We start from the raw sequence: 72,089 nt of genomic DNA, 5'->3' as shown, positions 1-72,089 counted from the left end.
AGGATGGTGAGGGATAGGACAGTGTATCAGATATTGTGTGCTATGTGAGAGGGTAGAAAACAAGATAGGATGGAAACATTTCTGAGTTAATCCTCCTGGAAATCACCATAGCTCACAACTAAATAATATAGGAATGGAATCGTCAAGAAATGAAGAGACTGGTAAAAGATATAAGCATAACGATCGGTATGGTACTTTTTGACATAACATACCACAATAGTTAATTGTCCTAATGTTTGAAAAATCCACTATTACTATTATTTCTAAAAATTTTTATATTTAAATAGATATGTCAAACCACTTAAAGGTATATCTATATGGTAAAAGGTATCCTATGCAAATAAATTCTCCTGCTGCCCTAACCCTGTTATTCCGGTTTACTTTCTGAAAGAATAACATCGGTATTGTTTTGTTTTTCCTTATGATAAACATTGATTTAATTAGGATACCTTCCTCTGAGACTTTCTTGCTGTTGTACTTAACAGAGGTCTAATATTAGGAAGCTTTTCAGTAATTGCTTGATAATTCTAGAAACCCCGACAAGGCAAAGTCAGATACTTGGCACCAAAAGTCTCTAGAAGGGGTCCTTCTAATGGTTCCACTCTTAAAAAATGGTGCTGGGAAAAGCACTGATGATCTTTTTCTCTCTGGATGTGGACCTGGACTTTGAATTTGGATTTGGGACCGGAATTATCTCATCACCTAAATTTTTGTTTTTTATTTTTTAAAAGTTTGTGTGTGTGTGTGTGTGTGTGTGTGTGTGTGTGTGTGTGTGTATTTGAGAGAGAGAGAGAGAGAGAGAGAGAATGAAAGAGAGTACACATGAATGGTGGGGGCTAGAGGAAGAGAGAGAAGCCTCTCCACAGAGCTGGGACCCTCCAGCCTAGGACCCCAGGATCATGACCTGAGCTGGAGGCAGATGCGTAACTGACTGAGACACGCAGGTATCCCTCTCCCCACCACCCCAACCCATCAAAATACTTTTGATCTTAAGTATTTACCATGGTTTGCTTGTATAGTGCCAAATGTAGCTTAACTCTTTAGGCACACATAGTTGCAGGATGGGTATAACCGTGTTACATTTTTTGTGGTGTTATTTCCCAGCTAGATATAAATAGTAGCAAGTGCAAGTGTTGAATAGTGCCTTATTGCAGAGTGGGCTCTTCCAGGTTCATCACTTTTTAACCAGTCAGAAACCTAGTGGGAAGTTTTGGTCAGTGCCCTCCAGTTAGCTGCTGGCATGCTGGCATGATCTTTTAGTCTGAACTTTGAGCTGACAGAAACTGGCAGTAAAGATTAGATCTGTTTCCTGCTCATAAACACCCTTAGCTCACCTTAGATGGAAGCAGATCAATGGTCAGAAATTGCCCATGTGGCAAGCCTGAGTTGCCAGTAACTGTGTCTGAGTTATGATTCCTGCAGTAAGGAAGCAATTAAGATAGTTTTTGGTCAACTATTACATAAGTATGATTACATTTTCCAATGATTAAATTATTTATCTTGAAATAGTTATCGTGATTAAACACACATACACCCTTGGTAAAAACACTCAACTTTACAAATGTGTGAAATGAAAAGAAAGTCTCACATACATCCTACACTACTACCTTCCAACCCCATCCCTGCTGAAGAAGCAAGCACTGTTAATGGTTTCTGACTCATTTTCACAGAATTTTCCATGTATGTAAAATACATAAGTGACATAGTTGTAAAAATATATGAAATTAATTTTACATAAACAGAAATATATTATACACAATCTATATGTATATATATGTGTATATATAATGTTTATATAAACATATGATGTATATTACAGAGTGCTATTTTTACAACATTTATTTTGGAGACTTTTTTCCATATCACTCTTGGATCTATTTCACTATATTTAACAGTGGTCTAATATGCATTTATTTACTTAATCAGGTTTGTATCAATGGACATCCACATTTTAGCTAATATTTGGCTTTGTTTCTTTGTTTTTTTTTTTTTTTAAAGGTTCTGTTCATTTACTTGACAGAGGAAAACACAGCGAGAAAGGGAACACAAGCAGAGGGAGTGGGAGAGGGAGAAGCAGGCCTCCCACTGAGCAGGGAGCTGGATGCGGGGCTTCATCTCACGACCCTGGAATCATGACCTGAGCTGAGGGCAGATGCCCAATGACTGAGCTGCCCAGGCACCCCTTTGGTTTGGTTTCTTTTTTTTCTTTCTTTTTTTGCGGAGGGGGTTTATTTATTTGACAGAGAGATAGAGATCACAAGTAGACAGAGAGAAGGGGGGGAAGCAGGCTCCCTGCTGAGCAGAGAGCCCAATGTGGGCCTGGGTCCCAGGCCCCTGAGATCATGACCTGAGCTGAAGGCAGAGTCTTAACCCACTGAGCCACCCAGGTGCCCTGGTTTAGCTTCTTTCTTTCTTTCTTTCTTTCTTTCTTTCTTTCTTTCTTTCTTTCTTTCTTTCTTTCTCTCTTTAATTTTTTGGGAAAGATTTTATTTATTTATTTGATAAAGAGAGAGAGAGCACAAGTAGGCAGAGCAGCAGGCTGGGGGTGGGGGGAAGCAGGCTCCTGCTGAGCAGAGAGCCCAGTGTAGGGCTTGATCCCAGGACCCTGAGACCATGACCTGAGCTGAAGGTGGAGGCTTAACCACTGAGCCACCCAGGTGCCCTGTTGGTTTAGTTTCTTGAATGAATACCCTCTACCTCCATTTTTTGTCTACATAAATGTGTCTCTCTGCAGAGTTGTTGAATGAAATGTTTGCCATTAGAACTTTTTTAAAAATATTTTTTTATTTGAGAGAGAGTGAGTGCATGAGCACACAAGTGGGTGGAGGGGCAGAGAGAGAAGCAGACACCTGCGGAGCAGGGAGCCCTATGTGGGGCTTGATCCTGGGACCCTGGAACCCAGGGACCTGAGCTGAAAGCAGATGCTTAACAAACTGAGCCATGCAGGTGCCCCTGCCTTTAGAATTTTGATAGACAGATAATGTAGATATTGCCAAATTACCCTCCGAAGAGACTGCACTATTTTCACTGAAACCAGCAATGGTCATAGTTCCTATTTTTCTATGCTTTGCCAACACTATATCAATATTTCTCATCTTTGCCTATTAAAAAGTAAAAAAAAACTTCATTTCTGTTTCACAGTCCTATCTATATGATCTCTCTTTTTTCTGTCTTGAGTCAGTGTTGCTATTTGCTTGTTTTTCTAGTGGTTTGTTTCACAATTGCATATCAAGGCAATTAAAATGTATTTACATGTGTTGTAAATAAACTCTTCCAGGGTTTTATTCATCTTTTGACTTTGTTAATTAAATTTCTAGCTATGCGGAGACTGGTAATGTTTATGAAAGCAAATCTATTAATTATTTCCTTTATAGGGTTCTGGATTTTATGTCATTTTAGAATGGCCTTGGGATGCCTGGGTGGCCAAGTTGGTTAAACATATGACTCTTGTTTCTAGAAGCTCAGCTCATGATCTCAGGGTCATGAGATCGAGCCCTGTGTTGGGCTCTGCTCTCAGCGCAGAGTCTGGTTGAGATTCTCTCTCTCCCTCTCCCTCTGTTCCTCCCCCTGCTTGTGCTCCTTATCTCTCTAAAATAAATAAATAAAGCTTAAGGGAAAAAAAGGACCTTTCCATTCCACGTTTTTTGTTTGTTTGTTTTCCTAAGTGCCCATTGTTTTCCTAGCTTAGTTCTAGTTTCCTATTTTATTTTGAAATATTTCCTATATTTGAAATGTATTTTTATATAAAGGATCTCAGTTTTCCTCCTAAAATGACTAATTTTCCCAGTATCAGTATTGATGTAACCACCCTTCCCAGCTAATTTGTAAAGCCAGCTCTATCACATACTGAATGATCACATACGTTTGACTCCAGTCTGGGATTTTGTCCTCATGCTGTGTTTGTTCTCTAAGCCCTGTCATGTTTTAAAGTATATGTTTTAGCTACATGAAGGGCTAGCTCTCCATGACCACTCTTTCATGTTTATTATAGCTATCCTAGCATCTTTACACTTCAACACCTTTATTTTCCATTTTCCCCATAGAATTCTTATCAAGTTTCAAAGTATACAATTCATTTGTACTTTTGTTGGTGATCACATTGAATTTATGAATTAATTCAGGGGGATCTCCTGTCTTTGCCATATTGTGTATTTATATATAAGAACAAGATATATTTCTATTTATGTGTTCCTTATTAGCATTTTCAAGTTTTCTTTACCTAGATCTTATTTCAGAATATGTTTGTCTGTTTATTTTTATTATTTTATAGCTGTGATGCTTTTGTGAATGGTAACATTTCTTTTTTTGCATTATATATATGTATTTGTTTAATATAGGAAAGTTATCAAGTTTGGGGAACTAATTTTTTTTTTTAAGTATCCACATTAGTAAGTCTTCTTATGGTTTTTGATAATTTTTCAGGTGATTATTTTGTGTTTTTCAGGTAAACAGAGTTGTCCCAGTGAAGACACACACACATATGTATACATGTAGGTATATATTTATATATGTAAATTATATAAATTATGTATATATGAATATATGTGTAGCTATTCCCTATATATGTATATGGAACTTTTAATTTTGAACAGATAATATACCTATTTGGTTCAAAAAATTGTCAAGTACAGAAGAGACACAAAAGAAAATACTAAAAACCTTCCTCCCATACTTATCTCTGGACCCCAAAGTCCCCTCATGAGTTAACATATGTTACTACTTCTTATTAATCCTTTCAGAATTATTCCACATATATACTGGTGAATACAAAATACCCTTGCTTTCTGCACAAATGGTGGTGTGCTGTACACACTGCTCTACACTTTATTTGGGGGATAGACATGCATGGGTGAGGAAAGAAAGGCTCTAAGCCCAGATGTTTATGATTTCCTTCTTGGTAAAGATCTGTTTTCTTCAGTTCTACCATCTGTCTTGGAGGTCAGACATAAAACCCTGGGAGGTGGGACTGGAAGGCAAACCAGAGAGACGGAGGCCACAGAGCACCTGACTCCATCCTCCTGAACTACCATGGCTGTTGGGCTAAACTGGTCTGCCTATCGCCCTCTTCCCATTAGATTTTTTTCACAGAACCCCTCACTTCCCTGAGGAGCCAAAGCAGTGCTCTGTCAACCATGCCCAGACAAATCTGGATCCAGTTGTGGGCTCAGGCGCATCAGTGTGCCAACCAGCAAAACAAGATGATCAATACTGGAATATGAATGACCGCACCAGAACATTCTGGGAGTGGTTACTAACTTAGTCCCAAGTCTCTGCAGGATGTGACCACAGAGATTCAAAAGAATATCGTACTACCCTAAATCATAAGACCCCTCACCCCGCCATCTTGTAGCATCGTTAGTTTTCTTTTACTTCCCCTCCGACAATATTCTTGGCAACTGTTGGAGGAATAAATTTGGCTTTAATTTTTTTCCATAACAAAAGAGTTTAGTTTTGCTTGGTGTGGAATAGTAGAATATTTCATATATAATGGAGTAACAAAGCTTTAGTTACACCAGATAAATAGTGGAATTGAATCCCATGGGTGCAACATTGTATGATTGAGAATACAGTATCAGAATGAAAGCTTTAGAGGGAGAACATGATGGTGTGATTTTTTTCTGCATTTTCTTTAAATGCATGTCTTTAAAAAAAATCAGCTTTATGGAGATATAATTCATATGCATGTCATCTACAATTTAACATGTACAACCCAATGGTTTTTAGTGTATTTACATAAGTGCAACTATTCACCAAATCAAATTTTAGGACATTTTTATCATCCTCCCAAAAAAGCTTATATACTTTGGCAGTCACTTTCTATCAGCGCCCCTCATTTCCCCTCTTCCCTACTGTGGCCCACTCCTAGACAACCTCTGATTTATCTTTATAACTCTGCCAGTTCTGGACGTTTCATATGCATGGAATCATATAATATATGGCCCTTTAAAAAAAAAGAATTTATTTATTTATTTTGAGAGCCAGAGTGTACACCAGCAGGGAGAAGGGCAGAGGGAGGCGGAGAGAATCTCAAGCAGACTCCGTGCCTAGTGCCCATGGCCATTTGTGACTGGTTTCTTTCGATGGTATAATCTTTTAGAGGTTGAGCCACGTGGTAGCAAATATGAATGCTCCATTCCTTTTTGTTGACAAATATTTCATTGTCTGGATATGAATGTGTCATATTTTGTTTATTCATTTACCAGTTTTTGTACATTTGGGTTGTTTCAACGTTTTGGCTATTATGAAAAATGTTGTGATCAACATTCATGTACAGGTCTCTGTGTGAGCATATGTTTTCAATTTTCTTTAATTTATTATCTAGGACTTGAATCGCTGGGTCATTCTAGGGTCAGTTGAGGAACTGCTGTGCTGTTTTCCAAAGTGAGCATACAATTTTACATTCTCGCCAGCTATGCATGGGGATTCCAATTTCTCTGTAGCCTCATGAAAAGTTTATTGTCTGTCTTTTTTTACCGTAACCATCTTAGTGGTTGTGAAATGGCATCTCATTGTGGTTTTGATTTGCATTTTCCTAGTGATGAATGATTTCGAATGTTCTTAGCCATTTGTATATATTTGGGGGAGAAATGCCTATTAAAATTAACCCCTATTTTTAATTAAAGTATTTGTCTTTTTGTATTATGAATTTGTAACGGTTCTTTATATTTTCTGGATCCCAGACCCTTATCAGATTGATTTATAAATATTTTCCCCTATTCTGTGTTTTCTTTCTTCATGATAGGTGGCAAAACATTTTCAAGTTTGATGAAGTCAGGATTGTCTATTTTGCCTTTTGTCACTTGTACCTTTGATGCTATTTATAGTTTTAGTTCTTACAGTTAAACCATGATCCAGTTTGAGGTAATATTTCTGAATGTGCAGTGGCGTGGTGTGAGGTAGGTATTGAATTTCTTTCTTTTGCATGTGGGTGTCTGTTGTAATTTTAACATAGGTAAATGGTGCTCAGCATGGAAGTGATTGCCTTATTTGGGATCACCAGGGTCTTTAATTCTCTCAATAAAAAGTATAGTCGTAGGATGACATAGGATTGACATTATGATGGGTCAGTAAAAGATCAACAGGGAAAACACTTAGGCTTCATGTGCTATATTTTATATCCTGTGTCGAATTCATTTATTTAAAGAAAAGTTCTGAGGACAGGTTACGGCTTGCTTATTTTGCAAAGTTACAGAAACTCTAATGCTCTAAGGACTTAGAGCACAGCAAGAATAGAAACCTTTTCTTTCTAAGTCACTTCTTTGTTAGGATGCTAGGAAAAACTCATTTGGCTATTCCTGTAGCAAGCCCAGAATTCAGAAAGTTTTAGCTCCTCAGATGGCAAGAAGAAAACTTCACAGCAAGCAAGAATAAAAGTGAAAGTAAGTGTTATTTTGACTGCTTTGGAAAGGTATGTTTATTTAGTAGTTCTTATCTTTGTTTTTCTCCGGGGCTTATGATGCAAGCACTTAAGTTCAAATCAAAGGAATTAAGCCTTTTGCCATGGAGATTTAAAAGGGTCCAACTTTGTGCTCCCAGAAAGGACAATGAATCTTCTTAAAGGAAATGCATGTCTATTATGAGAGTTTTAAAGTTTTTCCCTTTCAGTTAAGAGCAGCATCAGAACTGGGAATTGAAGGTGGCAAATTTTGAAGAAAGGCTAATGATATTTGGATGGTACAAATTTAGCTATTGAAAAATAAAAGCATATTAAATGACGTTTAGTATATGAAAGGTAAAAGTGGCCAGTGCAAATCATCAATGCCCAGGCCATTTAAAATAACTTCTACAGGTAATATTTGGTGGAACAATTCCACATGAATGACTTCATGTTTGAATCTATCAAATTTACCCTCAGAGTCAATAGAATTCATTGAGTGTTATATAAATCAGTCAAGTCCAATCGTCTGTGTGGATTCTGGATGACTGTCTGGGGAACTCAAAGATACTGGACCAACAACAGCAATCCATCATCAATCAGTTCAGCCTTCAGTTGCCTAACATTCGGTCTTGAATAGACATTGTCTCATTGTCTCTGTTATTGACAGCAACTAACCCAGAAAGTTTTAGTCTGGTGCTTCCAACCAGCTTGGGTAAACATATATATCTCTCTCTCACCTGTCCATTATCTATTTTATTTTATTTTGTAGTTAGTCATGAAGTTTCCATCCTGCTGTTATATCCACTATAACTACTGAGAGTGATTTTGCTCTAATTCATTTCCCTCTGGCTGTCGGAGGGGCGGGGTGTGCTGGAGCTGGTGATTATCCTCAAAACACTAGGGGAGGAGATCCAATTACTCCAGTCAGCGTGGACTCGGGCAAGCTGGCACTACTTTCTTGCAGTGGGCGTTATTCTGAGGTAGTAAGCCCTTTCACACGATGTTGACTTGTTCACTCAGGAGAAACAAAATCAGGGAAGTCCAGGAGTGGAATTAAATGTGATGAATCAGCACCACTTATGAGAAGTAGTGAAGCAAAAAACTAAAAAATAATTTAGCAAAATGGCTTTTGAAATGATTAAAATTAATTATAGCCTCTGGCAAAAGTTTTACCCTCAGCCAAGGCGCCTCCCGTCTCCCCTCAGCTTGCCAAGTATTTTAGTCTTGAGCACCCCATCTTGCCCTACCTTCCCTTCCCTAGTAATGCCCATGTCCCCCACCTTAGCTGCCTGATGTTCCTGGAGGCATCCTGGAACCCCCTTCTACTCCAGCACCCCACATTGGTCTCTAACAACCCAAGATTTATTTCAGCATTGCTCTGTGGGCTGACTTATTTTAGAATGCTTGCTTTCCTGTCACTCACACTCTGAATTTTCTGCCATGACCTGAACCCAGGAAAGGCCAATGCGAGCAGAGAAGAGGGGAGGTGGTGCCATGACAAGTCCTTGGAAGAATTACTTTAGGACAGGTAGGTTCTTGTCCTCCGTGAAGCCAACCCCTTTTCACCAATGAGGGCTGAAAAAGGCCAGCTCTACTTAGCGTTAAATAACACACCCTGTTCTAAAAGGCTTCCTAAGAAATTGAGTATAGTCTTTTGAACAAAATGGCTGTGAAACTTTTGCTTTCATACAAATGAGTCTTTATAAAGGACTGTGTTAAGGTTCACATAAGCACAACACCCCTGCAGCTCCTGGCTGAGTGTTCATGTCAAATAATAACTGTGCTATCCCTTATCCCACGTTACTTTCTAATTCCTGGTGACTTCGCAGTAAGAGTTTCCTCTGACAATGTTTGGTAATTATATTAGTGATTAATGTCTCAGAGGATCGGATTTATATTACCATGAGAGGGGTTGACTCAATACCTTTTAAGGGATAGTGGTGTTTTCAGGTGCATGCTGACCAGTGAAACCTAGCAGTCATCCCAGTATAGAATTGGAAAGACGCTGATGAATCTAGGTTCCTTGTTTTCCAAATGAGAAAAATAACCTTCAAGGTTTGACCAAGTAACAGAGTAGAGCAGGCATCAAAACTTAGCCCTTGGGGTGCCTGGGTGGCTCAGTGGGTTAAGCCTCTGTCCTCAGCTCAGGTCATGATCTCAGGATTGAGATCTGATCTCAATCTGATCTCAGAGAGCTGGGATTGAGCCCTGCATCAGGCTCTCTATTTGGCGGGGAGCCTACTTCCCTCTCTCTCTCTGCCTACTTGTGATCTCTGTCTGTCAAATAAATAAATAAAATCTTTAAAAGACAACAACAACAACTTAGCCCTCCTGGCTTGCAGCTCAAATACTGGTAATGGGGGTGCCTGAGTGGCTCAGTGGGTTAAAGCCTCTGCCTTCAGCTAAGGTCATGATCCCAGGGTCCTGGGATTGAGCCCCACATCGGGCTTTCTGCTCAGCAGGGAGCCTGCTTCCTCCTCTCTCTCTGCCTGCCTCTCTGCCTACTGGTGATCTCTGTCGAATAAATAAATAAATAAATAAAATCTTTAAAAAACAAAACAAGACAAAAATAAATACTGGTAATGGAATGGTAGGATTTTGACTCTCCCTGGTTCATCTGTGGACCCCCAGTGATAGCCATGCATCCACATTGTCTTACAGAACCCTGTTTCTCTTCTCTGAGCTGAGGAGAAGATGCATGGGGATTGAGAGGGCTTTAAAAGTTCTGTAATAAATCAGAATTGTGATTCCCCCCAGGAAGATTTGGGGAACCAATAGTAGCCACATAGGAGAACAGGAGTGGTTAGTGCAAAGGAATCTAGAATTTAGAGGATCAAAAAATAAAGTATAGGGAGCTTGGGTGTCTCAGTCAGTTAAGCAGTCTGCCTTCAGCTCAGGTCATGATCTCAGGGTCCTGGAATCAAGCCCTGCATTGGGCTCCCTGCTCGGTGGGGTGTCTGCTTCTCTGTCTCCCTCTGTCCACTCCCCACCCCCCCGCCCCACCCAGCTCATGTTCCCTCTCTGTCGCTCAAATAAATAAATAAAATCTTTAAAAAAATTTTTACTTTTTAAAAGATTTTATATATTTATTTATTTGACAGAAAGAGACATAGTGATAGAGGGAACATAAATAGGAGGAGTGGGAGAGGGAGAAGCAGGCTTCCTGCTGAGCAGGGAGCTTGACATGGGGCTTGATTCCAGGGCCCTGGGATCACGACCTGAGATGAAGTCAGACACCTAATGACTGAGCCACCCAGGCATCCCTTTAAAAATTTAAAAAAAAAAAAATATCGTGTAAGGAAAAACTTGGGACACAATTGATTTCCTGAGTTTTTTGGTAGTTGTTGTTGTTTGTTCTGATTCATGTTAAGGCTAATTCTGGTCTCATCTCTACTATTTTAGTATCTCCCTAAGTAATTAGCCTTCTGTCATAAGGCTGATTCTGATCCCCTCATGAGTCTAATATCTTTCTTAGAAATTTGGGATTACTGTCATTGTGGAAACATTCTCTTAAAAATTAAGTAAGCAAATTTAATGTATTATTAATTTGGGAAAATAGCACTTATTGGTCTCTAATAATTAAAAATATATTTATGTATAATTACATATGTAGTATTTCAATATAGGCTTGTTCAGTTATTGCAGATGAAGCTAAAGTCCCTGGTGACCACATCCATAATCACTTCTCAGAAATGACAACTTACCAGTTTGGTGGGGATTCTTTCATAATTATTTGTATGTATATACATACGTATATGGACATCACTGCAAAACACATGAGTTTACTCTTTTTTTTTTTTTTTAAGATTTACTTATTTATTTGAGAGAGAGAAAGAAGGAGAGGAAGTGAGAGCGCTTGCAGGGTAGGGACAGAGGGAGAGGGGGAGAATCTTAAGCAGATGGGCCATGGAGCTGGGAGCCTGAGGCAGAGCTCAGTCCCACAACCCTTGGATCATGACCTGAGCCAACACCAAGAGTCAGATGCTTAACCAAAGGAGCCATCCAAGCACCCCTGTGCGCTCTTCTTTTAAAATGTAGATTATACATAGTGTACATAATTTTTCGCTATTTGATTTCCCTTTTTCCCCCCCAACCATATGTTTTGGAGATTTCTCTATGTTAGTATATGGTAGATATAACATGGTTTATTTCACTGCTCTTCTATTTATGGATATTTAGGTTATTTCTGACTCTTTTAAAAAAATCGAAGTGTAATTGGCATACGATATCCTAATAGTTTCAGGTGTACCTCATAGTGATTTGGTATTTTTACATAATACGAGATGGTTCCCCATAAGTCTAGTCACCATCTGTTACCATGTAAAGTTTTACAATATTATGGACTATACTATATTCCTTATGCCAGATGTTACATCCCTGTGATTTACTTATTTCATAGCTGGAAGTTTGTACCTCTTAATCTCCTTCACCTATTACACCTGACTCCCAACCCCTCCCTTCTCTGCTCACGAATGATTTCCTGTATTTATGAGTCTGTTTCTGTTTTGTTTTGCTTGTTTTGTTTTTTGAGATTCCACATATATGGTACTTGTCTGTCTTTGTCTGAATTATGTCACTTGGCCTAATACCCTCTAGGTCCATCCATGTTGTAGCAGATGGCAAGATTTCCTTCTTTTTATGGCTTAGTAATAGTCCAGTGTGTGTGTGTGTGTGTGTGTGTGTGTGTGTGTGTGACCTCTTCTTTATCTATTCATTTATCAGTGGACTCTTAATTTACTTCCGTATCTCTGCTATTGTAAATAATGAAGCATCAAAGAACTTACAGCTACTGTTTTCTTCTAGAAGTTTTATGGTTTCAAGTCTTACATTCATGTCTATACTCTATTTTAAATGTATTTTGTATATGGTGCAAGATAGTGGTCCAGTTTCGTTGTTGTATGTGGCTGTCCAGTTTTCCCAGCACCGTTTATTTAAGAGGCCGTCTTTTTCTCATTGTGTATTCTTGCCTCCTTTGTTGCAGAGTAATTGACCCTATATGTGTGGATTTATTTCTGGGCTTTCTTCTAGTCCATTGATCTATGTGCCTGTATCATACTGTTTTGCTTACTATAGCCTTGTAGTATAGATTATTTCCAATTCTTAATGATTATAAGTAATGTTGTAGTTTACATCCCATATAGTCCTTTCTTCTTCTTTTTTTAAAAATAATTTTATTTAGGGGCACCTGGGTGGCTCAGTGGATTAAAGCCTCTGCCTTCAGCTCGGGTCGTGATCCCAGGGTCCTGGGATTGAGCCCCACATCGGGCTCTCTGCTCCGCGGGGATCCTGCTTCCTCCTCTCTCTCTGCCTGCCTCTCTGCCTGGTTGTGATTTCTCTCTGTCAAATAAATAAAATATTTTTAAAAATAATTTTATTTATTTTTAAAATTTTAATTCCAGTGTAGTTAACATAGCGTTTTATTAGTTTCTGGTGTACCATGTTTCAGTGATTCAACAATGCTATAGGTTACCCAGTGCTCACCAAGATGAGTGTGCTCTGAGTCCCCTTCACCTATTGCCAGCCCTTTTTGTTCTTGTATTCCTGTGTTAGTATGAGTGTGTACACAGCTGGCAAGTCATGCAGTGAGCACAGGTTCTTATTTTAACAGATCCTACTGCTCCCCCTCCCAGGTGGCTGCATCATAGAGAATGAAAGTGAGAGTGGCACAGTCCCTTTACTCTTAACTATTTTTAGTATTTTATTTTATTTTAAATTTTTAAAAAAGATTTTATTTATTTATTTGACCAAGAGAGACAGTGAGGGAGGGAACACAAGCAAAGGAGAGTGTGAGAGGGAGAAGCAGGCTTCCCATTGAGCAGGGAGCTGGATGCGGGGCTAGATCCCAGGACTCCAGGATCATGCCCTGAGTGGGAGGCAGACTCTTAACCAACTGAGCCACTCAGGTGCCTTCTTAGTATTTTAAAAATTTGTGAGTGGTGACATATTTGTGTTGCTCGTGATATTAAGTAATTTTTTTTTTTTTGCTATCCCACTGTTATCTATAATGTTCAATGCAAGTTTTTAATTGAATAGGATATTCCTTATTATTCCTGGTTTGCTAAGAGCTTTCCTTGTTTTGCATGGAAGGACATTGAAGCATACTGAATTTTTTTTCTCCATCAACTTCTATGATAAAAAGAATTATGTAGATATTACGGTAACACGGTTTCTCCTACTAAATATTATTCTATTCTTTGAATAGACTATAGTTATGCTATATTAATTTGTTTGTATGTTGCTATATTCTGTTTGCTAATTTTTTTTCAGGATTTTTGAATCTATGTTCATAATATTCTTCTCTTATGCAGTCCTTGCCTGATTTTGATTCCAGTGTTAGGAGAGCCTTAACAAATGAAGTACTGGGTAGCTTTTTCTGTTTTTCTATAATTGGAACAATTATATAAGGTTAAGGATTAATTTTTTTCTTGTCGGTTTAGTAATGTCAGATCTTATTTTTGCTTATCCTTTCTCCCTTTTTTCTTTTGAAGATTTAATAACCTTTTCAAAATTTAAAACTCATCTTTTTGAGTGTTCTATTACCTATGTTTTATTAGACCAAATTTTTCTGCTCTTAGTTTGTTGCTTCTCTTGTAGTATTGGCTTTCCCTGAATGATTGGAAATTCTCGGTTGGAGAATTATCTTCTTCCTTGAGGTCTACTGTTAGACTATCTGTTAGTTCTAGCATGATTTTTGTAGAGCAGGGACAATTACCAGGTGGAGGTTAGGAGATTTGTAAACATTCAATACATGCATTTTAATTTTTATTTTTGCAATGTGGTGCCAGGATGCCATTAACCTAGAGAAATTAGTCACGTGTGACTTCATGTGCGGCTTTCCTGCTGTGCCATAGAAATTAAATTTATGAAATAGAGCACCAGTGGTGATGATGAGAGATGAGACAGGGGAAGAGGGAATGGCAGGTTGTGAGACTCCACAAATTAATTTTTTCTTATCCTCTATCTATATCTTCACGTTGATGTGGTTTATTACATAAGAGATTACTAACAGTCAACTAGAAATAAGCTTTTGATTAAAGTGGTTAAGCAGGGCACCTGGGTGGCTCAGTGGATTAAGCCTCTGCCTTCAGCTAAGGTCATGATCTCAGGGTGGTGGGATTGAGTCCCACATCAGACTCTCTGCTCAGCAGGGAGCCTGCTTCCCCCTCTCTCTCTGCCTGCCTCTCTGCCTACTTGTGATCTCTCTCTGTCAAATAAATAAATAAAATCTTAAAAAAAATAAAGTGGTTAAGCAATTAGGGCAAGGAAAAATAGAAGTTAATTTAAGGAAAGTAATAGCAGGTATTGATTAATTTATGAGAAAAATATCTCAGAAAATGTTATATGTAAATTGATAGATTTTGAGGTACAATTTGGTGATATGTATCAAATCATTAAATCTGTGAATATGTCAGGCCATCTATGTCTAAACACTTCTTTGAAGGAAATTTTTTGAGCAGAAAAATACTCAGAGGTGAATTCTGAAAATGTTTATCAAAGCATTATTGAGATTGATTATTGAGATGATTATTAATAAGATTAAAACAGCCTAAATACCCAAAGATAGGGAGATGATTAAACAGAGTTTTTCAAGGTTTTTAGAAAAAACCTACATATTTTAGAAAAAACCTACATATTTTAGAAATTGAGTAAGTCAGAACATTAGTGGGGTTTTATCAAATAAAAAATTCAGTGGCTTATTTTGTTTTGTAAATGCATCGTAAAATATTCCACTTTTGAAAGTGCATGATTTGAATTAGCACACTGAACACTCTGAGAAGTCCTACGATTAAGACTTTTACAACTGTTTTAACTTTGATCCCCATCACTCCCTTCTCCCCTTCTTGTAATTTGGAACATCTTGGAAGACTTTCAGAAAGTAGTTTGGAAAACAGTATTAAGAAATTTTTGTTAGATCCATTCAATAAAAACACTACCCAGTAATAAAGAATTTAATGAGGCATGTTTATTAACAAGGGAAGTTCTAGTAATATATGTAAGATCATATTACTAACTACATATGTGTATGTATTATATATTATATAGGCATTATATATGTATATGTTATATATCACGTATAACATATATTAAGCAAAAGGAAGCCTCTATAGAATGACACTACTTGTAAAATATTTCCATGTGACAAATTCGTAGGAACATTCTGGAAGAACATATATTAAAAGGTTAAAAAAGGTTAATGTGGTCAAGAAATTATGAATGATTTTATTTTATTTATTTGTATATTTATTTTTAAAGTTCTTTTAAAATTTTTGCACAAGAGAAATACTGATTCGTAGCCAGAACAAATAGTTCCATTACAAATTCTGTGGAAGTTTGGAGGTAATTTTCTTCAAAGGCCCAAAATTTCATTATAAAGAGAGTTTAAAAAATATTTTTGAATGATGGTAGCATTGCTAGAGTAATAAGTACATGACATCGTTGAGTAGATATAGTATAGTTAAGGTAATCTTATTTATATGTAAAATGTTGATTGTCAGAAATTCAAACAAACACTATAGTGATTTTTTTTTTACCCCAAGCATACTTGAATAATTAATTAATCTCCTCATTCAGAATTAATAGTAAATAAAAACTTTTAGTATTCAATAATATACACCAGTTGAGTTTGGCTTTGGATAAAAATAAAAAATTCTTCAAGTTTAAATAAGTTATATTATTCAATTAAAACAATTAAAATGCCATCCTTAATGTCACTTGCTTCTTCACTTAGTTGACAACTCCGAGTGAACTTGGTTTTGTTCAAAAGGCACAGCCAATGTCTCCTACACCAGTGAAATAGTTTTGGGCTTTCTCACAACTTCGTACTTTGATTTTATTCTTCTGTTCTTTCAGCCAAATCCTTCTCTTTTCATATTCCTCAAAGTTTATCCTATATAGGAGTCCTTTGAAATCAAAGGCAAAACAAGATTTGGATAACTTGCTTTTTCCACATCCGAGTTTTGTTTTTAAGCCACTTTTTCCCTCTGTCCAGATGAGTTTTGCTAAGCACCAGATGTGTTCTCAAGGCTCAGGTAAGTATATGCCCCAGCACAAAGCTACGGGTGTTTTTAGTGATTTTTTGTGATGAGAGAAAAGGAGGCGTGCACCTAGGTTGCTCCGCTGGCTCAGAGGCTGGCCTTGGCTCAGTCATGATCTCAGGGTCCAGGACCTCAGGTCCTCAGCCCCATGTTGGGCTCTCTGCTCAGCAGGGAGTCTGCTTCTCTCTCCCGCGCTCCCTCTGCGCTCTCCCTCTCTCAAATAAATCAATAAAAATCTTTAAAAAAAAAGAAAGGGGGGATGGAGATATATATATATATATACACACACACACATAAATATATATAAAATATATATTATATATAAAATATAAATATAAATATAAAATAAAATATATCTATATATTTTATGTATATTTATATATGTATTATGTATTTATATATAAACATATAATTTATATTATAAATATATAAATATATATGTATTATGTATTTATATAATGAATTTATATAGAAATATATAAATTATATAAATATATAATATAAATATATATATAATATATATTTACATATATAAATACACATATAAAATATGTATATTATCTATATATGTGTATCTCTGTATATTTATTATCTTATCTTATATTATCTGTAAGATGAACAGAAGAAAAACTGTCATAAGTGTGTTTGCTGCAGAAAACCTATATTCCAGATGCCTGGGTGGCTCAGTCGGTTGAGCGTCTGCCTTTGACTCAGGTCATGATCCCAAGGTCCTGGGATCAAGTCCCACATTGAGCTCTTTGCTCAGCCAGGTTCCTGCTTCTGCCTCTGCCTGCTGTTCTCCCTGCTTGTGCTGGTTCTCTTGATCTCTCCCTCTCTCTGACAAATAAATAAAAATCTTTAAAAAGAACAAAACAAAACAAAACAACCCTATATGCCAAGATAGGCAAAGACCTCTTACCAGAGCTATGCATTCTTTCTTAAGATTCCTTATCCTGCTAAAACTGGAAACTTTTTTTTTTAAGCAGAGAAGCAGGGTTTTTTTCCTTTTTAAAAAGATTTTGTTTATTTATTTGACAGACAGAGATCACAAGTAAGCAGAGAGGCAGGCAGAGAGAGGAAGGGAAGCAGGCTCCCCACTGAGCAGAGAGCCCCATGTGGGGCTTGATCCCAGGACCTCGGGATCATGACCTGAGCTGAAGGCAGAGGCTTAACTCACTGAGCCACCCAGGTGCCCCATGGAGGCAGGGTTTTTAAACTATTTTGTCATTGTTGATCATTTGTCATTTTGTCTTTATTCTCAGGTAATTTCATCTTAATCTATAGAGAATTAATACGTACCTATTAACAATTATTTTATTATTTGTGCATTTGTAGGGATTATTTATTAGTAACTTTGAGAAGTCCTTAGTTTCAGTATGAAGAACTGTTTGAAATTATATACATTGCCAATGAAAATAAATGGGATGTAATTAGGTGAATTGGAATCCTGCCTGTTCTGTTTTCATAATTCTTTCTTACCATACTTACCTCTCTTCCCATACTTACTTCTCTTCGTTCATTAGAATGAAAAAGATTTTCTTTTGTCATTTTTACTCATGTCACTACAGAGATTTCCTAATGTCTGTGCCAGTTCTGCTGCTCTCCAGAAACCTTTGGCCTGTTTGGAGACTGTGCTTTGGAAATAATACTGCCATTTGTTACAAGTTTTTAAAAATGGTGATGCAGATGGTTTGAGTGGACAAACATTTATCCATCAAACACAAGATTTCCACAAATAGTATTAAAATTAGCCAGGGTTTTATCCAATCCTGAAACAATTGTTATTGATTTTCTCCCAGTAGAGTTTAGAATTTTTAATTTTTTTTAGAGTGAAAGAGAGAGTGTGCAGTGGGGGTGGGGGTGGGGAGTGGGAAATGGAGGCAGAGAGAGGGAGAGGGACAAGCAGACTCCCACTGAGCATTGAGCCCAACATGGCTGTCTCATGACCCTGAGTTCATGACCTGAGCTGAAATCAGGAGTCAGATGCTTGGGGGCACCTGGGTGGCTCAAATGGTTAAGAGTCTGACTTTGGTTCAAGTTATGGTCTTGGGGTCCTGGGATCAAGGCCCCACGTTGACCTACCTCTGGCTCTTTATCCTGCATGGGGACCCCTGCATTAGCCGGTGTGGGGCTCCATGCTGCTCAGCTGGGAGTCTGCTTGTCCCTCTTCCTCTCCTTCCGGCCCTCCCCTCACTCTTGCTTTCTCTCTCAAAGAAATAAATCAAATCTTTTTTTTAAAAAAAGAGTTGGGGGGCGCCTGAGTGGCTCAGTGGGTCACAGCCTCTGCCTTCAGCTCAGGTCATGATCCCAGGGTCCTGGGATCGAGCCCCGCATCGGGCTCTCTGCTCTGCAGGGAGTCTGCTTCCCCCGCTCTCTCTGCCTGCCTCTCTGCCTACTTGTGATCTCTGTCTGCCAAATAAATAAATAAAATCTTAAAAAAAAAAAAAGAGTTGGATGCTTAACTGACTAGTGCCACAGCAGGCACCCCTAGAATAAAAATTTTTATGCAAAATATTCAAAACTTGATATTTAAAATGATCTTTTATTATGACAATATGAAAGATTCTCTAGGTGATACATAGTAATATTCTGATAACTTGTAAGTTTTCCTTTTGAGTAAGGTTAGACCATTTGTGATAGTTATGTCATTCCTGTAGAATTGTTTTCACAGATACCCCCTACGTATGCACAAAAAACCAAAATGTTCTATATCAGCAAGTTTTCAACTGATGCATTAATTGCATCATATTCATTATCGTTTCTTTTTATTTTGCTCCAAATTGAGATAATTCTACCCTTTGAGAGGACTTAAAAATGAATCAAGTTATAAGAATTTTGGAACGATGCACAGGAAACTGTAAACAGTAAAACTACTGTAAACTGTAAAGAGCACAACTACAGGGTTGCTTTGGGTAAAAGGGGCTTTTGATTTTTGCTTTTCACCCTCTGAACAGTTTGAGTTTTTACTCCGAGCATTTACCATTATAATGAAATAAATTAAAAAGTGATCCTGGTGTACTTTTGAATTATTCCAGAGAAGAGAAAACATATGCACTTACCCTTTATCGGCCTCCAAGACACCAAGCGTAATTATATTTTAATTTTAGTAATTGCCATTTGGGGCAGTTTTGTAGCAATCTGATTGTAAATAGGGGAAAGTTCTTTCATGAACACATATGTGGATTTCATGTCAAAGAATTCTCTTCCATTCCTATTCCCACACAGTGCTAGAAAACAGACAAGTTTATTAACATGTCCAACTCATGTATACATGAGAGATGCCCAGGAAAAAAATGAGTAACTCATAGAATTCAGGCTTAAATACTGTCTTAGTAGAGAAAGGGGGAAGGGGGGAGCATAGGTCTTTTAAGGGAGAATAAATGACTTTAGGAAAGGTGAATGTGCTCTCGGAAAAATAGATGGGAAATATGATAATTTGTGACAGAGTTTTCAGGGTGTGGTGTAGACTTCTAGTCTTCTCTCCTGTGGTTAAGAGTCAGCCCTTCTCGCCGATGAAACTCCTGGGGAGATCTATGACAAAAGAGTTGCTTTTGGAGGATCTGTCTTTAGACAGATAAGGGGAGGTCAGAGGAAACCTCTCCCTGCCTTTGCTGTTTATCAAGTGCCCACAGCTCAAAATAATCAGTATGCCAAAGTGGCATATTTTGGGGTGGTATATTGAGCTACCTTTCACTGCCCTAGAGAATAACCATGATTACTTCCCAATTATGTGATTTACTATTCTTTACTAGAGGCTGCCTTCAGAGATCAACAAAATCTTGGTTAGAGCTAACTGTGGCTCTCTAGTAAACAAAACTTTATATCCCAAGGACTTTTTACCCTTGTATTTAATGTTAGTTTGCTCCTATATCGAAGGATCAAATTTTAGCAAAAATATAACATATAGGATATTTTTAATGGTATTTGAAAAGTTGATGTCTCTAGATTAATTGATGTAATCAATAAGTAAATATAAAAGATAGTAGGAAGATAAATTTTAAAATAAACAATTCAAAATTCCCTCGATTATGTAAGGGAAGTTCCCAAAGCATTTGCTATTGAATTAGATTTTTAAGAATGCACATGAATTTTCAATTGTGATTATAAACGTCTTCTTGATATCTAGTCTCCAAATTTAGAAAATCATCCATGTTGGATCTAAGTTCACATTCATTAAGAAAAACTTTAGAGCAGAAGATTAATAACATTAAGAGAGAACACTTTCACTACAGGGGCAATGAAATCACTGGATAGACTCCGGGACCCCGAGAACCACCTGCAGATGTCATATTAGTATTTGATCATCATCAAAGTCTTGTCTCATTGTTCTCATCTTCTTGTCTTGGGATTCACATGACTATACCAGGAGCACAATGTTATCCACAGAGTGCTTTACTCTCTCCATTCCCTTCCCTTACCCTTCCTTCCTTCACAGTTACATCTCTGGTGGAGGAAAGAACTATGTCTTTGGATTTATCTTTCAGATATTGTTACAGTATTAAATGCAATGGCATCTCATTTTGTGACACCGTGCATCTATCCAAAACTTTGAAGAAAAATGAGCATCTTTCAATCAAGGGATATAACCAGTTCTATGAGAGTATCTTATATAATGCTTTTTTTGGGTAACTCATATTACACTTCAGAAGTCTTTCTATATTTGAATTATTTTTGTGCCTGTTTTCTCATTTAGAAAGTACATAAGAAATAGGTCACATTTTAAAACATGGAAGATATGCAAAGCCTGTATTTCACATTTGAATGAAAGAGTAGTAAAAATTATATACATTTACTTTGGAACTAGTATTAAAAATATGGTTATTCATATGCATGATCATTATCTGTTCTTACATGGGCTTTGTATCTGAATGATTTCCAAAAATACAAAAGGGCACAGTATCAATGAAGTTATACATTATTTAATTAATGAAGGCAAAAACCTTATAGTCATATATAGTCATATTAAGTCATGGCCCTGACTTAATATGAATGAAATTTCTCCATCACAGATAAAGTTTAACCACCACCTTTTCTGCCTGCTTCTCAAGGCAGCTATTATCTCGAACTTGCCGTACTTCCTTCCAGACCTTTTTATTCTCTATTCAGAGCTGTTATTTGGAGTCTCAGACCCCTTACAAGAGGTCAGTTTGTAATCATTTTTCACTAACATTGTCACCTGTACCTAGATTTTACCTGGAAATTATTTTTCTCTGAAACAATTAACATTTTTTTCAGTATGCTGGACCTTTGCCATTAAAAATATGTTCTTCGGAAGAAACAAACTTGAAAGTTATAATTGCAATAATTTCCTTTTTCTTTAAACAAAACCAAAAGAATACTTACTTGCTGAATTGTAGACTCAATTTCTAGTGTAAAACTTTTATAAGTCTATTTTTAAAAAATTTGGATGCTCTCTTTTGACAAAAGATGATACATGGATTATTTTCTTCACTGTTATTTTCTTATGTAATATTCAATAATTATAATTTTTATAAGGTAATTCAGAACAAGGTTTTAAGATCATAGCTTTTCAAAGAACATATACACGCTCACGTGCCCACACCCACACACGACACCCCTGAACCCCAATAGTAAGTGGCTATGGAAAAATGATTTAAACCCTTTTGTAACAAACAAGCTTTATGTGATGATTTTCCTATCAAAAATATTTCCTCTCTTTCTATATCCCCTCTTTTCCAGTATCCAGACTTTTTACATCTCTCAGAAAAAGATTTCATTAGGTACCATTGACATGGTCAAGATACTAAGGAGAGATATGAAAGGGAGAAACCAAATTATCCAAATATGGTATTTTGCAAAGCATAATACAAACAAACATTTTTTTAAAAAGATTTTATTTATTTGTTAGAGAGAGAGAGAGACAGCAAGAGAGGGAACACAAGTGGGGGAGTGGGAGAGGGAGAAGAAGGTTTCCTGCAGAGTGGGGAGCCCCATGTGGGGCTCGATCCCAGGACCCTGGGATCATGACCTGAGCCGAAGGCAGAGGCTTTAACACACTGAGCCACCCAGGTGCCCCTCAAATAAACATTTTTTAAAAGAGTATATATATATACATATATATATGCATATTTAGAAGGTATTACTATGCATATAAATACTAATGAAATATGGTCTATCCCATTTAAAAAAAAGTTTTGACCCAGTAGTCCATATTTTAAATGGTGCAGTCCATTGGACCGTGTGTATAACAACCAAGGATAATCACCTCTGGTTGCTTAGCTATAATGGTAACACCTTGTCTTTGATTAGTGCTTTTACAGTTTACATAGTTATATCTTATATAACATAATAAAATAGTTTTAGTCTCCTTTTCACAAATGAGAAAACAGAGGCTCTGGGAGAGTAGATGTGTTCTGTGAGGTCACTAACCAAGCAAATGGCAGGGCCACGCCCAAACCCTAGGCTTGCGTAAATCCAAACCTTTTGCTTTTTCCTCTTTCTCAGTCTTCCAATAAAAGGTGCAAAGTCCCCATTAATGATGTGGCTGGTAAATAATTGGCAAGGTCTCTGATTCCTGAGATTTGTCTTTTCAGCCCTGTTCCCTTTTTCTTCTGAGCTTTTGGTTCATTACTGGCTAGTTTCGAGTGATCTTGCACTATGTGCCCAGCAGTAGGGAATTCAATCCTCGCGTTGCTTCTGGAGCAGAAGGTGGGTCATGAAGTCTGCTCAAGGTGTCAGTTCCTGGATTTATGTGGAAAGGACAGAAAATGATCCATGTGATCTGGGCTTCTTCAAATCTGTAGTGTATAGACGTCAGTGACTCAGAATTCTAGCCTATTCCCAACCCTTGTTTCATGGGCTGGGAGAATTCCATCAGTCTTGCTTTTTACTATTGCCTGAGAAAGAATACAGCTGGCTCTGGAAGTAGGAGGCTGAGGGTTGAAGGATGAAGATCCTTTATAGGAGGGTCAGTGCAGTGCTAGGAGCAGACTCCGGACTCTGGGTTGACTTTGGGCTCTGCAGCGGGCTCTCTAGCCCCGCGACCTTGAAGTTACCCACGTCTCAGTTTCTCATCTATAAGATGAGAGCATAATCAACCATAATCTCATAAGGTCATTGTCAAGAATAGATGAGCACTATCTGTGAAGGACTTAGAAGGATGCTTGACGCACAAGTGCGAGTGCATTGGGTATCTCTTGGCACTGAGGACCTTTTTTTTTTTTGCAGTTGAAAAAAAAAAGTGGCACAGCCTATTTTTATGATGCTTAAAGATAGTGTTCAAAAAGCATAGTGAAAGGCAAGGGAAGCGAGGGCAAAAATGAACTATTGGGATTTCATCAAGATCAAAAGCTTTTGCACGGCAAAGGAAACAGTTAACAAAACCAAAAGACAACTGACAGAATGGGAGAAGATATTTGCAAACGACATATCAGATAAAGGGCTAGTATCCAAAATCTATAAGGAACTTAGCAAACTCAACACCCAAAGAACAAACAATCCAATCAAGAAATGGGCAGAGGACATGAACAGACATTTCTGCAAAGAAGACATCCAGATGGCCAACAGACACATGAAAAAGTGCTCCACGTCACTTGGCATCAGGGAAATACAAATCAAAACCACAATGAGATATCACCTCACACCAGTCACAATGGCTAAAATTAACAAGTCAGGAAATGACAGATGCTGGCGAGGATGCGGAGAAAGGGGAACCCTCCTCCACTGTTGGTGGGAATGCAAGCTGGTGCAACCACTCTGGAAAACAGCATGGAGGTTCCTCAAAATGTTGAAAATAGAACTACCCTATGACCCAGCAATTGCACTACTGGGTATTTACCCTAAAGGTACAAACATAGTGATCCGAAGGGGCACGTGTACCCGAATGTTTATAGCAGCAATGTCTACAATAGCCAAACTATGGAAAGAACCTAGATGTCCATCAACAGATGAATGGATAAAGAAGATGTGGTATATATACACAATGGAATACTATGCAGCCATCAAAAGAAATGAAATCATGCCATTTGCGACGACGTGGATGGAACTAGAGCGTATCATGCTTAGTGAAATAAGTCAATCAGAGAAAGACAACTATCATATGATCTCCCTGATATGAGGACATGGAGAAGCAACATGGGGGGGTAGGGGGATTGGAGAAGAATAAATGAAACAAGATGGGATTGGGAGGGAGACAAACCATACATGACTCTTAATCTCACAAAATAAACTGGGGGTTGCTGGGGGGAGGTGGGATTGGGAGAGGGGGAGGGGGCTATGGACATTGGGGAGGGTAAGTGCTATCGTGAGTGCTGTGAAGTGTGTAAACCTGGCGATTCACAGACCTGTACCCCTGGGGATAAAAATACATTATATGTTTATTAAAAAAAAAAAAATTTGGAAGGGGAGGCGAACCATAAGAGACTATGGACTCTGAAAAACAACCTGAGGGTTTTGAAGGGTCAGGGCTGGCTGGGAGGTTGGGGGAACAGGTGGTGGGTAATGGAGAGGGCACATTTTGCATGGAGCACTGGGTGTTGTGCAAAAAGAATGAATACTGTTACGCTGAAAAAATAAATAAAATGGAAAAAAAAAAAAGCATAGTGAGAGCACCTTTCTGTCAAAGCACCTGATGCTAGATTATTGCTGGAACAGGATTATCATGTGTAAATCAGAGCCAAGGACACGCACACTATCGGTGAGTACAGCTAATGGAAATCAGAGGGGGCTGAAAGGGTGCAAAGGAAGTGCTGGGTTAATGATTTACAAGTCGTTCTCTTTAAAAGAAAACCTAAACCTCTCCGATTCTGTAAGTCAGTCAATCAGGAAGTAAGTGCTGGTCACGGCTTTGAAACGATTGTTAATCTATCATGTTAAACCCACATGGCGGAAGAATCTACTCATGTAAAAGTCTAAATGAAGGGGCCGCGCTGTGACAAATTACATTTTTTAAAAGGAACTTCTAGGGGCGCCTGGCTGGCTCAGTGGGTTAAGCCGCTGCCTTCGGCTCAGGTCGTGATCTCAGGGTCCTGGGATCGAGTCCCGCATCGGGCTCTCTGCTCAGCAGGGAGCGTGCTTCCCTCTCTCTCTCTGCCTACCTCTCTATCTACTCGTGATCTCTCTCTGTCAAATAAATAAATAAAATCTTAAAAAAAAAATAAATAAAAGGAACTTCTAGCTCTTCATCTTCCTGTTTCCTCGCTGATCTGAGAAGGACCCGAGGGGCAGCATGCCGCTATCCCCTCGCGGCTGAGAAAGGACGAGGAGGGCTGGCTTCAGCCCTGAGTTTGAATTCCCTTCTGCCACATGCAAGATGCGTCGGTTTAGACATTTAACCCTCCCCATTCTCAGTCTCCTTATCTGCAGAAGAATCAGGATTGCTTTACTAGAACGATAAACTCATGAAGCACTTCAATCTGTGTTCGTATAGTTCAGCTCTTTGACATGAACTGCTCGGTGTCCCGCTCTGAGCACTATTTCTGTGCTGTTCCCAAGACAGATACCTGGGAATCGCCTTCCATTTATTTTTCACTCTTAAATCACGCCTAGCCCTACATTCGTTTGTTTTGCTAGGGCCTTGTAGTGATATCTCCTTAATCCATCTTGTCACAAGCTGTCATTTCTGCTCCCATTATTCCTTGAGGGGGTTTTTCAATAATCTCCTACTTGATTTCCCTTCTGACAAATGAACAGGGTAAGTACTTAAACTCATGAAGGGGGCAGGGGTTGTGTTTACTTATTATTATTTTTTAATGTTTGTAACCTTGATGCCGTCCCAGTACCTAATACAGAGTAGGTACTAAATGTGCACACGCGAGCACATGCGCACACATACACTTTTTACAAAATTAACACACTTTTTACAAAATTAATAAAAGAATGAACTTCCACTGACACTACTCACCACAGTATACGATGGATCACATTACTTCCTGGTTTTAACCTTTTGGTGTTTTCCCATTTTATTAGTTGAGGTTCCTCAGAGAAATAGTGACACACAAAATTACGTATCAAATCACTGATCAGAGGATAATCTCACACTCCTGGGATGGGGCGCCAGGCCTTTCCGGATCTGGTCTCCGGCTCTTCAGCTGCATCCCTCCCATTCTGAACCACTCACGGTGCCCCTCAATGAGCCTTGTATCACTACACTCTGAGAGGACCCTTCAGGTTTCCGCCACACCCGAAGCCCCCAACTCATTTTTCATATTCCCCCTCCCTTTTTTGAAGGCTTTCATGATGTTTCATTCTGTTGTCTCATAGATTTTGGACTCTACTGGTCTGTGCCTCTACTGTTCCCTGTGCATGCTCCTGATACATAGCTCATGCTTGTTGCGTGCCTGCTTCTAGACTTCCCTGAGAACAAGACTGCATTTTAGTCATCTTTTTATCTTTTTATTTGCACCTCTAATAGGAAGACAAGTTATTATTATTATATTTTTAAGACTGGTCCTTAACAGGTGCTTAGTTAATACTGTTGAATGTACTCATGGCAAAATGAATTAGTGAGTTGATAATTATTAAAAAAGAAGCACAGAAAATCTTTCTTATTTTCATTATTATGCTTTTCTAAAATGTTTTCTCTTTTTAGAACCCAGAACACAATTAGAGCTGTTGATATTACAAGGAACCACCCATTCTAAACTTCATGGAGTTTGAAAATCTCAGCAAGAGAGTCTGTCCTTTAAGTATCCAGAAACTTCCATCATATTGATGATAAACATAGTGGTATAGGCTGTTTTGTTAATGAGAATAAAATTTCACAGGAGTGGGGAGAGACTTAGGAAAAAGAGAGGAGAGCCGTCTTATCACGAATAATAAAAATTTCGCCATTTTCATAGGTTTTTTTGCCCATGTGCTAGCAGCTTGATTTTTTAAAACTTTCGATACACACATTAATGAAAACATTAATTTATGAAAGAACTATAGACTCAACTACCCTGGATAATGAAAAATAATCTATGAAGAGCAGGAGGACACAGGAGAAAATCTCCAAGTCTAGCAATGTGGAAATTATATAAATATGCTATTCAGCATTTATTTACCGAAAGATGCCTATGAGGAATTGAAACCGTCAATCTAAACATTCTTAAAATAAACCCAGGACATTGAACAAATTGATTAATCGTTTCATGCTTCATTCTTAACATTTCTCTGCTGTTTTAATTCTTATATTTTTGTACTTTAGCTAATGTATAATTGTTGCTAGCTTTTTTTTTTTTTTTTAAAGACGTTATTTATTTGAGAGAGAGGATGAGAGGGGAGAAGGTCAGAGGGAGAAGCAGACTCCCCATGGAGCTGGGAGCCCAATGTGGGACTCGATCCCAGAACTATGGGATCATGACCTGTGCTGAAGGTAGTTGCCTAACCAACTGAGCCATCCAGGCACCCTGGTGCTAGCTATCTGTTCCCTCCAAAAAAATGTGCAAATATAATCGTAATGTATAAAGTCCCATTTGACTTTAGAGATTAAAAACTTATATCTGGAGTTTATACTTAGGTGAATGTTAGAAATATTTCTGTGAAGATTCCCTATATTCCTGATACTATCCAATAGGCTGAAAGGGCAGGATGTACTTTCCTAGACGGGGTTTTGTTACTATGAAAACCATCTCAGTCCTCATACTATGGGGGGCAGCACTGAAAGGGGCAGCATGTGTGCTCATTAGTATAGGATCTGGAGTAAGATAACCAAGTTGGCATTCAGGGCAAGTTACCCAACGTCAAAGATTTCATTTCCTCAGCTTGATTTAATATTTACCATGACCAGTATCATTTCACTGTTGTGAGCTTTAACGAGATAATCTATGTAAGTGGGCACTGAGTAAGAAAGCAACAAGTGGGGGCGCCTGGGTGGCTCAGTGGGTTAAAGCTTCTGCCTTCTGCCCAGGTCATGATCTCAGGGTCCTGGGATCGAGTCCCACGTTGGGCTCTCTGCTTGGCAGGGAGCCTGCTTCCTCCTCTCTCTCTGCCTGGCTCTCTGCCTACTTGTAATTTCTCTCTGTCAAATAAATAAATTAATCTTTAAAAAAAAAAAAGAAAGCAAGCAACAAGTGTTGCCCAGTTAATTCATTCCCTGTTTGGCTTTGTTTCTTTTGTTTCTATTAAAAAGCATTTTGGGCAAAAAGTCAGAGCCTGATTTTTTGTAAAATGGGGTGATTTTGGCAGATTTATGAGCTACACCTTTCATTCCAAAGATCAACACCTTGATAAAGTCTGTTGTATGTAACTTACTTTTAGTTCTCTTGTACGAGGTCGCTTTGCCCATCTTGTCTCCTATCACCATGGCATTTGACATATTTGGCTGGGAGAGGTATGAAGTGAGAGGCCAGGGATGGTTCTTTTTGGTATTTCTCTCCTTTATCCCCAAAGTCTCTGTTTTCTATCAACTCTCTTGTCCAGGTTCACGCATGTACAGGAAGTTGATGACGAGCCAGTGCCGTCCCACGTGGTGCTTCACACTAGTGTGTTTATCGGCAGACAGCCTGGCCACCGGCCCCAGGTAGACACAAGCCAGGTCTGCATGGCAGCAAACAGCCCCTAACTTGGGTAGTGGCATCCAGGAGCCGTCCTCCCCATGTCATACCCAGGCTGCCGGCATGAAGTCCAAGCTCATTGCTTCTCCTCTTGTTTTGCTCCCCCTGGAAGTTATATATCCCATAGCCTTTGTTTTGGTTCTGATACTACTTTCACCAACCATTCTGTCTTGGTGTGTTCCCCTTCCAGACCAAGCTAATCTTAGTAGCTTTTGTCCCGTTAATCAATTAATTATCCTAAATAATTTAGTAACATATATCATTTAACAACCTGGGTTTGTGAAGGAATAAAGTCAAGAGAATTATTCAGAATGATTTACTTTCCAGAGTACACAGCATGGAATGCTTCAACCTTTTTTTTAGATTTTCTAATGTGTTACAATATAATGTTGATTTGGGGCAACAACACACAAAAATGATGATAAAGAAATTAGTTTATCAAAACAGTTGTAATGATCCAGGTAAGGACAGCTGATTTTAGGTTCAAAGATAAATTTATAAAGGCAGCAAAAAAATCGAAGTACCATTAGAATATTACTCAAAAGTCAAATGTTTGCTTCTTTGTCTGTATTCATATATGAATTGGCAATATGAGGTTGATGGCATTTATTGGATTGAGGAATCTCAGAAACTTTAAGATGGGACACCCGATCATATTTTAACACATAAATATATCAAATCAACATGTTGGGCACCTTAGATTTTACAGTTACATGTTAAATGTATTTCAATATAAGAAAAGATCAAATATAAAATGTTATTTATAAACTGAGGTAAGGTCCTATTTCTGATAATTAATGCTTATGGATATGTTTACTTATTATAAATATGTTTACTTTAGTAGTAATAAGGGGGCTAAGTTTTTTTTGAATTCCCAAATATTTACTTACTTACCTTAAAATTTATAGATTATCTAAATTCTATCTTTTTCTCTGAGCTTTCTTTGGGGCTAATTTGATTACTTCTGTCAACACTTGGAAAGAAACTCCCTGCATTCAATCTGAGGGGCAAAAGTGGACAAATTTTTTTTTGTCCTGCTTTTTCCTGCTTGCTGTGTTCCTCATCTTTTTTTGGAAAATGAAAAGCACATTTTGTGTATTTGTGTATGAATTTTTTCCTCCCGTAATCCATTCCCAGAGCAACTTTGTGATTCTATATGGAGTTTCCTTCTTGGCATCTTTCTTCTGTGCCACAGGAGGGGGCATGCAACCAAGCAAAATAATCAAAGGCCTTCTGGTGGATTTTTTTAGGTTATAGTTATGGGAAAAGACTCCTTTAATGTTGGGTTGTGAAGTTAAGAAAGGAGACAGAGCCTGGACTCTGTTGGGAGCAATTATTCTAGCTGTTTATCCTTATAAATACTTACATGATGATTAGTATGAGACAGCCGTTTTTCTAAATACTGTGCATACTTTCAACATAGGCAGTATTAACCCAAAATGAGTGATAGAATTAAATATAAACCTAATTTATACATTTCTAAACAAAAACATAGAAATAACTTTGTGAATTTCAGTAAGGCAATGATTTCTCAGATACAATGCCAGAAATACTATCTATCTATTATCTATTTAACAAATTGGACTGTCAAAATTTGAAATTTCTGCTCTGTTATAAATGTTCTAAATAAATGAAGACACTTAAGAAACTGAAAACTAGGGATGCCTGGGTGGCTCAGAGGGTTAAGCCTTTGGCTCAGGTCATGATCTCAGAGTCCTGAGATTGAGTCCCACATCAGGCTCTCTGCTCAGCAGGGAGCCTGCTTCCCCCTCTCTCTGCCTGCCTCTCTGCCTACTTGTGATCTCTGTCTGTCAAATAAATAAATAAAATCTTTAAAAAAAATCGAAAACTAAAGCTATAAGAGTTGGAGGAAATATTTGCCAATCACATACCTGATAAAATGCTTGTATGCAAATAATACATAAATAACTCAACACATAAAGAAAGAAATAACATTTTTTTAAATTAAATGGCAAAAGGTTAGGACAAACCACTTCACCAAAGAAGACATGCAGATAGCAGAGAAGCATGTGAAAAGATGCTCAACATCCTTACTCATCTGACAAACAACATGGATGTATCACTAGTAACAACTCCAAGTACTGGCAAAGATGCAGATGGTGCCTGGGTGGCTCAGTTGGTTAAGCATCTGCCTTTGGACTCAGGTCATGATCTCAGGATCCTGGGATCAAGTCCCATGTCAGGCTCCCTGCTCAGTGGGGAGTCTGCTTCTCTCTTCCTCTGCCCCTCCTCTCTGCTGGTGCTCTCCTCTCTGATGGCGCTCTCTCTCTCTCAAATAAAATCTTTTTTTTTTTTTTTTAAGGATGCAGAACAACTGAAACTTTCTTATATTAATGATACAAGTGCAAAATGGCACAACTAGTTTGGAGAACCATTTGGCAGTTTCGCATAAAAGAAAACATTTACTTACCTTATGGCCGAGGAATCCAACTTAGCATTACTCAAGTGGAATGGAAACTTATGTCTATACAAAAGCCAGTAGGCACATGTTTATAATAGCTTTATTTGGAATCACTAGACCTGGAACAAACCCTGTATCCTATTCTTCCGCTGGTGAAGACAAAAGTAAAATGTGGTAGACTCCTACAATGGAATACTGCTTGGCAATAGAAAGGGTGAAGAACTGATTCATGCAACAAAATAGGAACATCAAAATGCATTATACTAGGTGGAGGAAGTCAGATTCAAAGACGACATACTGTTGGATTCCATTTATACGACATTCTCAGAGTAGCCGTTGTATTGCCACAGGGAACAGAGGTGGGGAATGATTGACGTTAAAGGGAAAGAGGTTACTTTGGGGGAGGAGGTGAGAGAACTGTTCTGTATCTGGATTGTGGTGAGGAGTCCTTCAGGTATAGGTTTGTTAACGCAGAACTGGATACTTAAGGGGTAGATTGCACTGTATGTAAATTATATGTTAATTTCTAAACTAAAGGAAAAAGAAGAGGACATTGACCTCACTCTGGATTCTTATGGATATAGCACTATGTCAGGTGGTTTATGTGTCCTGGGCCTGCAAGGTATGGCAGGTAAGTGTGTCTTTTGGGGGTGCTGTTGATATTTTTGTTGGACACAGGGCTGTGAGAGAGGGAGTCATTTTGTACTTAAATGTGATGTAACTTACAGTTTATTTACTTTTTTATGCATATTTGACATTAAAAATGTATAAAGCAAACAATTTTTAAAAATCAAACCTGGAAGCAACCAAAGTTCTGTCTCAAACTATGAAACATGTACCCCAAGTGTAGTGAGATATGGATGGGATCAAGGGAGCAGTGCAAGAGAAAACACGTGTGTCTATGGATTTTGAGTGACACAGCGAATTCTGTAAAAACAGCAGCCGCTGACATAAACGGATTTTTCACCTGAAAATACAAAATCAAGAGATGAATTCTAGATGCCTTCACAAAATGACGAGAAGGGCAGGACTCACTGAGGAAGCATAACAGAGGTATAAGAAAACGACTTTTGTCTTGTGTGTTGGGGGACTTTTAGATGGTACGGGCTCTTGGAGGGGCTGCGTGTGCTACGGAGAAGCAGGAATGACAGGGTGCAGCTCTGCTCTTCTGCTTATCTCCTGTGGCAGACAATGTGTTGGTCACCATGGTTCATTGGGTCCCTATGCCTTCTGTTGCGGACAGTTCCTAGGATCTCAAGACTGGAAGAAGCGTTAGTATTAGACGATCCAGCCCTACCTCACTTCTCTTTTCTTCAGATACTCGTGGAGTCTGGGTGGGGCGCATGCGTGTGTTTAGGGCTACAGCTGGAGCCCCCTCTTCCAGTGTCTGTTGCTTATAACCAATAGGATCCTGATTACCTCTCATAAACCTTACTTTCATCCCCTCTCCCGCCTTTTTTTTTTTTTTTTTTTTTGCCAAGATATTTTCTCCACTTTCTAAAACATCACTCTCCTTTAGGGCTGGTGATTTTTCAAACAAAAAGCAAGAATGTTCTGCACAGTTTTGGTTTATCTTCCCATCATATTCCTTTCCTAAGGCATTTTACTCAGTACCTAATTAAAGAAAAAATGGGGAAGATACAGGATGAAGAAAACAAAGATTAATATCTCGAAATGCCATATACTCATAGCAAGTTAAAGTGCCCACAAACAAACCTAAAAATAAGTATGCAATGCATGGGTGGCAAATCTGTAATGTATGAATGACAGCACAAATAGATAGGAAAGTATGCTTTTTCTCAAATACAAAGACATTAAGGAAAGGTTAATTCTTCTAAATTAATCTATACTTTTTTTTTTTGTTCTTAGATATGGAGGAGAACTTGATGAAATATCTCTAGATTTACCTGAAAGATTATATGTTCAAGAAACATTAGGAAGGGGTGCCTGTGTGGCTCAGTGGGTTGGGCCTCTGCTCGGGTTATGATTTCAGGGTCCTGGGATCGATCCCCACTTCAGGCTCTCTGCTTGGCAGGGAGCCTGCTTCCCTCTCTCTCTCTGCCTGCCTCTCTGCCTATTTGTGATCTCTGTCTGTCAAATAAATAAATAAAATCTAAAAAAAAAAAAAGAAATAAAGAAAGAAAGAAAAGAAACATTAGGAAAAAAAGTAAATTTTCACTATCCCTATTAGTTTTTAAAATCCGTATAGTCGCTGTTATAAAATAGTGGAAATACAGCTGAATACATATGAGGATTTAATAGCCGATTAAATTGACATTTTAAATAATGAGAAAACATGAAATATCTTATAAATTGTATTTGAAAACTGGCAGGTGATGTAGGGAAAAGGATGCCAGATTTCTAATTCTTTACTTACATAAAATTGTAAAATTCTAATGCTATTTAAAAGATTTATTTATTTATTTATTTATTTGAGAGAGAGTGCACATGCGCGCAGAGAGGACCAAAGGGCGAGGGAGAGAGAGAATCCTCAAGCAGACTCCTTGCTGAGCTTGGAGCCCTGTGTGGGGCTCAAGTCCAGGACCCCAAGATTATGACCTGAGCCAAAGTCAAGAGTTGGATGCTTGGGGCGCCTGGGTGGCTCAGTGGGTTAAAGCCTCTGCCTTCGGCTCAGGTCATGATCCCAGAGTCCTGGGATCAAGCCCCGCATCGGGCTCTCTGCTCAGCAGGGAGCCTGCTTCCTCCTCTCTCTCTCTCTCTCTGCCTACTTGCGATCTCTCTCTCTGTCAAATAAAAATAAATTTAAAAAAAAAAATCAAAAAAAGAGTTGGATGCTCAACTGCCTGAGCCACCCAGGTGCCCCTAAACCTCTGACTTTTTTTAAAAAATGGATTTTATTTATTTGTTCAAGAGAGAGAGACTGAGCACAAGCAGGCAGAGCAGCAGGCAGAGAGAGAGGCAGGCTCCCTGCTGAGCAAGGAGACTGATGCGGGACTTGATCCCAGAACCCTAGGATCATGACCTGAGCCAAAGGCAGACACTTAACTGACTGAGCCACCCAGGTGTCCCTAAACTTCTAACTTTTAAATGTACAAATTTGAAGCCATAAAAATACCAAAGAGAAATTACAGAAAATTCCCAGAAGAATCTGTTTTCAAGTAAAAAAACCCTAAAACTAAAACTGGAAGTTTTATAAGGAAACTTTGTTTCGGCTGCATACAATTTAGGAATGTTTAAAGTCTGGTGAGTATTATAAGCAGCATAACAAAGGAAAAATAAATAAATAAATCCCTAGTAAATGTCAGTGCCCCAAAATTAACCTATAAATTTAGGGCTAAACAAATTAAAAAATGAGTAATTTAGCAAGGTAAGTTAGAGTCATTTGGTTGTTTTGTTTTGTGTTGTGTTGTTTTGTTTTTACAAACCACTCAGCATTTATTGAAATAAATGTGAAGTTACTTGTATAGATTTCTTGTCACACCTTATTGCATATAAAAATGTTTTTCATGTTTCACTCATCTCTATCAAGTCATGCCAAACTTCAATTACATTTTAAGTAATAGTGAACTAGTTAATTAAAATACAATACTCATAAGATCTAATTCTAGAGGATCTGATGAACTGGGAATGGCATATTGTTAAGAATTGTATTAAAGCCATTTATATTCCGGAAACACAATCTTAAAATAATTATATAAAACTTCAATGAGTGCAAATGTAGTATCAATTAAATAACAAACTGAACTAAGAGGGCACCACGGAGCAAGAAGTTAAAGAGAAAACACGTCCAATATCCCACTGTGCCTGTGGATTTGGGGGTGGGTACCTGTTGCAAACCTGACCCAAACCTGCACATCACCCTCCATCCAGGATCCTTACAGCCCCTTACAGGACTTGAAGATGCAAACAGGTCTTGATCCTGTTGGGTCTCTGCCCTGGGCCTCATGTGAATAGCAGGTCTTCACAGTTCTGTTGAAGAGGCTGGATTTAAAATTCCAGTCAGCCCATTTTTGCCCGTCATGAAAATTTTCTTTCCTTAGGTCCCTTGAGCTTTTTCTCAGTCAACAGAACTGCCATCCAACTTTCTTGAGCTGTCTTCTCGTGGAGCTAATGCACCTTAGACAGAAGGAATGGTGCTTTCCATTTTCCCCGCTCCACGTATTTGGCTATCTTCCCATAGGGAATCAAAGGTTTGGTGCCTAAGGCTATTGTTTTCATACCCTTTGGGAAGTTTCCCCTCTGTTTTTAAGCATTAAATTCTCTCCCCCATTGATTTTCTGTGCAGTTGCTTTTCACAGATGTTCTGGATATTGTTCCGAAGTGTCTGGGCTTTCAGCTGAAGCCTTTGAACCTCACTTCATGAGTTTTCACACTGCTCAGGCTGGAGACTTTTGAGTTGAACTATGGGTATTTCATGAATTTGATTTTCCTCATGTACTTTACGAATACTCCTTATTTTTAAAAAAGATTTATTTATTTGAAAGAGAGAGGAGACAGTGCATGTGCTCACGAGTCGGGGGAGGGATGGGAGAGAGAGAGAGAGAGAGAGAAAGAATCTTTAAGCAGATTCCCTGGTGAGCACGGAGCCCATCCACGGGGACTTCATCTCACGACCCTAAGACCACAACCTAAGTCGAAATCAAGAGTCAAGAGTTGGCTGGTAAACCAACTGAGCCACTCTGGAGCCCTTCCTCTTGGAGGATTTTTAAAGATAACATTTGAGTTAGCATTAGTGAATTTTTCAGGGAGGCACCTGACTGATAATCTTGGCCTCCATTTTCTGATACGCTTTCTCTTAATTTTCTGTTGCTATCAGCATGTAATCTTTTATAAAGAGAGCAAGTCAGTTTATCACCTTCAGCCCAGATTTGGTCCTGGAATTTAACTGGCTCTCTTTATCATTCCCCACCTGTTTCCTTATGTGTTAAAGTTTTCAAACATTTCTTTCTGTTCCTTCAGCTCTGACATTCCTGACCATTTAGCATCTTCTTGGGCACATAGCTTTAGGCTTTTCTCCAGCTGCACATCTTCTCCAAGACCATTAACTATCTCCCTCTGACATTCTATGTTCTTTTGAGACACCCTTAAGGTATTTTTGGGTCTCAGTCACTTGGAACTGGAGGGATTTTTTTTTTTTTAAAGATTTTATTTATTTATTTGACAGAGAGAGATCACAAGTAGGCAGAGAGGCAGGTAGAGAGAGAGGAGAAAGCAGACTCCCTGCCAAGCAGAGAGCCCGATGCGGGACTTGATCCCGGGACCCTGAGATCGTGACCTGAGCGGAAGGCAGAGGCTTAACCCACTGAGCCACCCAGGCGCCCGGAACTGGAGGGATTTTTGATGTCTCTTTGAGAGAGTGTGTCCTCCAAGATCAGCCATCTTTACTCCATGAAGACAGATTTTATGGGACTCACTTTCTGTTTTTATTTGAGAAAATCTCCTGTCTCCCCCAGAGGCCAAGGTGGAGCTTCACCTCTTTACTAAGTGCAGCCAAACACAGAGTTTGTAATTCCAGAGGACTGGCCTCTGCTACAGGTGACTCGAGGGCCCCAACGGCTTCTGTCATGAGTCAAACCTTCTCACTGATTTTATGATATTTTTAAACTTGGGCAGACAATCTTTGGCTGGTTTAATCTGTCCCAAAGTGCACTGGCATTTTACTGTACGAATAAAGCATGCATATCAAAACTTTCAAGGGAAATTGAAACTTGTGTCCATAATTCAGATACCAGCATCACTGCCCAGTGACCACAGTGCTAGGTGGAAGGACATACATGTGACCTTCAGGAGGCCCTCCCTGGCTCTGGTGCATATGGTATGTCTGCCTTGGGCTGGTACAACTGCCTCCCCAGAACTCTGGGAGTGTTCTACTTCAAAGTGTCAAGTCCTGATGACCAGGAGGACCATTAGGGAGGCTGGCTGCGGAGGGGTCTATATTCAAATTGTATCACTCTCTAATTTTGTCCTGGAACTGCACAAGAAGGAAGCACTTTTATTTGTACAGTACATTGCGGGGAAAGGGCAATTATAGCCAGAACAGACTGGCTCATAAGCTGTGAGTGCTCTGGGGCCAGCTGGTTCCAAAAGAAGCCCCAGGGATCTAAGAGTGTCATACCCAAGCCAAACCTATGGAAGTGAAAGTGAATCAACTTGTCTTTCCAGCCCTGGTTTTGCCTCTTCAATAACTTCATGACACAGGGCTTCAAAATTATAACCAAATTTGAAGAAAGCAATGCAGTTGGTAAATCATTTTCCAATAGTGTATCCTATCTTAGTGAGCTGTCCTGTGTGACTGACCATTCTATGAGGTTGTTAAATATTTTCTGACCTCTAAGCTGAAGCCTAGATAGGTTAAATGGCTCGTTTAAAAAAAGAAAAACTTCCCAGTTGCAGAGTTGGATTCTGAATCAAATTAATCTGATTTCAAGTAGAGTTAAAATATGGTTGTTTTTGTTTGTTTCTGATAAGTGTATCCTTAATGTGACTACCTTCCACTCCATTCCCTTTTTTTTTAAACTTTTTTTTTAAATATTTTATTTATTTATTTGACAGAGAGAGATCACAAGTAGATAGAGAGGCAGGCAGAGAGAGAGAGGGAAGCAGGCTCCCTGCTGAGCAGAGAGCCTGATGCGGGACTCGATCCCAGGACCCTGAGATCATGACCTGAGCCGAAGGCAGCGGCTTAACCCACTGAGCCACCCAGGAGGCTCCATTCCCTTTCTAAAATGAGGACTTATTAAATAATTTCTAAGGTCCAGTCAACAAAAAAATTCTATAATCCCTCCATTATTCTTTTTTTCTCTTATTGTAATAGCAAAGTGACCATTTTTGTACCATGTATTATTTACCCATTTTAACCTAGGTAGCTTAATGGAACAACTTAACTTGATATGTCTGTTACCCATGTCTTTATTACTTTTAGCTACTAGATCTCAGGAGAAGCATGGAGCAACATTTCATTAAATACTAACTAATAACCTGCTTCTCTTTCTTTTTAAAATTTAGACCATGGGATTATGTTCAAGAGATTCTTTTTAGAAGGAATGGAATAATTATTATAAATAATTTAATATCTTGAAATAAATTAATTGTATTTTTCTTGGGTATAAATTTCTATTTATTTTGGTTATAAATAATACAATATTTTGAAGGAAAGGATTTTGATTTTCATATTTTTATTTCTCTCATTTGCATCTGTAGATCTGAGAGAAGTTAAGTCAAATAAATTATTACTGTTGAGCATTTTGTTACTATGGTTTCAGACCTCCATTTTTTATTAATAGAACTCCAGTGGGGGACTAAGCCTATTTTGCTTTAATAATTTACTTCTGTTTAAATTACCAGACACATCAAAAGCCATAACATGTAAAGGCTGTAACAGAAACCAAAGTCTGAACTTTCAACCAAATAATCCCTAGTCCTTTTTTCTTTTCATTGCTCTTAAAAATCAGTTATAATATCAAATCCCAAGTAATAAAATTTGAGATTTACTCAATTACTACAGAAATATACCCTTATGCAGGAAAACAACCTTATTTCCAATGGAAAAGCAAAGTTGAATCGTTCTAGTTTTGATGCATTTCGGATATCCTTTCCCTCTTTTACCTCCTAAATTGTATTCATGCTTTTCTCTTGATTTCAAATGTCAGTCCATCATCCATTCCCTCTATAGGCTTTTAAGTAATTTGAAGTCAACCTTTCAAAGAATATGTCCTATTTCCCTTTTGCTGTCTTTCTTCCTCTGGACCTGTCATAGTGCTTTGCATATTGTAGAAATTTGTCCAATGCCTGCTGAGTGAAAACAGAACGGTTGAACTACTTCCCTGAAACCAGAGCATTTTCTTGCGTCTTAGAGTGTATCTTCTACTTTTTCAAAGTGAAAGCCAAAACCAATCCAAGCATAGAATGGGGCTATGGTAGGCAGGGCTTTAAGAAGAAGGTGAGTATCAGTGGGGATCCCTAAAGCTTACTCTTGGGTGGAGCTTAGCGCTCTGTAAAAGACAGGACCAAGATTACCTGCTGTCCTATGGGGTGGGGTTTCTACACCTTTCTCAGAAATTGTCCCCTTGTACTTTTATGTCGCACTCATGTAATGTCATAATGACATAATAAAAGGTGTAAGCATTTGACATTCAATTCTGTAATGGATCTCTCATCCTTCCTTTGTCTGATTAATTTCTCTCTCCATTCAATTAAAAATTCTCACAGGAGAGATCAGAGTTTTTTCTGTATCTCTCCCCTCTACTTGTGCATATGTGTGTGTGTGTGAGACTTATTTTTTAAGGTATTAGATGTTTTAGGTAGTTGGTCTTCTCTATTGTGCTTTAATTTTTTTTTTAATCTTATGAACAACAGAAAAGTAAGATTACTTTTATTTTCATACGCCTCTCGAAGGGAGGTGAGTACTGTGAAAATGGCATTGAATAAGCATTAAGTAAGTATTGAATAAGGATAGAGTGCACTCAGGTGCATGGGTAGCTGTTGAGAAGGGAGGTCATAGGTGGGAGGAGCCATTCGTCTCCCAGTCCCCCAAGAGCTTGCCTCAGGGAAGTAGTGACTAGAAATTTTAGGTCCTTGAGTTCACAATACTTAGGTATATATTAATAGAATGTTTTTCTAAATGACTGCTTTCTTTGTCAAATTCCATTTTTCCAGAGAGTTACGTGGTACAAGTTATTTCAATTTAAATTCTCTGTAGAAGTCCCCACATGAAGAGGCAGTCCTTCTCAGTTAAATCCACTTGTTGACTCAGGTCATGCCTAATCTGCCTTTGTAGAGAATAAAGTAACTGCTACTTAAGATACACTTATTTTTAAAGAATCCTTTCATCAATGAGAAATTCTGCAACTCACTTTAATAAGCTCTTAGGTTAAGTAAACAGAAAGACATTCAGAAGCACTAAATATACTTTCTTACTGTCAAGATATACAATTACAGAGCAGTTTTTCTTCTGCAAACACAATAATTAATTCAAATTAAACTCTTGGCAACTCGTTCAAAATGGACTGTATTACATGCAATGTTGTTTGGTATATTTTAAAGAGATTGAGATGGAAAAAGAAAGATGAGTTATATTTTAGAATATAATTTTGTAAAGCTATACGCCTCTACTGGTAGTATTTTTTTCTGTGCATGACACTTAAATATACAAATTAATTAAATTTTATAAATGTAGATGCCTGTGCAAGCACCACTTGGATCAAGACACAGAATATCTTCGGCCCCTCAGGAGCCTCCCTTATGCCCCTCCTCATGTTAACCCACCAAGGTAACCATTATTATAACCCTTTTCATCATGAGTTAATTTTTCCTGTTCTTGAACTTCATATAAATGGATTCATACACCATTTCTTCTTCTGAGTCTGTCTTAACTGTGCTGAAAATTATGTCCACTTTATTCATTTAAATTGTTACATGTAGCAATGGTTTGTTGTTTTTTTAATTACTGAGCAGCGTGAATACTGCACAGTTTATTTATTCATTCTACCGTAGATGGACATTTGAGTAGAACTCAGGTGCTCCTCTTAGTATTCCTGTCGCTGTTCACCTTCTGTTACCTTTTTCAACCTAAGCCTAGATTTGGTAAACTTAAAAAGTCACTGCAAGATGGATCATCTAGTATTTCAGGGTACAGGAATCAAAGTATTAGGACAGAAAATGACTGTCTTTGTGCTTGGGATTCTGACATTATTATTATTATTATTTTAAATGGAAGTACCTAATTATTTTGGACCTTATTGTAAATTGTCTTCTTTTGGCAAAAATGACAAAAAGTAAAAAGAAATAAGGAAACTAGTTGTTCTGTTTGCTTTCCTCACATCATAAGGCAAGATTTTGTCAATTTATAAAGCTACATTAGAGACGATGCTCCCCCCCGCCCATCATGGCTCAATGCACATCATTAAGATCAGAATGAGTTGCTTTTAGATCTGGAGTTCCCATCACTAAATGTATTCCAGCAGAAACTGATGACCATCTGCCAGAGAAGAAGAATGAATCTTTGCATGTGGACTAGATGTATTTTAAGTTTCCGTCCAGCTAGAAGGTATTTTAATTCTAAAATATGGAAATTCTTCATGACACAAAAATTTCAATCACATGTCTTTTTAAGATGCTCACTTTCCATTCGCTTACTTGGTCATAATAGATCCTCTAAACAGGACACTGTACAAACTTTATTTTTATTTTATAGGTGAAGAAAACAGGGCCCTAAAATTGTTCCATCTGGTTAGTCTATAACGTGGCAGAATGTGGAACTGGTTGCACTTTCCCTGGCACTGGTCCTGGCTTTTAGTCACCGCAGCTCTGGGGCTGGAGCTCCGGGGCTGGAGTTTATAACCCCAGAGAATGGGAGGAACAAATAGACATGCAGTGCAGGTGCGAGGGTTTAGTCATATGCTGTCATTCTATGTACCTTCACATGGAGGCTTCATAGGAAAGGAAACAGGCAGTGCTGGAGGAGATTAGACGTGGAACCTAACATAGGGTGAAGCTGAAAAAGTGGTAGCTGCAGTCAGTGTTGGCTTAACGTGAGCATCTCAGGAGGCTTGCGAAGGATCAGCCTGGTAAGAAATACAATGAACAGGGTCACCTGGGTGGCTTAGTCGGTTAAGCATCCTGCTTTTGGTTTTTGGCTTAGGTCAAGATCTCAGGGTCTTGAGATCGAACCCTGCATCAGGCTCCACGCTGAGTGGGGAATCTGCTTGAGGTTCTCTCTCCCTCTCCCTCTGCCCCATCCCCACTTCTCTCTCAAATAAATAAATAAATCTTAAAAAAAAAAAAGAAAGAAATGCAGTGAATGTACTACTAAGAAAACATGAAACACGAGTGCACAGGTCTGCACAGTCAGGTGAAGGATGTCTTGTGAGCATCCCATTGGCTGTGTATTGTGGCCAAGAGTGAGAAAGAAGGTGAAGTTTGACTGTGGACTTGGGGAATTCTCAGAACATGTGTTCTGTATGCCTTTCGTCCAGGATTACAGAGGATGTAAATATCAATGATGAATTCTTAGAAATATAAGAAATTGGGGAAAAAAGTGAAAGCTTCTTAGGATTCAGTTAAAATACTGTCTTTAGACAAACTTTGAAATCAGTTACTTTGAATAAAAAACACCCAAATCTTAAGTATGGGCTTGATAATGTAGGGAACTATATTGGGCGTCATGTTCAACTGTAAAAATCAGTTTATCCTGAGAAACTCTTATGGTCTGTGTATACGTATTACAAGCCAGATGGAAAATCCTGTCCATTTTTTATTGTCTTCAGTGTGGCTTGTGTTTTATCACTTGCCAAGTCATGGCCACCTGTGGCTCTGTTTTGGCAGCTCTGTGTTTAACAGGCCAGACATTCTGTTCACAGGAAGGGCCTCCTGAAGCCTAACTGAAAAGCAAGTAATTCACATGACCAAGGTTCTGATAATAAGGATTTGCTGAATACGTAATTTGACGTGTTTTGCTTTGAGCAGACACTCTATCCAGTGCTTTTGTTGGCATCACTGCCAAAGACTTTTGCACACAAACAATTAGTAGCAAGTCGTTTGATTTTCCACACAGGAAACCCAGCACAGAACAGCCAGTCCTCTAAAGATATATCTTCTCTTTTCCTATTGTTTTCATTCTGTTAAGCTTCAGTCATTAACACATTAATGCACCAATTTCTGGTCATGGGACCTCAGGGGTGTAGCACTCAGTCCCAAGGCTCTCCCTAAACTTAGTTCAAAGGCCCCTCAGAATCACCTAAAGTTCAAGACTGGCCAAGATGACACAATAAATAATCTGACCAGGGAGTGTAGAAGCAACAAACAGATGAGATGCATAGTTGACTCGTTCTTCTGGAAGATTCTGAATGGTGGCATATTTTCATCTATTTTTGGTAGTTTGAAAAACGTCTTTACTCTTTGAAATGGTTTCTTCTGTACCTTGAATCCCATTCAAGGCTAAATGTGGCCTGACTTCTAACCCAATTTATTCAGCCATTTAACTTTGAGGGAAGACGATTGAGTGCTTCAGATCTCAATTATCTTCACTTGTGAAATGAATTCATCAGAGAATTGATCCAGAAGATTCTTTCAGAGGTTTTCAGTTCGGTGTGCACATGGTATTCACCATGGTACTCACCTGACTTCAGAAAACGTTCTTGCACGTGTCTTAGGGCGGGAGATTCTCATTTAATGGTGTGGTCTGCGAGGAAGTCTGACTAGTAGAATACCAAACGTTGACTGCATAGCAGAATAACCCCGGGAGTTTTTAAATCAAAGCATAGTTTGCGGTATTTCTTAAAACTTCCCAGGTAATTTCAGTGTGCTGCTAATGTTGAGAGTCATTGCTCCAAAACAATGGACTCTCATTTGACAAAAAAGTCGCAGGAGCTTCATGGATATGATGGTGTACTACACAGTGTATGTGTGTAGGATTGTTTCTGCTATCCAGGCTGATCACATTTTTGGCTCTACATAACTCTCAGCAAACATGCTCATTCACCCATGTATCAGAAAACATTTACTAACGGGGCGCCTGGGTGGCTTGGTTCTTCAGCATCTGCCTTCAGCTCAGATCATGATCCCTAGGTCCTGGGATGGAGCCCCGCATCGGGCTGCCTGCTCAAGGGGAGGCCCGCTTCTCTCTCTCCCACTCCCCCTGTTTGTGTTTCCTCTCTCGCTGTATCTCCCTGACAAACAAATAAAATCTTAAAAAAATTTACTACTTACTATATTCTATGTTCTTTACTAAGTATTACAATCATGTTTATAATGCTACCACTCACGTCTAAAAGTTTCTTGAAATCACACAGTTAGAAATTTGCAATACCTTACATTATAGGCCAAAATTAAACTTTACTTCCAGACAAAGAAGTTCATGAATATACCTCATTTAAAAACACACAATATGCACAACAACAACAAGAAAATGAGTATCATCTTTGACCTGGCAGTTCTACTTCTAGAAGTTTTATCTTAAGGATAAAGTACACAGAGATATTTAGACAGAGATATTTATCACATCTTTTGAAAGCAGCTCCAAACACAGAACATGCACGATAAATTACAGTATAGCTACATAGCGAAATATTTAGTCCTCATAATTATAAATGTACAATTATTTTTTTTAAAGATTTTATTTATTTATTTGACAGACAGAAATCACAAGTAGGCAGAGAGGCAGGCAGAGAGGCAGGCGGAGAAAGAGAGGGGGAAGCAGGCTCCCCGCTGAGCAGAGAGCCCGATGCGGGGCTCGATCCCAGGACTCAGGGATCATAACCTGAGCCGAAGGCAGAGGCTTTAACCCACTGAGCCACCCAGGTGCCCCTAAATGTACAATTATTGACATAGAAATATTTTCATGATAAATACGGTCTGGATGATATATATAAAAATAACTGCTTTCTGTTATAGTGGGGTTAGGAATAATCTTAACTTTATAATTTTCCTTTTACTTACTGGTAATTATAATTATTCTACTACACATTACTTATATTAAAAGTTTCAGAAATGATTATGAGAACAAAATTGAGCTAAATGCTAAAACAATTTTGGTTCTACTAACCATTCATTTGGTGTTCATTTTTTTGTTCTGTTTTACCAATTAATAAAAAGCCTATTAAGTATTCCATAAAGTGTTTTGTAATTTTTGTTCTGACAGAGACAGAGATAGATGTTTTGAGTTTTTTGGGATAACCCAGTAGAACAGTGAGTGGACTGGGAATTTAAGAGATATTGAGAGAAAGAAAAGATTTATAGTTCTGTTTTCTAATTTATGTGATTTAAAAGTGACAAAAAACACCCTAAAACAAAAAGCACTATGGTAAGCAGAAAATCTTTTCCCTCAAAGATGTCCACATCCTAATTCTCAGAACCTGTGAATATGTTGTGTTGCAAGGTTAAGGTTACCAGGTGAATTAATGTTGCAAATCAGCTGACCCCGAGATGTGGCTCGTGTTTTGGATGACCCACGTGGGTCCAATAGTAATCATGAGGGTCTTTATAAGTGAAAGAATGCGGTAGGAAGGGCAGAAGGAGACAGTGGGAGCAAGTATTGGTCTACACGTACCTACTTTTGAAATGGAAGAAGAGGTCAAAGGCAAAGAACGCGGGCAGCCTCCAGACGCTGGGAAAGGCAAGCAAATGGATTCTCTCCTCCAGTTGCCAGAGAGGAACTGACAACACTTTGACTTTTCACTCAGCAAGACCCACGTTGAACTTCACATCTCCAGAACCGTAAGTTAACAAATTTGCTTTGTTCATGCTCATTTAAGTATGTGATAATTTGTCTCAGCAGCCATAGGAAAGGAATGCAAGTAGTTATAAAATGCACTAAAGTGTGGAAAAAGGAAAACCCTCCCTGAAATGGTCATATTTTTGGTCTGTAAGGCTTTTCCTCCTCCCTTTCTCCCTTTGCTCCTCCACATCCAGTTAGACGAAAGTTCTCACTGCTGCCGGTCCTGTTTGCTGCTAACACCAGTGAGGCTGAGTTAGTGGTGAAGCAGAATTAGATTTTTCTAGAAACCAGGGAAAGTTATGAAAGAACAGAATGTGTATTACAAAGTGCAGAATTCGGAAAGGATAGACAATAATGAAAGGGATTTAATTAAAAATTTTTTTTTGTAGTAACCAAGAAGGAATTATTCTATTTCTTAATATCAAAGCCAGGAAAGGAGAAAATTAAAAATGTTAATATAAGAGTGAGAATTCAAAGTAATCTAGGCTAGGGAAATTAGCTTCATTATGGCTTATGGGCAGGAAAAAAATGATGTACATGATTGTATGAGGTCCTAGGGATTCTGCTTGGTTGGGGTTCATTTGCTTGGTTGGCTTTTCAGTTGTTGGCTGATCAGGAGGGTTGGAAGTGGCCATAAGGCTGTGATGGGGGAATGCCCAAATGATACACTTGAGCTCAATTTGGGAGCTGTACTCGGAAGTGGGGATTGAGGAGTGCAAGCTGTAAGGAACATTTGGATGGGGAAGTCACTATCGGCAAAGGAGGTGGTGACTTGTCGGAATCAGAAAATAAAAGCTGCATATTGGTTGACAAATTGTAATCTCATGGTTGTTGTGGTGCAGAAGACGGGGAAACTGACAAAACATTCACCTAGTGAGAAAGGTAAGTGAGATTTGGGTGGCTTTAATGGCTCTGCTGATTATTGAACCAATTAATTTCCAGAACTTTGACAGCAATGGTTTTGTCATGGTTTGATTTGTTTTGTTTTGTTTGTTTTCTCCTTAAATGGCTGAAGTTGGGGATGAGTGAGGGACTTACCCTCCCCTTAGCTAGGAGCTGGGAGAGGGAGGGGATAAGGGGGGGTTGAAGAGAAGGAGGGAGAAGAAGCTAGCAATACATTTCACGAATATTCCAGTTATCAGACAACTTTGAGGATCGTGCACTAATGCAATGGGCTATATCCCCCTTTTTATCACAGGCATTATGATGTTCGATTTTGTTAAAATGTTGGATTATTTGGTAAATCTGCTTGAGTGCATCCAAAACAAGCATGTTTTCATGACAAAATATTCACATTCTAAAGTCTGAATTACACAGGGGAAAAAGTGCAACTTCACAAGTAGGGTGGTAATTTGATGTGCCAGAACCTCCAAGAGAGATCTTAGCAACTCCTTGGCCTTTGAGCAAGTCTCGAATGCCTGACTTTGTGCTTATTACCGAGGCTGGAGTCTGATGGGGTCAGTCCAAATCATACTTTGCTACTGATAAGCTGTCTTGCTCCACTTACCTGAGCCTCATGTTTCTAATCTGTGCAATGATTAGGATGGAATGATGGTATGATGGCAGTCAAAAGACTCATAAAGTAAAAGCAAAGCTGCCAGTTGGACCCCACACACTCGACTTACATTAACTAATTTTATCCTCAGAACAACTTTATAAAATCGCTACTGTCTTTTTTTTTTTTTTAAGATTTTATTTATTTATTTGACAGACACAGTGAGAGAGGGAACACAAGCAGGGGGAGTGGGAAAGGGAGAAGCAGGCTTCCCGCAGAGTAGGAAGCCCAATGCGGAGCTCGATCCCAGGACTCTGGGATCATGACCTGAGCCAAAGGCAGAGGCTTTAACCCACTGAGCCACCCAGGTGCCCCATTGAAGTGACTTTTTAAAGACCAAAGGAGAACTAGGACCATCATCTTGTGTTGAACTGTTCCTGGACACACTTGTTTCTCTTCACATATCCCAATGTTAAAATATAATTAAACATGTATTGCACACTTGCTTCCATAGGCTTTCTCAACTTGTGCAATTTGGCCAAGTTAATATTATCCACCAGGTAATTCTTTGTGGCTGGGTACCTGTGCTGTAAATTGTAGGATGATGATCTGTGTGCCTGACCTCTTGTCTTCTACGTACTCATGGCCCTCCAGCTGGGACAATAAAAATGTCTGGAGACATTGCCACATGTCTCCTGGGAGCAAAGTCAACCATCATTAGGAATCACTGCTCTGAAAGAAGAAAAATGCAGTGTATCTGTTGTACAGAATAAGGAGTTTTAGAAGATTAGTTGTTGAAAGCAAGTTGGTTTTAAAAAAAACTAGTTGATAGTAAATTCACTTGGCAAAATCTTATCCTCGCAAAGTTCTGTAAACACCAATTTTCTTTTCACTACTTGGCAGGAGGGAAGTTCTGGAAAAATTTAAGTTTCCCCCTTAAATATAGGTGAAGGAGCTGGGAAGTAGAATAATCAAAAACACTCCTTTAAATGACTAGGTTAGCAGCTCATCGTTCCCATTTGCTCTTGCAAGATAGGACAATGGGTAACAAAATGATTTGGGCATCAGGAGTTAGTAACTCAGCTACCTCCTGCTCTTGTTTAGGAGTTAAATGAGGAGTGTATCAGTGATAATACTTTCTTAACTCAGTGGCTATCTACTATGTGAAAGTATTGATTTGAGGGGCGCTTGGGTGGCTCAATGGGTTGAACCTCTGCCTTCGGCTCAGGTCGTGATCCCAGGGTCCTGGGATTGAGCCCCGCATCAGGCTCTCTGCTCAGCCGGGAGCCTGCTTCTCCTCTCTCTCTCTGCCTACTTGTGATCTCTCTTCCTGTGTCAAATAAATAAATAAAATCTTAAAAAAAAAATGAAAGTATTGATTTGAATACAGCAGAGAGTAGGTCATATTAGAGACCCTTTTCATTATCACTAGGAAAACGTTCATGTGTGTCTATTCCTACCCCCCTGCCCCCCATTATTAGAGTTCCCTTTCCTTGCACCATAGTGCCTGTGTCTTTGAGAACAGAAAATCCTCTAGGCACTGTGTCCTAGAGTGCTTTATGGCTCAGAATGTGGTTTCAGGGATGTATTTTTGTCTACACATGGTAGGTTAGAGTCTCCTTTTCTTAAAAACAACAAAACAAAACAAAAAACTTAGCAAAAAAGCATTTCTTGCTCCTTTTAATGAATAAAGACTGATATTTAACCAAGTTATATCTGATAATAGGTCATAACGATAAGAGTTGGAATATACAAGATTATGGAGCAACAATGAAAGACAGATGCAGGTGAGGACCAGTCAAAGATCATTAATAGAAGAAATGCAGAAAGTTCTACCTATACAGCTTTAGATTTATCTGTCCATGTCAGTGATATCGGTATCAGTAATTTATCTTGAAATGTATCTCTCAAAATAAAAAGGAATTCAAAGCTCTTATTAGATTAATACACACGAAGAAAGCAGTGGATGTTGTCATTATGTTTATTATCTCTTACTTCCTGGTGGATGATGATAAGGATAATAATTGCAGACAAGAGTATATTTGAAGATATAAAAGGGAGTAAGATTAAAAAAATAAACTTTAGGGATATATAAGAAACAAAGTCACTTGTGGAGGGAAAGCGGAAACAGCATAACTGCTGTATTAGTCATAAAGGAGAGAAGTACAGAGTCTAAGCTGCCAAATGGGGGCTGAGTTGCTCCCCCTGCCCTTACTGTGGGGCACAACTGAGCTCACTGTGGGTGGAGCTTGGGAAAGAGTCAAGGGCAAAACTTGCAGAAAAACATCGGTGTAGCTAAACCAGAGAATGAAGTGTGGGGGGTTTAGAAAGGTGATATGGAATAATATCACATTCCTTAGTGCTCATTATTCCCAAGGGAAAAAACTTAAAATTATTAAACTCTCTCAAGAGGAGGGAGAGGGAAAGAGAGAACACTTTGTTTTAGACATTTTAATTAGAAAAGATTTCTTTGGAACAGTCCTGTTGAAAATGATTCTGGATGATCTCCCACTAAACCTACATCATTAGGAACAAAAGATTTCTAGGAAGCAAAATATTTTAAGGGATTACCACTATAGTTTATTAGATTTACTTGGACTTAATATGTTCATACTCTTTTGGTGGTATTAGTTGGGTCACTGGGTTTCATTCCTGAGGAAAATCTGTTGTAAGGCAACAGTAATGACAGTTGGGACTAAAATGCCACATGAGCTTGCAGGGACTTTAAATGTCAACCAATACAATGTGTTGAAACATGATAACTGGAAGACTCCAAAGGCTAAGACTTTACATAAAACCCTTAATGTCAGGAAGTAATATATTATGAAATGTCATTCTTTGATTCAACAGGTGAGACAACTACAACGTTGTTTAGTAAAATATTCTTCAAAATAGAAAACATTTCAATATTGTTCAGGTTCATTAAAATATATTGTTTTATTTAATCCCCAAATGGGACTTTAAGAAGGATACATTCTAATTCTCTTTCTATCATGATCCTAAAGGATAATACTGTCAGTGGGAAATAAACTTACTCTGTAATGGGAAATTTGTACCACGTGTGACTAAAATTTTGAAAACTTTAAAAAGCATAGAATATTCTAAATTTCTGCATTAGGTGAATACATAAGATATAATAACGGAGGGTCCTGTTAATGGTAAAAGAGTATTTCTATAGCTGGTGTAAGAAGTGTGTGTGTGTGACACACCTGTCTGCTTCGTTAACAAACATTTTATGTAATGACACCTACACATAAAAAAAAAGTTCCTTATTCATGACATCTGATGGTTTAGCTCATTAAAGTTTTATTCATAACTTTGCAATACTAACATGCTAATAGAGACCAAAACATTTTATATAAAAACTTTATGGTTTCCTACTGCACAATATGATTGAAAGGATGTACCTTTCTAATCTATAAAGGGCTGTTCTTACTGTATAAAAATACATAAAAATGCCTGGTGACGGGGCGCCTGGGTGGCTCAGTGGGTTAAGCCTCTGCCTTCGGCTCAGGTCATGGTCTCAGGGTCCTGGGATCGAGCCCCACATCGAGCTCTCTGCTCAGCAGGGAGCCTGCTTCCTCCTCTCTCTCTGCCTGCCTCTCTGCCTACTTGTGATCTCTGTCAAATAAATAAAAAAATCTTAAAAAAAAATGCCTGGTGACAAATTCAACAGTTGTACTGACATTATGGCTTCTCTCTGTCTAGAAAGAACATCTAGGGTTGACTGTTCCAAACCATTTCATAAAACTTTTCCAAATTGATAAAATTAGTTATGCCATGGTTGGCCTCCTGGACCATCATTAACACTGATCTTAAAACAGAATTACACTTGACTAACGCTCACTTAAGTCCAGCTCCTTTGCAGAAACTCACCGTAGAAATGAGTGAAGACTTTTAAGCAGAAAGAACAGTGATGGAAACATGTTTTGTTTTTAAGTTTAAAATGCTTACTCAAAATTTTCAAAGTAGTAGGTGGAAGCATGGGACAATCTGATCTAAATAGGGTATAATAAGGTGATCTAGCAGGTCTTGCTGGCTTGTTAGTTTCAACCTACTCATTTTCTTGAGATTTGATAGTGACCTCCTGAACGGATAGCGTTCCGTACATTAATTTAGTGGAGATAAATGTCAGCCATTACTTGAAATATGAATCCTTGGAATATGGATGTTGAAATATCTCTTGCACAATTTTGTTAAAACCTGAGATGAAACAAAGTTCATGGAGGCCATTTGGGCTTACCATGGCTTACCATGACTGTCCTTTGAGTTGTACAAAATCCATACATTTTTTTTTTACAATAATCCAGCAAAAAACCCAACAGTTGCTATACTCCATTATAACAGTTGTACTATAATCAACAATGACTCATGTATTTTCTAAACTTTTGTAAAGAATTGTCTAATAGAGTATTAAATATGTCCAGGATAGCAGTAAGAGTAAAGGCTTAGGGGAAAAAAATGAGTGTGGCATAAATAGCATCCATTTGTGGGCAGGTCAGTGATACCAACAGACTTTTGTTGATGAGTCTACAAACATTTTAAGACTCTGATTCATGTACATCCTGCATTTTTACTTTTAATACCATCAGCTGAAATCTGTAGTTCAAGAATTAATTGAACAATATTTCCACTGTAACAGCATTGTGAAATCTCGTGTCTATATGGACAGTAGCTCAAGGCTCAAAGGAATCGAGCATATAGCTGTGGAAACAATGGTATTAAAGGTCCTAGAGGGAGAGTGAAAGCAAGTGTGGAAAGATGAGTTGATTCTACATCCTCCTTTTTTCCATGGAAGGTGAGTGGTTGGGGTGGTTACATCATGTGCAGAGTGAAGACTGGTACGTAAATGAGTCTCTGCCTCCTCAAACCACAAGCAATGAGGAAAAGTTGGTCCAAATAATTGAAAATTACAGAACTATGTGCTATTCTAGCAGGAAGTTTTGCAGTTAATTTACTGCAAATATAAAAAATAAAAAAAGTTAATTTTGCAGTTAATTACTGCAGTTAATTTGCAGTTAATTTAATCCACTGTAAATTAACTAACATGAAAACCCAAAGCACATAAACCAATATAGCAGTAGTCCATTAAATCAATGCATTCAACTGGAGAATTTGTGGAAAAGTATATAAATAGAAAGGTTAAGTAAGAGATCCCCCAAACTGTATTTTTGAAGCAGATCATGGAGCCAAACAGAAAACTGTCACTCGGCTGTGATTCCACTTAAGAATTTAACCAGTGAAATGTGACCAAAGGTCCTGGTACTAAAAAACTTCCCACAATTTAAGTTCCTAAGATGCAGCTTTGCAGAACATCTCTGTATCTAGACTGAGTGTTTGAAACTGATCATCCAGGAGATTCAGTACAAAATACTGATCCCCTAGCAAGTTATGGCAATAAATATCACAATGACCTATTTGGGTTTCCACAAATGTAAGAAACAAAATATGCAACTGGTTCCCTTTTCTTCTACGTCAAAATCATTCTGTAAAGATGATCTTCTGTTCGCCACCTCTTTAACATCCATCTAATATAGAATTGATTTTAGTCCATTAGTCTATATCAGTTCTGGCTTACCAGGTCTGGTACTTAAAAAAACATGTAACATTGTGTCCTTTCATCCAAATGCTATAATGTTCCTTTTTATCAAGATTCCATGTTAGTTACTAGGTAATGTTATGTTGATAATAGATTCTATGAGGTACTAGCAGTTAACCACCAAACAGAAAAATTTTCAACACAAAAATAGAATGGGGCCATGCGATCTTGGTATGGCTCCTTCATATTCTGGGACTACCAACAATGCCAAAACAGGGGTATAAAAATTCTAGATGACTTAAAATATAACGGGATAAATTTATCAAACTCTAAGCTTGGGCATAGAAAAAAGTAGCTATTTCTTTACCTCATTTTCTATATGAACCCTCATTTGTATCTGATGACAAAACATGGTCTTGGTCAATTTCTGGTCAATTTCTTACAGTCATTCTGCAAATTTGGATGTACAAAAACCAACTGTTATTTCTCTATAGCTCCATTTAATTTGCATTTCAAGTTTCTATTGTACATTAAGGCAGAAAATGTAGCCAGTTCTCCTGTGTTATGGTTGTATTTTAGTCTTTGTTTTGCGGAAAGGCATCTGTTCCTTGGTGTTGATCTTTTGTCCAAATTGGCATAAGTGAAATGTTTAGTGTTCCATCTTGTTCTCTGGTGTCCACCTCCTTCAAGCTGGCATATGCAGGGATGGACTTGGTTTTACCTGGCCTTCTGACTACAGTCCATGTTCATTTCCTCACTCTTTTTCTGAGTTGTAACCTTGAAATAACCTGGAATCTACTGGCCCGGACCTCTCAATAAATACATGGAAGGTTCAGCTGATTGCCCCCCTCCTCTTAAATGGCACAGAAAATTCTGGGCTTCCTTGGGCCATCCATGAGCCTAAATGATCTTTTCAGCCATTTTTTGCTCTATTGCTTTATTCCAGTATGACATAGGAAACATTTCCCATGGTGTCACTTTTCAGGTTTCCAAAAAGATATCAGGCACTGTTATGAGTATCCAAATTCTTAAGGCATACAATATGCAAGTGATGATGTAGTGTTGTCTGTTTCCTTTCCCTCTGGGCATAATCCTGGAGAGTAGGGCCATGTACAGGACTGCTTTGGAGTGATGTGTACACAAAACGTCTTATTCTCTGACTTCTTCCTTCTTCCCAACTCTTGCATTTTTCAGTGAGGGGTAGAAAAACTGGCTCTTAACACCACCATTCATTTTTCGCAAATACATTATTTACGCAGATACTGCTTCCTTTTATCTCACAGTCTCTGCCAGGACTTTGACAAATACTACTTTGAAGCAGAAGAGTTGAGGAGGCTGATGCTTCTGCAGCCTGTCTGGAGAAGCTATGGCTTCACTCTGGTGAGGTGAGAAGCTGATGCTACTGTAACTGTTGCTGAAAATGGGACCGCAATCATCCAAAGAGGCATTACTGAGATATAATGCATTCAATGAGTGATGTGAAAAAATTATTCCCATACCATTTCCACTGATAACCAAATGTTTTTAATAAGAGCAAACATGTGCAATGCTTCTATAAACTTAATTAGGTATAAGTCCATTTGGAGATAATACCCAAATCTATATTTGCACCCTTGGCTACATATGAGACTCAAGTAAACGGTTCTGCTGGTCCTGTGTGTGACAGGTTTTGCTTTGACCCACTGGAACATGAGTAACATGAAAACAGAAGTACCTAAAAGGAAAATGACTTTGGTGTGATTTACAGTCCATTATCAATGTTGGGTACCTAATTAAAAAGTCAGACTCCAAATGAATATAATTTATTGGCAAATCTTCAAAGAGATGATTTGTGGGTCTGCAAGGCATGCATAGGTCTCAAATTTCATCAAGAGATCAAAAAGGCAAGGTTGGTTTTCCTGGGTGAAGCGGCATTTGTTACATAAAGCAATCAAGTACATTATTTGAGGCTAACTTGTGAGCTGTTTGACCAAGCCAGTGAAGAAGAAAAATCAAGTTTTGGTTTCAATTTCCTTGGCTATTTTTTTTCCTCCTGTCTTTTCATAGGTCTGCTCACCATTAAAAAAATTTTTTTAAGGTTTTTAGTTTTCCACCATGATTACTGCCCAGAACAAACAGCAGCTAGATTAGGATGTATCATGAAGACTTTTTCCTGAAAGAAAAATTACCCTTTGTGTTATAGTCCTCTAGCTTTATCAGAAAAAGGAGACCATGAAGATGTCTGGGACTCTTAACCATTTTTATATGGTCTTACAGCTACTTTTAAAACAGTCACAAGGGCGCCTGGGTGGCTCAGAGGGTTAAAGCCTCTGCCTTTCGCTCAGGTCATGATCCCAGGGTCCTGGGATCGAGCCCCGCATCGGGCTCTCTGCTTGGCCGGGAGCCTGCTTCCTCCTCTCTCTCTCTCTGCCTGCTTCTCTCCCTACTTGTGATCTCTGTCAAATAAATAAATAAAATCTTAAAAAAAAAAAAAAAAAAAAAAATAAAACAGTCACAATTCCTATTTGGAACACTCCTGGAGGGTTCATCTTCCCTAACTAAAAGCCTATTGACAGCCCAATTCCCAACATTGTTTCTCTTGATAGAATCTTACTGCTTCTGTAAGAGGAAATGCAAGCAGCAGCTCTTTGTACAGCATCGGCAAAAATTAGAAATCATATGTGATCAAATAGCCCAGAGATAATTTTTTTTTTTTTAAATAAACAATGTGAGTGCCCGGTTTAGCACTTCTTCTTCTTCTTCTTCTTTTTTTTACTTTATTTATTTATTTATTTGACACAGAGAGAGAGATCACAAGTAGGTAGAGAGAGAGGGGGAAGCAGACTCTCTGCTGAGCAGAGAGCCCAATGTGGGGCTTGATCCCAGGACCCTGAGATCATGACCTGAGCCGAACAAAGGCAGAGGCTTAACCTACTGAGCACCCAGGCGCCCAGTAATTTCAACCCTTGAGTGTTATAGTAGTCCTTTTGTTGACATGTGTCTGGTCCTTGCTTCCTGTCCTTATTTCCTTTTCTCCTATTTAATAATTAGACTTATAAACTCAGTTTTGTATCCTGTGTTATGAAAATTTAGGTCATTAAGTATTGGTCAAAAGTAATTTTTGTATTAAGTATGATACTGCTACGGATGTATCCTGTTAAAACCGTTTCTTTTTTTTTTTTATTGTGTTTGTTAGTCATCATAAAATACATCATTAGTTTTTGATGCATGTGCAATATTTGGATTGTTTGTAGCAATTTACTAAACAATTTACTAAAAATAGCTCTGTAAAATTACCCTTATAATTTTTTTGTCATTCTTCTCATTCTTCCAGGTAAATTTCCGGATTTGGAAATACTAGTTGTGAGCATTTTAATTCACTTGGATCCACTTTGTGAGCATTTTAATTCACTTGCATCCACGTTAGGTTGTTTCCCAGAAACTTTATACTGACTTAAACTGTAGATTGCTTTGTTCTTCCAGAGAAAGAGATGGTTTTATTAGGATTTGGTGGAAAAATTTGTAGTAAGTCCTGTGGTATTAAGGATTATGGTTACATTAACCTAGATCTGGCATCTTTTGGTAAGGGCATATGCATTATTCAAGGAGAAAGAGATTAGCTTTTCTCTGTATTTCCTTAGAAAATGCAAAAAATAATGTTTAAATGAAACACAATTTACTTATACATATAAATATATAAACTTAATCCATCCTCTTGGCCTCCTGACATTCTAGAAACTTTGATCTATGGTCATATAGAATTTCTGATTATTCTGGGAACTTTTTTTTTTCCTGCTCAGGTTGTTCATAAATCCTGGAATATTCTTCCCTAATTGAAGTCCTTTGTTATTCAACGTTTGGGTCAAATCCATATTCTTTGCAAATCCTTCCAAAAAAGTCTTAATTCAGTTATTTAGAATCAGCTACTCATTGCTCTATTTTACTTCTGAAACAAACTTTCTTCTACTTCCTTGTTTGTCAAAGTTTGCCTCAACTAGAAGGTAACTGATGAAGCATTAAAGGTTTCAGTCACAATACTGTCTAGCCAGGGCTTGGCACGTAGTAAATGTTCAATCAGCTTTGAATGAGTTGAACTGAACTGACCTATAAGGACTCCATTCCGTTAGGTATCCTCAGTTATGCCCTCGGACGTGGGGAATAATTGCGTGGCCAAGAAGCAGGCTTCGCCGGGGAAGGGAGGATTTCCCACAGAGAGAGCAAAGCAGCTGTTTCCCTGATCCTGCTGCTGTGTTGTTGAGAGCCATGCAGAGGATGGGGCACAGCTGTGTGGGTATATATCCCAGGGGACAGACCTCACCCCACTGTAGATTCTGTCCTTTTTTAGGGTGCAGTCCCAGAACCAACCTGTCCAAGAGGTGAAGCACCAGGCATTCTAGAATTGGGTTACCAGCTATTTAGGAAGTGTTCCAGAAATGTCAGCTGCCCAGCACCTGGGGGCTTTGGATTAGTGGGATGTTATGGCTCCTCACCCTAGGGGAAGGGAGACCTTGGTACCTTGAGAAGCTGAGTTCAGGGGCAGCCTTCAACCTGGGGTATGGAGAGAAGAAATTTTTCTCTTTGTCAGGATCGGAAAAGGATCCTGGTACAGGCTGCCCAGAATGGGCTCCGTGGTCCTTTTTAGACAATTCTGCTTACTGCTCCATCAACCATTATCCGTCAAGTAGGACCCCTTTCGAGACCCAGGCCAAATCAAATTACTGTCTGTTTCCCTTTTATTTCTATGACTTGTTGTTTCAGCAAACATTTAAGTGCTCTTACAGGTTAGGTGTGTGATAAGTGAAGGAGAAATAAAAATGCATAATGTAGTTTTATCCCATAAAATACTTAATGTCCAGTGGGGTTTTGTTCTGATTAATACAGGAAGCAAGTTTTAAAATTCTATTTTAGGGGGCACCTGGTGGCTCAGTGGGTTAGGCCTCTGCCTTCAGTTCAGGTCATGATCTCAGGGTCCTGGGATCGAGCCCTGCATCGGGGTCTCTGTTCAGCAGGGAGTCTGCTTCCTCCTCTCTCTCTGTGCCTGCCTCTCTGCCTACTTGTGATCTCTCTCTCTCTCTGTCAAATAAATAAAATCTTTTAAAAAAATTCTATTTTAGGCTTAAATTTTTAATTTTTTTATCAGTATCTTAATAATCAAATTAACAGGGAAAATAAAGGCAGTTATGGTAAATAGGTTGGAAATATTACAAGTATTGTACTAAACAGTACTATGACTATAACCCATCTTCCTGAAAAACTTTTTTTTTTTTTTTTAACATGAAAAGTCCTGTTTTAACTTTGAATTCATGTCCTCTACTGGGGGAGCCTCTGTGTAAGTTCATGAGAGTTACATGGCCACATAGTCACTTTTGAAATGAAAACTAAAATCTTGAAGCATATTTTGACTCGAGATATATCCAGTTACGTTTCTCTGGATTTTGAAGAATTGAAATGAATGAGCTGCCGAAGGGCAAATATTTACAGTAATAAAAACTTAATATACTAACAAATTCCAATGATGCTCTCTTACCCTATAATGAAACACATGCATCGTCCTGGTGCTCTTTGCTGTTCCAGCTGCCCAGCTCCCCATACGATGCTGTGGCAGATGGAGGTGCAAGGCTTCCACATCTACAACCCCTAGACTGATTGTAGTGGCTAGTCTGAGCCCTGTAGCACCCAGGGAGTGGAAAGGAACCTTTTTTTTTCTAGGGTGCAATAAAGAGATTATACCTGGGATGGATTTACTAAAGTAAATGATGAAAAAAAAATCATTAAGGTGCTGTTAGAAACAAACACATGAATATTCTTAGGGTCAGATGGAACGGGTTGGTGTATAGCCACGCTCAGTAATTTGGTACTTACACAAAACACTCCACTTTTGTGACTCGGTATGAAACCTCTCCTCTTCTGGGAGTAAATGGATGTCCTATTTAGAGACTAACCCTGAGACTATTCCCCAACTTAGCAGTACTTTTTATTTATTTTAAAAAATTTTTAAAAGACTATTTTTCAGAGAGAGAGACACATTGTGAGAAGGAATACAAGTATGGGGAGCAGGAGAGGGAGAAGCTGGCTTCCCGCTGAGCAGGGAGCCTGATGCGGGGCTCGATCCCAGGACCCTGGGATCATGACCTGAGCCGAAGGCAGCCACTTAATGACTGAGCCACCCAGGTGCCCCCCTTAGCAGTGTTTTTTAATGACAAGTGTTGACCTATCTGGTTCAAAGTTATTTCGGATGCAGAGGGAGAGTGACGGCAATATTGACATCATAGAATCTTTGCTGGGCTAGTGCCAATTTAGCATTACAGCCCTTCTTGGGAGCATTCTGTAAGTAGAATTACACTACATCAGGATTAAAAACTCTAGGAGAGGCAAATAAAGGTAAGGGCTTCAAATGTGGGAGTGACGGACTGCCTGGAAATCTGGCCAAGAGTGTAAGGAGTAGTCCTGACTAAGTTCACTCTCCTATGTTAGACCCGGCATTTTCCTCATAAAGACAATGGAACAGGCTTATGAAAACATGAAAATAAAAAGTAGAAAAAAAAGCCTGTAATTTTATTACTTAGATTATTATCAGTGAAGAGTGAAAGAGGAAGTCCCGTGTCCCATAAGGAGTCTGTCCCAGGTAATTGTATGAAACCAGTGAGATGTGGAGACTGGCCTGCATACAGCTGAGTAACAGGAGTTAACATCAAGGGCAGGAGAAGCACTTATGCACTGGGAGATAGCAAACGATCTGAGATTCAACTGTCCTCCTTAGTAACCTTTTCTCACCCCCTTTTGTCATTTTTAAATAATTTATTCTTTGTTAGGTAGGATATAGGAAATAATGTTCTCTATATAAATATTACTTCAGAGACAAATACTTAAATATATGCTGTTGCAAGTTACATAATGATGACTAACCTGAAAAATGGATTTATTACATAAAAATACATTTACATAAGCACTAATGTCAAAAAGATGGTAAATTTTTAAGATAACTATACAGGGTGAACCATGGGAGAAGAAAATTGAAAGATACTACACTTCAAATAATTGTATAAAAGGAGTTATCATTTTATTCTAGTTTAGCATAATTTTTCTAAATATTTTGTAAGTGTGAAGGCGTCTGTTAAAGTGTCTTTTTTGAAATGTTTCAACATAGAGCTATTATAGAAATAAGTGTGTTTGAAGGCTAGGGGCTAGATCTGAAAATCCCATGGGTCTTTATTTTTCAGTATCCTTGCTTTTAAGGTTGACTAATCTGTACCTTAATGTCACAGTAATTGTTACAGTTATTAATAGCATTCATCTCTAAGGGGAGACAAAAAACCTCCACAAAATATACTTGGAATTGGGGTGAGGTCTTTGTAACTCTAAGCAGCAGCTCTGTGTCCTGCAGTAAAAATGGCATTAGAATAGAGTGAGAACGGCAGGGTTCTAGACTTTTCTCACCGTTTGGCATCTAATCTTGTGGTTTAGGCAAATCCCCCACATCCTTTTTCTTTTCTCTAAGTAACAATAATACCAGCACTTAGATGGTTTTTGTGAGGACTAAAAAAATAAAAGCTACTTCTTGCCTTCTGTGAAAATGCTATTGAGTGCTAAACAGACAAAACACATTTAAGTCCATTTGGCATACAAATGGATTGGCCGCTTCCAGAACTCAGTCCTGCAATATACATACATGGTGAATTCCTTTGCAGAAAAACCTTTTCGTGCACTTCTCAACATCAACGATAGTTATTGTGAATCTATCATAAAAAGTTATTGTGAATCTATTATAAAAAGTTATTGTGAATCTATTATAAAAAGTTATTGTGAATCTATTATAAAAAGTTATTGTGAATCTATTGGTATAAAGAAAGTGTTAGATCATGTGCCGTCTTCGTATTTAGGAAGTAGTGGGGAGATGAACATTTGTTGCAAAATTACATTTTTTTGGTCCAAGATAGTACATCCAGATTTCAACCAACATGACAAAAATGAGCTTACAGAACTATTAGAACCTGTTTTATGAATGTGTGAATCTCCAGGATATAATAAACTTGGGGCCACAGGTACCCAATATTAAACTTGAGAAGAAGTCCTCTTGACTCTTAAAAATTTACTAAAACATTTGCCTAGTCTGGGAAGGCTGAGCAAGATGATCTACTAACTATGATTAGTCATTGCTAACACCAGTTTTCAAGCTCACGAATTGAATGACGTTTTGTTTCCATATCAGGCTTAAATTTTCTCATATTTTTTCTAATGTTGAACAATCTTCTATTGATACAGTTAACAAGTAACAAATCAATTGCACCCTTGGGATTATAGGCTAATGAACTGTCTCAGACATGTAGAAAGAGATAATGCTGCTTGAATTTATAAGCATGATTGGATACTGTATCACTCATTCCGGATCCATTGCTGTAACATTACTTGAAACAATCTTGCTGGCTCACGTAAAATGAGAAAACTGTGCTTCATAAGAGTTAAGGGTGAGTGTTAGATTGTGTTAGAAACACTTAAGGAAAATACGAGGATAATCTTTAGAATTTGTGTATTTCCAAACTGTGTGTGTGTGTGTGTATAAAATCCTCAGTCTGACAAAAGGTATGACTCTATGAGCAGGAAATGTGTGTAAGAGAACTACTAGATGCCAGTGAGGATAAAATCACCCCAAAGAATGATTAGTAATGGTGTCTGGTGCTCATACAGACAAAAATAGTGCCTGGACCCTTGAATGAGAAAGGAGAGCCTCAACATAAGTGAGACCTTGATGAGGGAACACAAAGGCCTTGTCCTTGTCTTGGTAATGAGAAAAAATTAGACCTGGAACTATGACTACATTTCATAGATGATCAAAAAAGTTTCAATGAAAATAGCTTTGCATATTCAGAAGGGTTTTTTAAAAATGTTTTTTTAAAGTCAAAGTCATGGTAACTTTGAGTTTATTTTTGTAAAACAAAGTCATATACATGATGAAATTACTAGCAGGATAATGAGGCTAATAAAGCTATATTGTAATGAGAGCAATTTAGGTAATGTATGAAATGCCTCTTTATCAGAAAACAACCTTGATAACTTATTTCACGTGATAAATTTGAACTAGCATCTTGACCTTAGATAACCAGTAACTTTTTTTTTTTTTTTAAAGATTTTATTTATTTATTTGACAGAGAGAAATCACAAGAGAGGCAGGCAGAGAGAGAGGAAGGGAAGCAGGCTCTCCACTGAGCAGAGAGCCCGATGTGGGACTCAATCCCAGGATCCTGAGATCATGACCTGAGCTGAAGGCAGCGGCTTAACCCACTGAGCCACCCAGGCGCCCCCTAACCAGTAACTTTTAACTTGGAGCTCCTTGGCCACAAATATTTACGAAAAGTTTACATTTTAAAAACTGAGCCTTCATAAAATACACGAATGAGGACATGTTTGAAAGATGTTACCTTCTTCAGAATTGGTGTATTTCTGCAGAACAATTTCTATGACCACAGACATGAGGCAGTAATTAGCTTCAAGAAGTATTACTTCATCTTACAGGAAAATACTAAGTTATAATTAAGCCATTAAAGAAGTAACTTAAACAAGTAAGTACTAAAACTGTACATGATACCTTATTTCTGAAAATAGAACATAAGCTTGTATTTTGGGCTATTGCTCAATGAGTTGAACATAAGAACAGATCTCTCTGTATCATCCTTGACATGCAGGTAAGCACTAGAAAAAGTTCCGTCATGTTTAATTTTTTTTTTTTTTAATGTCAGGGTACAAGTCAGGTTTGCATATAAAAAGCAGTTGCAGTTGACAACCTTTGAGATAAAAGGGTCTTTACAAGACTTAGACACACTTAGAGAAATGGGAAATGATGACTAGTTGTACTCCCAGACAAGTAGTCTGATAGTACAAGTTTGTGAATGGTGGCCACTAGCATATTCAAGTTTTTTGGGTATATATTTGTTGTAAGTGATTTTGACAGTTTAAAGAAATGTTTGAAAAATTCATGTCAAACCCGAGTAGAAACTGTGTATTTCTACTCCACATGAATGTAGAACGTTTGGAATTTGGAGAAGACAATTTTAAGTTGATAGAGATTGAAACTTAACTTTGCTAAATCTTTACAATTTTGTTAGGAGTGAGTGAAAGGGGAGATGATTTGCTTAAAATTGTAGGTATCATTTTTCCCTGAGGTATAAATATAAACCTGGGTGGGGGGGAAGGAGCGGTGAATAATCTGTTTTTGAAAACTTAAACTGGGAATGGAATTTAACAGATCTGAGATCATTTCTGTATATGTCCCCAAGAATAAGATGTTTAACAATATTTAATATTTGATCTTCATGAATGTACCATTAACAGTTTAACTTTTATGATGAACTGAGTAGGATTTAAAGATCACTAAGACCTGTGGTCATATCCGTAAATACTATAACCTGCATGACTTGTAATCCATTTCTGATAATTCTTCAATTGCTCTGTGTAGTGGGCACCCGTTATTTTTCTTTTTTAAAGGAGAAAAGGCAGAGCTTAGTTTTTTAAAAAAGACATTTCTAAAGCCACCTTTTGACTCCAAAAGCACCTGTATTAGAGTCAAATGCAGTTTTTACTATAATGTATGGTTTTACATCTTTGACACATGGAAGTGGATGATGGCTACCATTTAAAATTATGCTCTGGGGCAAATTGATTGGAAGATGAATTAGGATCCTTCGGAATGTTGGTAGCTAAATTTCCTGTGGTTAATGGAAGTTTCTATGTAGTAAGGAGTGTGTTAAGGGAAGAACTGTAAAGAGAATATTATAAATTCATGTCTGAGTATTTCTTCAGTGGTATTCCTTACACAGAATGCATGTACCATCTTCTCATAAGTCCCCTTCATGTAGTGTACTTACAGGATGGGAGTGTTTTTGTTTTTAAACATCCTCTAGAGGTGGTTGTGTTGAAGTTTTTTTGGCTGCTACCTGCTCCTCCAACCCCACGGGAAGCCTTCACCCCCACTGGCACCTGGAACTTAGGGCATATACTTGAGTCTCTTAAAATACCCGCAGTCTGTAGCCATTAACATTGTATAACTGCACAACGGCTTCCTCTCAGTGCTCTGTGGACCATGTTCCCCTCTCCCGGCTCCCATCACAGATTTTCTCCTCTGTCTTTGTTCACACAAAGATGTAAAATGAAGAACACAAATGGCCACGTTGCTGCCTTTAAGGGATAGTATGACTGCTCAGCAGGTGTGGAGGGCAATTTGGGATTCTTTTGAATCCCGCGATCTTTTTTAGGACCCTAGAAATAACACTGCATTTTCAAAACCAACAAAAACCCAATTACATGCATTAACAGATGATTAATATATACAAGTGATGAGTGAGAATCAAACTAGAAATTCTAAATAGGATAACTCCATTATTGTAAAGTTGTCACCAAACAGTTCCACTTTTTGAAGTTCTAGTAGGTATGAGGACTGGTAGAAAGCCCAAGCAAAAGAAAGTATGGAATAACAAGTAAATAGTTGAAGGGAGGAAGGAAAGGGTCAGCAAGCACTACTGTCTAAGGACCACTTCTTGATTTTTTCCTTCTTTGTGAAATAGAGTCTCTGGCTTAGAATGTTTTTTTAAATTGCCTTTTATAAAAAAAAAATTATTTTTTTCTTAACATATAATGTATTATTAGCCTCAGGGGTACAGGTCTGTGAGTTGTCAGGCTTATACACTTCATAGCACTCACCATAGCACATACCCTCCCCAATGTCCATACCCCAATCACCCTCTCCCTACACCCCACCCCCCAGCAACCCTGTTTCTTTTGTGAGATTAAGGGTCTCTTATGGTTTGTCTCCCTCCTGATCCCATCTTGTTTCATTTATTCCTTTCCTACCCCCCAGACGTCCCACGTTGCCTCTCAACTTCCTCATATCAGAGAGATCATATGATAATTGTCTTTCTCTGACTTATTTTGCTCAGCATAATACCCTGTAGTTCCATCCACATCATCGCAAATGGCAAGATTTTGTTTCTTTTGATGGCTACATAGTATTCCATTGTATATATATATATATACCACATCTTCTTTATCCATTCATCTGTTGATGGACATCTAGGTTCTTTCCATAGTTTGGCTGTTGTAGACATCATGCACCCAAATTGGCTTTTGGTTATAAACTTAGTGTGTAAATTTCTTCTCCTCCTCCTCCTCCTCTTCTTTCTCTTCCTCTGCCGCCTTTCTTATCTTTTTTAAAGATTTTTTTAAAAAAAGATTTTATTTTTTTATTTGACAGAGAGATCCCAGGACCCTGAGATCCCGACCTGAGCTGAAGGTAGAGGCTGTAACCCACTGAGCCACACAGGTGCCCCCTTCTTATCTTTTTTTGAGGAGTTACTATTTTAAGAGTGAGTGTGACTGGTGGGGGAGGGGCAGAAGGAGAGGGAGAAGCAGTATCTGACTCCCTGCTGAGAGCAGACCCCCCCCCCCCACTGAGATCACAACCTGAGCTGAAATCAAGAGTTAGACACTTAACCAACTGACCTCCCCCAGGCGCCCCTAGCGTGTAAACTTCTAAAAAAAAATGTGGCATTTGATTTTTTTTTTTTTTAACCTAAGTCTCACTCTGGCATTTTCTAAGTGGTGATGAAGTGTTACTGATAATGGCATTAAGTTTTTCTCCCACAGTAAAATAAGGTATAGCTATCTACGGCCTTGGAAAAGAAAAGGAGTCCTGCTTAACTCGAGGAGTCATTAATCTAGATGACAAATCAGTCAAGAAATAAACAGCATGAAGGAGAATCATTAGGAAAAAATTAGCTTTACCTCTTTTCAGAATCGCAGGTTTGTGTGAGACAAATGTTACTAAATAAAAGATGTTCTGTAGTGTAAGAGGTACTTTGGCATGCGACGCTGACCCTTACATAATTATTAGATGGCAACTAACCAGCATCACAAATGTGGAATTCTGCCTGTCTGTGCCTCACACACACACACGGTAGGGAGTGCCTTCCAAGGCCTGTCCCCTAAGTACGTACATTTTATACAACAAAATTCAGGATCTTTTAGAACCATGAATATTAAAAGGTGAGCATGAATTTGTCTAAGACTGATCTTCTACAAGCCAGTTTCTTTCAATATTTATTCATTTATTAGTGAGCCGGGGGGGGGGGGGCGGGGAGCAGAGAGAAATAGAATCTCCTGTAGACTCCCCGCTGAGTGCAGAGACTCAGGTCGCCTGATGTCATGACCCTGAGATCATGATCTGAGTTGAAAGCAAGAGTCTGACACTTAACCAACTCAGCCATCCAGGCACCCCACAAGTTAGTATCCTTCAACAACCTCTTGGTGATTTCCCCACTCCCCAGCCCCTTATAATCTTTATTGTCCTGTCTGATTTATAAGTTTGCCTTTTTAGATTTTATATATAAATGAGGACAAACAGCATCCTTGTATCTCAGGGATAGCAGGTGAGAAACTTTTAGAAAAATACTTAATTTAGTGGCACCAACTTCTAAAACTCAGAATAAAATATGGAAATGAAGATTTTTGTGCTTCTCAGTGAGTTTGATGGACACAGGTAATGTATATCATTTTAAATGGACTCTTAATGTTCCTGAATTACCCCCCCCCCCACTTCTGGTTGCTTCTCACCTCGATGAATAAAATTGCTAAACATCCAGAGCGCTCACTGAGGCTGAGTTAGATGCAGTCCTGAATTCTTAGCACAGTTCTTTAGGTAACCATTACCCATCAGGTAAAGTAGGCAAGTGATGGGATGTCCGTATACCATGCTGAATGTTACTTGAAAACGACTTTGGAATAGTACATTTTTGCTTTTGCTTTTCAACTTGAATGACTGGATGACCTATCCACTTGGCTACAGAAGCTAGGTAACCACTTGATTTTTCTTATTAATGGAACTAAGAATCCACTCCCATTTCATGGACCTTGAGGAATTTGCGAATCATGCATCACTGCACTAAGTATAAGGGAGAAGTATAATTCCAAGACAAACATTTGGACTAGAAATTTCAGATGAAGAGAACCAAGTCCTGACTTCTTAGGAACTTAGGGCTCTTCTGCAGTACCTAATTAGAAGACGATTTCTTATAAATAAAAGGATGTAGTTGACAAAGTCTGTTCTTGGAACACAGTGGCCAACTACATATAAGGAAAGGAATTCTCTCTGCGGTTACGATAAAATATTGGCTTACTTTTATAGGTGATTTCTCACTTCTGTGATATTGCATGAACGAGTGCACAACTTCCCTCCCTACCTCCAGACTTGAATGCCATGTGGACTACTAACAACTTTCTAAAGTTGTATTTTTATAGTTGTATCTTTTCGAAACGTACCTTAGGCTCTGTTCTACTCAATTGCTATGCTATTTTGTTTCCATGGCAGTATGTTCTTAAATCTCTGGGAATGTGGAAGAGAATTTTGTGCTGTCTGTGAACGTGAACGGACTTTGTTTCCCTGTTTAGAACAGAGGAATAGGCAGTGAGCTATAATTAATGAACATTACAAAGGAAACAGTTAATTTACTTTCAGGACAGTATCTTCCCTTAAAAATAAGTTTACTCAGTGGGACTCTTTTGATCATGATTAAATTAGGAAACCCCACATAGATCCCTAAAGAAGAAACATGCAGTAATTTGTCAAAAGCTAGAATTTTACATGTTTACTCAAGTAGCTTTTTAAGAGACTGTAGTTTCATTTGTAGAATTTGTGAAGGAAATTACAGGGATTTCTAAATGATATTGTTTACAGGAATGAAATGTCATGCAGGGCCATTTCCTAGTACATTAAGTTGAACCCAAGGACAATTTAAATTTTCCAAATGATACTACTTAGGGATTTACTAACTCTACTCTTTGAATTGAATGTGAATGTCCTGTGGCAAATTGCTGGCTGCTAGTCTTTTTGATAAGGACACTTAATTATATGGTTCATGTCTTTTAAGATTCAATTTCCATAATCAACTCAATGACTATTTCCCCCAGTATAGTCTTCATGTAAAAAGTGTATAAGAATTCTATTTCTTTCTTTTTTTTTTTTTAATTGGCTAATGATAGTTTCCTACATGACAGTTTATTGGGGGCAGAAGGAATAGAATGAGTTTCAGTGGATAAGATGGGATAGGCCAATCATTAAATTCGAAGGAAAGACCGGTGGTGGTGTGCGATGGTAATGCTAATATGGCATATTTAAGAGTAAATATGTTCATACAAGATACTGTCCAGTAATCTTTACAGGACTTAAAGGTTTCAATTTAAACTTACTTCACTCCTCAAAGAGAATGCCAGCGTAAGGACATCTTCAAATTAGTATAATTGTAACTTCATATTAATCGAGCAGTTACTCTCTCAACACTGAACATTTAGATTTCTGTTAGCAGATAGACTTGAAAAATACAGTGATTAATAGAAGTTGTAATTTCAGGAATTTGAACTGAGGAATTCTCTGTTTGCTTTTCTGTGCTGTTTAGCTGCTTTTGACCTAAAAATGGTTATATCTAAGTGAAATTAAAGTACTCTACTTTCTTAAAAATTGTCTTAAGTTTTGACAAATTTCTTAGGACTCTTGACACTTGCAGCTATTGATGCTTGACTTCTGGGGGTGAAGGGGAGATTGATAAGAGGAAAGAGGAATAAGGTGAATTAGAAGTTGCTGTTTACTGGAGGTAAACTGTTTACTGTTTACTGGATTGCTTATTTCTTTGCTTCTGAAAGAAGGCCTAACCCAACGGTGTGACTATCACAAGCTGTTAATACATTTCTTCAAAAGACTAAAGACTAAATGAATAGTAATCTGAGACTTGGTTCTAACAAGCTGGTACTCTGTTATCTTCACTTTCTGTACATCCCCAGTGGGCATCGTAATACTCTCTTCTAGCTCCCTATTTTTTTGAACTCCCAATGAAACCATATGTAAGAATCTTTAGTAACATAATCTAATTGTACCAGACAAATGGAAGTCTGGTATCCTTTTCATTACATGTCTTCTTAGATAAGAATCCTAACATCTGACTCAAAGAACAAAACCCAAAACATTTAGTAATTCATACTGCCTCATTATTTCTTCTAAAAAGATTTAAAGAGAAAGTTTTTTTTAAGAGGAAGGGGACAGTTATTGAACTAGTGCCTGTGTGCACATGTGTGTGTGTTTTCTCTGCCAAAATTCACATTGGATTAATTCGGTTACTTGGTCAATTTGTCTCTCTCTATAAAACATATATAATATACATAACATATTTAATATATACATAACATATTTAATATACATAACATATTTAATATATAATATACATAACATATTTAATATATATACATAACATATATAATATACATAACATATTTAATATATAATATACATAACATATTTAATATATAAATAATATATTTATAAATATATATTATATATAAATATATGATATATATTTGATATATTTTAAATATATATTTATACAAGTTATATATGTAATATATTAATATGTTAATATTAATATATTAGTATATATTTACAAGCTATCCTTTTCAATGATCATTTCTCACTTTTGAGTTTGAAATATTCAAAACAAAGCAGCAATTTATGATATAGTGATTCATTAAGTCCATTCTTGCTTTTTGGCTTTAATCAAAAGAAAATGTACTACAATCAATACTTGTAAATTAAATCACATACTAGCCTAGGTTATTAAGGCCGTGGAAGGATGGTACAAAGTCCTGGTGAATCAGTTCCCTTATAAAAATCTTGACAATTCCCCCAGGATCCTGATCCCAGATTGTATACTCCTTTCGAAGGATCCTCAAAGCAGATCCAAACTGAAATTCAAATTTTATTACCTAAACCTGCTGTTGATGATTTTCTGTACGGGAAGGAAGAAAGGAGGGGAAGCAGGAGCAATAGGTAGAAGGCCTTTTGTCTGTCACCTTTTACTCAGTTCGTATCCTCTATTTGTTTTGTTTCTTGTGTCTACTCACAAATTTCTGAAAAATCGCTTTACCTGATATACTGGGGAGCAGGGTGGGTGCGAGAGTCACTTGGTTGGGAGGTCTTGAGTTTCTCATTTTTAAGACACTAGACCTTGGTGAATTGCCGCCTTTCCCAACTATTCAAAAAGCCATTGAAGTATGCTTTATTGTCCTATGTTACAAATTGTAACAGGGAAGTTGTTTTGTCCTCAAATTTTAGGAGAGAGAATAAGGTTAGAATAATAGGCAAGTTAAATAGGGATGTTACATTATTCTTATAGACCCTGAAAAGCACATTTATAAAAATGTCTGATAAACTATGTTAGAATTCTGAATTAACTTTGAATTTGCTTTTCTTATTTTTTAATTTTATTTCCTAAATGTTTGTGTGTGTTGCTTTTTTCTTTATGTGATGGATGACACGTGTATCTGTTAAGTTTCTGGAACTTTTAATAATGGTATAGATGCTTTTGTCAAGCCTTAAAAATGATTACAGTCGTTTTGCATAGTCTGCATAGACTCCTACAAATAAGTTTCTATGACACAGAAAAAGATACTGGGAGCTCCTGTAGGTTACTGCTATCACATTCTTGTTACAGTATAAGAACCATTGTTAAGTAATTAAATCTAAAATATATTATTTAGAAACTGAAGCTTGGAAAATAGGGCATTAGTGAAAAAATCACATTATAAGTAAAGTTAAAAAAAAACTTTTAGAATCATAATTGATCAGAATTACTTCTAGTGAAATCTGGTATAAATAAAATTCCATTTCTTTTCCAATGCTTCACACCAGGAGATAAATCCTCATGATCATTAATACCCAGTCTCATTCTATTGTCAGGCCAGTGTCTTTTGATTGATCTTATGTGTACAGTTCCATCCTGGAAGAGACTAAGCTCCTTTTAATCAAGTACCCTGTTTCAGAAATCATACGGTCTTCACTGTTTCCCAGTTGTTTGGGAGGATGCTTTGGTCCAACAGATATGTTACTAAATACTTACATATGTTAGGCTCAGTGTTAGATGCTGGGCATACAGCAGTGAAGAAGACAGGATGACCATCTTTGTGGTGCTTGCTGTATGAGTTAATTGGGGACCTGGCTAGAGAAGGCAGTCTCTTCCCCATTGCCTAGCTGCCATCATGCCTAGCCAAATATACCCACGTTTGCTGTGGATATGCAGCTTAGATTCTTACCGTGGTCTCTTACTACATAATTTGTAGAGCTAATCAACCGTTCATTTTCAGTAAAGTATACTTTGAAACTGGCTTCCGATCTAGCACAGTAATGGCAGACTCAGGTCTTTCTAATAGGAAATCTAATCTTTAAAATGTTTTCTTAGAGCAGACCATAATGTAATTATATGGTAAACTTATATACAGTTGAATTTGTATTTAATTGTATAGTTGAAATGTGTATTGAATTTTTAATTGAATAGCTTCTAATAGGGAATTGTGATTTTAAATACTGGCTTTTGTTGCTTAATTGACATTCATCCACCTAAAAAACCAAATCTCTAATTGGCTAGAGATCATGACTTACTGAGAAGCAACTGTGATAAATGAAAACAGGCTTTCCATGCTAATTACTTGAAAACCTTACAGGACTGTGATCACTGTATGAAGGCAAAAGGTAATTAGTCTATTTGCTTTTATTTATGAATTTTATTTTAAAAAAAGATTTTATTTGAGAGAGAGCATGTGTGGGAGGGAGAAGCAGAGGGAGAGTGGGAAGCAGGCTCCCCACTGAGCAGGGAGCTCCAAGCGGGGCTTGATCCCAGGACCCAGGATCAGGACCTGAGCTGAAAGCAGATGCTTAACTGATTGAGCCACCCAGGTGCCCCCATTTACAAATTCTAAATGTCAAGAGATACTCAAAGCCTAATATAAATAAGGGTGGAACAGCTATAAATCACACAAGACATCAAACAAATTTGGTAAGTGCATCAATTTCATTAAATGCTTAAAAGAATCCCATTAAGTCTGTGTTTTCCAGTATCTTCTGAGGATCCCTCACCTCAGAATCACTTATACAACTTTATAAAAATGCAAAGTCCTTGGCCTTCCCAGGCTGATTGAATCAGGAACTCTGGAAGTGAAGAATCGAGCACCTTCCTTTTAAAACACATCTTCTGGGTGAATCTTAAGTTTTAAAACTTGAGAATTACTATGTTAAACTAGCTGATGAGTTTTCCCACCTTTAATTTAAACCAAGCTATAATCTCCAAACACCTTGAACTTGTTCCTGCAGCTCATTATGATATGGGAATCTATTTTGCACTAGCATTGGGCACTGTCCTGTCCTCTGGATTCCCTTAGCCAGTCCACACGAGCCATGGCAGCTCTGGGGCTGTTGGCTCCCACCTTGAAACTTCAGTTTTTCTCAGTGTGTCTTGTCTTCCAGCATGAACTTGACCCTGTGAACTGGCTGAATACAGACTCCCAGACCCCACTTCTGATCTTTTGGTTTAGCATGTCTGATGATAACTCTGAAAGTAACTTTTAAGCACAAATTTCAGAGCAAACATGTTTTCCTTGAAGTCTGTATTTTTAAATATCTGTTAATTTAATCATGAATTTCAAATTTTTAATGAGCTTCACGAGCCTGGTGTGTATTTTCAGGGCTGCCAAGACATCACTGAAGAGTAGTC

The sequence above is a fragment of the Meles meles genome, chromosome 10 (assembly GCF_922984935.1).
Source record: "Meles meles chromosome 10, mMelMel3.1 paternal haplotype, whole genome shotgun sequence".
Classification (NCBI taxonomy): Eukaryota; Metazoa; Chordata; class Mammalia; order Carnivora; family Mustelidae; genus Meles; species Meles meles.
The sequence above is the reverse complement of the archived record's forward strand: the minus strand, read 5'-3'. Positions refer to the sequence as shown.